Source organism: Panthera tigris, chromosome A1 (genome assembly GCF_018350195.1).
Source record: "Panthera tigris isolate Pti1 chromosome A1, P.tigris_Pti1_mat1.1, whole genome shotgun sequence".
Lineage (NCBI taxonomy): Eukaryota > Metazoa > Chordata > Mammalia > Carnivora > Felidae > Panthera > Panthera tigris.
The window spans coordinates 114,315,424-114,386,829 of NC_056660.1; the positions used below are offsets into that span (position 1 = coordinate 114,315,424).

General features: G+C 43.2%; 1 protein-coding gene and 2 non-coding genes across 5 annotated transcripts; all 3 read right to left on the reverse strand.

Moving 5' to 3' along the window:
* Window positions 1-2,276: 2,276 nt before the first annotated feature.
* HSPA9 (heat shock protein family A (Hsp70) member 9) lies at window positions 2,277-44,773 on the reverse strand. Of its 3 annotated transcripts, none has more exons than XM_042984833.1 (20): window positions 44,687-44,773; window positions 38,466-38,505; window positions 36,105-36,148; window positions 25,503-25,615; window positions 17,038-17,096; window positions 16,663-16,750; window positions 15,615-15,796; window positions 14,308-14,432; window positions 13,421-13,494; window positions 13,225-13,331; window positions 12,412-12,574; window positions 11,841-11,933; window positions 7,497-7,706; window positions 5,960-6,187; window positions 4,973-5,077; window positions 4,257-4,374; window positions 3,535-3,629; window positions 3,132-3,224; window positions 2,696-2,836; window positions 2,277-2,380 (listed from the first exon to the last, which is right to left on the reverse strand). In XM_042984833.1, the coding sequence occupies exons 2-20, from the start codon at window positions 38,498-38,500 to the stop codon at window positions 2,303-2,305; spliced, it is 2,151 nt and encodes a 716-aa protein (XP_042840767.1). In that variant the 5' UTR covers window positions 38,501-38,505; window positions 44,687-44,773; the 3' UTR covers window positions 2,277-2,302. The 3 variants fall into 3 exon arrangements, with proteins under 3 accessions (XP_042840767.1, XP_042840764.1, XP_042840773.1); XM_042984830.1 differs by having other exon boundaries at window positions 36,105-36,151; XM_042984839.1 differs by lacking the exons at window positions 25,503-25,615; window positions 36,105-36,148; window positions 38,466-38,505; window positions 44,687-44,773 and adding an exon at window positions 18,414-18,615.
* LOC122232344 lies at window positions 5,389-5,457 on the reverse strand. Its single transcript, XR_006209700.1, has one exon. It is a non-coding gene; the product is annotated as a small nucleolar RNA SNORD63 (small nucleolar RNA).
* Window positions 7,017-7,091, reverse strand: LOC122232340. The gene has a single exon (XR_006209694.1). It is a non-coding gene; the product is annotated as a small nucleolar RNA SNORD63 (small nucleolar RNA).
* Window positions 44,774-71,406: the final 26,633 nt, after the last annotated feature.

Consider the following 71,406-nt stretch of genomic DNA (forward strand, 5'->3'; position numbering starts at 1 on the left):
CCTGATAACTAGAGGACAAAAAAGAAATACAGCCCTTATATGGAGTCAGTTGAAGTGTCTGTGAAACAGTGAAGTGCCTTTGCCTGAATCAGCGTATTTCCAAGGTCTAGGCTGTCTCTTCACTTCTAATCTTCTCATATACCATCTAGAAGAATTTGCTTTTATCTTTCTTGCTATGTAATCTCTAGGTTATATCTAAAATTAAGCCACATCCATAAATTACTTATTGAAAGTGTCTTCATAATGAAGTGTGGAGCACAGCATCTTAGTCTCCCTGGTAATTGATGCATTAATAGACCTAATACATGTGTGGCCTTTCTTTCTACCAGTAATATGTACAGGACTCAAGGAAATCATCAGGTGAATCCAAACAAAGGCTATTCTGTAAATGAAATGGCCAATACTCTTCAAAAATGGCAGTGTCCTAAAAAGATATGGCAAAGTAACTATTCCTAGCTAAAATGAAATGTAACCCCTGACGAATGCCACATGTGATTTTTGATTGCTGACTACTCCGGGAAATCACCAAAATGGCAAAGATGTGATTTTAAGTTGGGAAAACTACTTAGAAGAATCCAACTAGTAAATTATACTAAGTGGTAGAAGTGGATAAGGTGGTTCTGGATGTACTTTGATGGTCATTAAAATTTGACTTTTTTAGATTAGGCAAGAAGCACATTAGGATAATTAAGAAGCACATTTAGGATAATTGGTAAGATCCCTTAGGAAGGGAAACCACAAGTTTCTTTTGGAACCTATCAAGCAGTTGTCACCACAAAAAGGAGACTATTTGCAAAATAAAAAACCTTTTGTCTTTGAAGGGTTTGCACCATCAGTTTTACTGGTAGGAATTGAAATACTGCTCTAGGTGTTCAATATACAAGGGGTAGCTGAGGCAGTGTCTTTTCAAGCACTGCTTTAACCTGATGCCAAGGATAAATCTTTAATAAAAAGCCACTAGTTCTTAAGGGGTGCTTTAGAAGTCCTTGAGGGGCTTAGTATCACAATGATTAGGAGACTCCAGAAGCATTCAGTGGGCAAGGGCTGACAAAGGTGCTAAGTATCTTCCAATATGCCATAAAACAATCCTTCACAAAGAATATAATCCCATAAGGTTCCCAAGTATTCGTGTAGCTGAAAACTTGAGCCTAGAATTTATTTTTCAAATGAATCCCCAGAAGTGTTTACATGGGTGTTAAGAACACTTAATTTTCCAGGAATGTAGTGGTTGTATAAACAATCTACATTAGAACATCATATTGACTTAAGTATACACGAATTTCACTTCTAGATAATCACAAAATAAAAGGAGGTATTACACCTGATGAGGTCTAAGCCCATGTTCTTAACTGACATTCCTTTGGGCATGGTAGAGGGCAGTAATCCATGAAAGGAGGGGGGAGTCTGCTGGAAGACCACTGGTTAGGAAATGAATCTTAACACTAATCAGTTCCTGATGTTATCAAACCACTGAAATCCTAGGGCTTACTATTGGACATGCTTCTTGCAACCTGAAAATAGTAGCCCTAGTTTCGATGCTAGACAAAAAGATTGTTGAATGGCTTTAGGTCAGGGAATTGGGAAATACGATTCATGTCCTTTTCCTGAAGCTAAATCTCAGAACCTCACTTCTCATAAATAGGAGATCAAGATGCTTTTCATTTATTTTTAAAAATCCATACTGGATCAAAAAAGCAATCAAGGATACAGGTGCCAGACACAGGCCAGAAGGTAGCTAGAAAAGTATGCCTTAGGAAAGTTAGGGAGCCCTACTACTACCTTTTTTAAAGCTGCACTTAACATCTATTTTCCCATTGATCTACCTTCTCCTGCCCTACCTCCCAACATGGCACAGCTGGCTTGCCTTGCAAGGCCTCAGTTGAAGAATCCCTCATACACATAGGCTGGTTTAGCAGTTTCAACTGACTGGAAGGATCTCATCCCCATATGGTCTGAGAGGGCATTCCAGGTTTATGGGTAAGTACCTTCTTTATTGAGATGGTTTCACCTCTTGAAAATATGGCTACTAAAGCACAAAACAGTGTTTTTATAATGATCAATAAATCATCTTCCCCTCCCTTTACATGCAGTTGAAAATTAACTAGGGACAGAGTACTGTGAACTTTGTATGGTTGGAATTCTCATTAAATGATCATTAGCTAATGGTTGCTGAATTTACATATTAAGGAAATTATATATAGAATACTGCAAAAACACAGTAAAAGACTGAAATTTGCCCATTTCTGCTCAGGAAGTTTCTTCACTCCCAAGCGTCATAATTTGACTCCAAAGTTTATTGGTATTACTGTTTCTCCTCCTTTTGATCTTCCTTTTGTTCCCCAGTGCCAGAACTTCCAGAGCCTTCTCGCTCAGATGCCATCTGTTAAGAAAATATTGGAGAGCAACTCATTTAAAGTGGACAGTTTGCTCTTTGATAAACTAAAAAAGGGGGCATATCCTGCCTATTCTACTCTCCCTCCCTTCTTGTACTCTATTGATGGTTTCTGTGAGTCCCTCCCTTTGACTGCCATCACCGCCCCCTCCCAAAGCAGAGTCAAGAAAGCCAGAGTATTTCCAACTCCAATATTCCCAGTTCTATAAACGGCCATGTAGAGTGCCACCAGTGACAGTAATTAACAGCAGTTCTATTAAGATGAAGTTAGGCACAAATTCACTCAACAAAATGTCCTTGTACCTTTTTGTATGCCATTTCGAAGAGCTTCAGTGATGCTTGCTGAAGGGAAGATGCTGCCTGCCTTATGTTTTCTCCCGTTTCACTGTCTTTTCGAGCCAGAAGTTCCCTCATTTTGGAAATCTCTTCTTTTAGCTTGTTGCACTTAAAAACAAAACCAAACTCTTTCTCTGGGTTTCTTATCCCATTTTATGTAGAGTAATACTCAGAAACATTAAAAAACAAATTTCTATCCTTGACAGAACTCCTCTTTAAAAGTGTATCTCAATTTCCTTATTTATCAAATGGCCCCAACTGAAGTCTGTGTGAAAAATGTGAATAAAAAGCCCGAGAAACAAAAACACCACTAGATTCCTATCAAGATTCACACAGAAAAACAAACTTCATTGACACTGGTGACAATGCCTAACTTCTTGAACTATTTTAAGAGAGGACTCACTTCATCAGCAGGCAACTGGTCCTTGAATTCTTCCATTTTTGTTTCTGTGTCATGAATGATTCCTTCAGCCATATTAACTGCTTCAACTCGTTCCTAGGAGAAATTATAAATTTAGTATGAAGACTTCCCAACCAACCAGTTAGAACATGCTGATACATAATTACATAATAAAGACAAATTACTGTGGTCTGAAGTAGTCTAGGATGTCTGTAAGTGATTTTATCTTATTGTATAACACAAAAATTTTGATGTGGAAATGAGAGTAAGAAAAGCATTCCACACAAAAGTTAGGAACAAAAAGAGAGCAAGGACAGATTCAAAGACAGACTAGAAAATCAACAATACATGTCCAAACTCCCACTTTCAACTGCAACTCCCAGTTGCAGAGGCAGAAAATAGTTACCTTCTTTCGTCGGTCTTCCTCAGCATACTTTTCTGCATTTTTAACCATATTTTCAATATCATCTTTGCTTAACCCACCAGAAGACTGGATCACAACTAGAGTGAAATAAAAGCATCTTGTTACTTCCCAGATAAAATTATCTGCCTCTTTCTCTGTATTAAGAAAAAGAACACTCCTGGGGCACCTAATGATTCAGCTGGTTAAGCATCCGACTCTTGATTTCCGATCAGGTCATAATGGAACAATTCATGACCTCGAGCCCCATGTCAGGCTCTGCACATTGGAGCTTGCACTCTCTCAAATAAACTTAAAAAACAACAACAAAACCCCACCAAAACTTAAAAAAAATATTCCTGTTCAGAGTAGCCAATCTTGATGTATGATGATGAAGTATTATGTATATATATTACGAATAAGAGAAATACCGTTGTCCTATAACAAACAGAAGGAAACCAAGGATCTGAAATCCACAAAGACCATTTGTTCTGCCTGCCTACCAAAACTTCAGCAATCCAGAAGCCCAGTGCTTGCCCATTTGTGGTAATAAATACATCTGTTAATGTGAATCTGATGACCAAGGAGAAAAGGGGCAAAAAGGACTCATTGCCTCCCCCAATCCCCCCGAGGCTGGGAGAAAACACATGCACAATCTAGAAGGTCTAGTTCTCAGAGGAACTTCAAGGTCCCTTGTCTCTTAGAGTCTGATAAATAAGAACACTTACTCTGCTGCTCACGTCCTGTGCCCTTATCTTTGGCTGAAACATGTACAATCCCATTGGCATCAATGTCAAATGTAACTTCAATCTGAGGGACTCCACGAGGGGCTGGGGGAATTCCAATCTAAAATAGAGAAATATGCAGCATTAAAAGCTCCTCTCTCAAGAGGTCCGGTGCCCTATTTCCAAACCTATATATACAGTCTCTGGGTAAAGTAACTTGTTCCTGGGAGCAACAAACTATACTTAAAATGTATAAAAACACACATTTATAAATAAGAATAGTAGTTTCATTACTACCTGAAAGAACCAGGGCTTAAGCCAGTGAAGTTGGCTACAGCAAGTAACCATAATGACCGTGTATACCTAAGGGACACGCTGAATGAGAGGAAAACTGTCCATCATTGTTCACTAAGAACCAATAAACAATGCTCACTAGGAGCCAATATCAAATGCCTTAAATTAATAATTGGGGAATTTTTCCTAACTAACATTCTATTTCCCTAGCTCTTATATTTACCAACTTCCTAAGGCATCAGGAACAAGCAAAACTTTCAGGAAAAACTGAAGCCATGGGTATCCAGTTGCAAAATTCATCTGTACACCGAACTAAGGTAACACAGACAAGGTCCCTGTGTTTTAGTTTTGGTAATGTTATTAAGAATTATAATTTAGTCTAAGTTTATAGAAAAAGCAAAGTACTCAGGATTCCTGATACCTACCAAAGTAAACTGTCCAAGAAGTTTGTTGTCTCCAGCCATCTCTCTCTCACCCTGACACACTTTAATCTCCACTTGAGTCTGACCATCAGCAGCTGTAGAAAACACCTAAGAGAGAAAAAAAAAACTCTGGGTTGGCAGTCTGTTTAGGCTACTCCCCTTAGAAAAATGCAAGCCAAAGAAAGAAATTCCCATCTCAACACTTAAGAATCCCATGTTCAGAACAAAGGCTTTTGTTTTTGCAGGGGAATAGGATTAGTACAGCCAAAGAGTATACAGTAGCTATTGTTTCAGCTAAGCAAATGCACTAAACAAAGATGCAGCAGCATTAGCAAAGGCGTCCTCAAAAGGAGCTAAAGAAAATGGGATGTTGAAACATGCTCATTTGAGGAAAGAGGTCAGAGACATGACATGTATTTTATGCTCAGTCACAGGAAGTCACCACATAGTTTTCTTCAGAATGATGTATTGGCAATACATCACTGAACAAATAGCAACAGCCATTAGCTATAACAGCTTTTCAGAAAAACAAATTGGGAAAGTCAGTAAACAATTCAGAATCTAAGACTAGCAAGCCATTGTCCAGATAGCCCTGGCTTGGTATCTCAGCATCTCCATCATTCACCCATAAGACAAGCACCCTCCCCTAATCTTCGCCAGGCCCTTCTTTTTATTGCCTTTGAGAACAGAAGAAAACAAGGAAATTAGTCCCAAACGATGAAGCTCCTTTTGGAAAGTTATTTTAATACGGTGAAGGACACCACTGATACCTTCCCTAAAATTACTGCTAGCTAACAGGTAAGGAGAACATATTCAGGAACCAACAAAAAAAGAGAACAAAAAGCAAGATTCTTAGCACCCACATTCACCTAGTATGGACTCAAAAACAAAAAGCAAAATGTCCTAGGAAAAACTAAAAAAAGTGGGTATAATCATGTCCCTCACAGAACCTATAGTCTCTGTGACAACGGAGGAGTAGGTGACTCTTACCTGGCTTTTCTTGGTTGGAATAGTGGTGTTTCTGTTGATAAGTTTGGTAAAAACACCTCCCAGAGTCTCAATACCCAGAGACAGGGGAGTGACATCCAGGAGCAGCACATCTGTGACATCACCAGCTAACACACCTCCCTGAATGGCAGCTCCAATGGCCACAGCCTCATCAGGATTGACTGCTTTGCTTGGGGCTCGGCCAAAGAGATCTTGTACAGTCTGCTGAACCTAAGCCACCAAGAAAAAAGAACCCGTCACCCACTACCAAGGGCAGCTACCCTTGGGAAGGGTAAAAGAGCACATGTGTCCCAAGACCACAACAAATCTCAGGATAAGCTGCTTCAGATCCAAGAATGTTCACTCACGTTACTATTTCATATTTGAGTTCTTCTTAATGACCTCAGTGTGTCAAATACAGGCAACACTCATATCCTTTACTTGAGCATCAGTCATAGCCCTTTTTAAAAATTTTTTATTTATTTTTAGACAGTTCAACCAGGGTAGAGGAGCAGAGAGAGAATCTCAAGTAGGCTCCATGCTCAGCGTGGAGTATGAGGCGGGGCTCAATCCCACGACACTGGGATCATAACCTGAGCTGTAATCAAGAGTCAGACGCAAAACGGACTGAGCCACCCATGCGCCCCATTTTGTCCTTTTAAATTTGAGAAGGAGCTGCTTAACTTTTGTTACTGGGTTTCCTATACAACATATTAAATTAGAAATACAGGCTGCAAGACATCAAGACTTAGATATAGTTCAATTCCCCTTCTACAGATCAACTAAAAACCACCTTAAAAGAGCAGTGCTAATTCAATAATTCAACATTGTTGCTAATGTGAGGCATGTTCTTCTCTCCAGCTTATTTTACTAATGTTAGAAAAAACTGCTACTTAAACAGCATCTGGGGTAATTTGTTAACATAAAGATATTTTCCTGGTCCAAAGCCTCCATTTTTTTCTCCATGTTTACTCTGTGCAGATTTTCCTAAGCCCATGAACTCCAAAGGAAATTACTATTCTATTCAAGCTATACAGCAAAAATGACACCTTCAACAGGTTGTGCTCAGTCATTAGTTTTCCACACACCTATCTTATCAGAATGATGTGTTGATAAATAACATGCATCATCGCACAAATCTCTGTTGAGGTGATGCAGTTAGAAACCCAAAATATTATGCTGTAAACACATGTATCCCAAACTGCATGTAGAGACTAGATAGTACCAAGGTTTTAAGCTATCTCTGATCTCCAACTTTGAGAAATACTTGGTTTATAAAAATATCCCAAGAATGAAGTTCAGGATCTTCCATGCTACCACCCAAAGACATTTTGCCCTTCCTGATCCTTTTTCTGAAACCCTTTTAAAAAGAGGCCACAAAAGACCTCTAGTGAGGGCATAAATTGCGTTCAAAGATCCCTTCAGGTCACTGTGGCAGAAAGGCCATGTACTCATGTTCCTACACAAATCATCTATCCAGAGAAAACATTATGTGCTTGCCCTCTCTGCTTTCCATGCCAAGGATTCCATGGGTCCATACCTTGGGCATCCTAGTCATGCCACCAACAAGAATCACTTCTCCTATGTCACTCTTGCTGACTTCTGCATCTTGCATGGCTTTTTGACATGGGGCAATTGTCCTCTTGATTAGATCCGTAACAATCCCTTCAAATTGAGCCCGGGTCAGCTTCATATTCAAATGCTTGGGTCCAGAAGCATCCATCGTAAGATATGGCAAATTGATGTCGGTCTGCAAAGGTAGCAGGGAAAGCAATACTGGTGACGTTTCTTTATTACTTCAATTAAAATAAGACCATACCCTCACGAGGAAGACTTTGAAAGCTATAGAGAGAGTAAACCCACTTTGAAGGAATAGCCACAAACACAATGACTCTTTAAGATTCAACTCCTGCTCAGGTCATGATCTCAGAGTTCAGGAGGTCGAGCCCTGCGCCTGGCTCTGTGCCTGGGATTCTCTCACTGCCCCTTGCTCATTTACACCACCCCTCCTTTTCAAAATTAAAAAGATTCAACCTATGATCTTCCCAGAGGCAAAAATTTTAGAATCTGTTATCAACAATGAAGAATGAAATAGTGGGACTGAGTCGGTTAAGTATCTATGACCCTTAACTTTGGCTAAGGTCATGATCTCACAGTTTGTGGGTTCGAGCCCCATGCTGGCCTCTGCACTGACAGTGTGGAGCCTGCTTGAGATTCTCTCTGACCCTCCCTTGCTCACGCTTTCTCTCGCTCTCAAAATAAACTTAAAAATGTACACACACAAAAAGTAAGTCAAAAGCATGCTCTGAACCAAATAACTTGCCTCAAGCCAAGGCTTTCTAAGTTTCAGGAAGATGGTAAGGAAGCTACAGAAATACTAAAGATACCTACACCAGGATTGACTTTACTGCCATCACATTCATGGAAAGCAGCAAACGCTGCTATAGCCATACCATAATAAAGGTATCCTAATAGGGCCTACATTCAGACTACTTAGACTAACCAAACTCCTCACTAAACATGCGGAAACACGTCTCAACGTGGACCCTCAGGAACAAAATTGTACCTCCCCTCCAATTTCATATCAAAGCAAGGCTGAAGCAAGGCTGGCAGGAAACAGACTGAAAGGGAGCAAACCCATTACCATCTCTCATCAGGTAAACTACTTTTGGCATTTAAATGCTTAATAAATAGTGAACGAGTTAACACATCTTTTGTAGGAACAGTGCTACTGAGTATTGCTTTAAAGAACACCATCCATCACTTCTCAGCCTTTTGGCTAAGATCAAGTGTAAAGAACACCACTGACGATTTCCTTCTTTCTTTGCAACATTATTAATAAACTAAATCAAAAACAATTAAATTAGCTAAACTAATGCAATCCAGGGGGTGCCTGGATGGCTCAGTTGGTTAAGCATCTGACTTCAGGTCAGGTCATGGTCTCAGCGTTCATGAGTTCCAGCCCCACATCGGGTGAGCTAGAGCCCTGCTTCGGGATTCTCTCTCTCTCTGCCCCTCACTCACTTGTGCTTTCTCAAAACAAAAAAAACAACCAAGCAAACTTTAAACCAATGAAATCCAACAGAACTTTCTGTGGCAATGGAAATGTTCTGTATTTGTGCTGTTCAATTTAGCAGCCACTAGCCACGTATGGCTCAGCATTTGAAATACGGGCAATACAACTGAGGAATGCAATTTTAAATTTTTATTTAATTGTAAAAGCCCACACACGGACATTGTATCAATGCAATTCTATATGCTGTATGGTAATGACAATCTGAACAATTCCAGGACTCTCAATCCTCAAAACCCAGTTTGTCACTAAGCTTTGTCGCTTCTCAAATTCAACACTACCTCTATTTCACTCCAGTCCAAGTCCTTCCTCTCACCACCACCTGACCATGTGCTACAGCCTCCCAATGTTCTCCCACTTCCACTCAGGCTACCTCTGCTACAGGACCCCTCCTGACCCCAAACAAATTTCCACTCCACCTCTGCCAGAGCACTTTTCACAGACCCATATCTGGCCATGTTACTGCCCTTAATTTAGGTTTTCACTAGGGTGTCTGGGTGGCTCAGTAGGCGGATCATACGACTCTTGATCTTGGGGTTGTGGGTTTGAGCCCCACGTTGGATGTAGGCACTACTTAAAAAAAGAAAAAAAAAAAGTTTTCACTGGTTTATATTCCCTCTTCTCAGAATAGACCCAGATCCCAAATCTATCAAGCCTCTACCCTCAGGTTCTGCAGTTACCCTGCCTATCTGCTCTTCGAACACACTAGCCTTTTCTCAGAGCCTCATACTTACTTGTCCTAGTATCTTTTCCTGATCAACTCATCTCACCGAGCACTCCTTGTGAGGTCAAACACCTCTGTCAGCTTTCTCTTACAATTAGAAACCAAACTTTGTTTTTTTACCACATTAGTAACTTACTATAGAATACTATTTATAACATCTCCTAAACACGTTTCAATTTAGTAATCCTCACAAATCAAAGAGAGAAACTGGCACTATTATTCTCATTTTGTAGGTAAGAAAACAGAAATGTTAAATAATTTACCTAAGGCCACAGATAGTAAGTGATGAAATAGGACTTGAATCCCAGCAGTCTGCCTAGGGAGCCACTCTTAACCTATCACATTACTTCTGGTTTGACTGTTGTTAATCTCACGTCCTAATTAATACCTATCTCTCCACACCACACTGTAAACCCACAGAGGTAATGCTTCTAGGAATTTATTCTGGAGATTTACAATTACACACGCACAAATATTAACATACAAGAATGCTGAACAAACTTTGTTGTAATATCAAAATGCTGGAAAACAATCCAAACTCTACCAGTAAGATACAGTCACAGTAAAAACCAACGTCACCCTCCACAAATTGTCAACTCCTGGGACGAATTTTAAGCTATCTTCTGGCATCCCATAGTTTAATTCTAATCCTAACCACTGTATGTTGCAAAGTTCTGCCACTCTGTATGACGGCAGGGATAAAGTAACACCATTAACACCATGGATAACTCTTGTATAACTCGTCATAGCTACTTTAAAAAACATTTCTTTAAGGTGCACTTGAGTGGCTCAGTCAGTTGTGTCCAAGTGTTGATTTTGGCTCAGGTCATGATCTTGTGGTTCTTGAGTATGAGCCTTTTATCGGGCTCTGCTCTGAAAGAAGCCTGCTTGGGATTCTCTCTCTGCCCCTCCCCTACTTGCACTCTCTCAAAACAAATTGAAAGAAAAAAAAATTTTTTTAACGTAAAAAAAAAAAAAAAAAAAAAATCCAGGTTCAAAAGAAAAAAACCCAAAAAACAAAAACCAAGTTTTTCCACATTGGATCACTCAGTACGGGTGATCAAATCATCAACTCAAGGAGTGACATGCTCCGCTTTCCTGCTGCCACTTGAGAAACCAGAAACAAATTTGCCTTTCAACTACCATGTTCATATAGTTCTATTATTAATGCCTAAGGCAAAGTGAAGCTTCACCTCTCAGAACTGGAGCAACACAGCCTAAGACTTAAACAGATGCTGGGCAACTCTAATGCTAACAGAAATAAATGTGCCCAAGTGTATATACCCCAGCCTTCAGCCAGGTTTCATAGCTCACTTTCTGGATTGCTGATCCAAATAATTAAATGAGACAATTAGAGACTCACACAAAGACATGTCTTAAGTGAAGACATTAGCAATTATGAGAGAAACCTATTATTTCTAGGCTAGTGATTCCCATTTTGCACACTACTAAATCTAGATTTTAAAATCAGAATCTTGGGGTGCCTGGGTGGCTCAGGTGGTTAAGCATCCGACTTCAGCTCAGGTAATTATCTCACAGTACGTGAATTCAAGCCCTACATCAGGCTCTGCGCTGACAGCTTGGAGCCTGGAGCCTGGAGCCTGCTTCAGATTCTGTGTCTCCCTCTTTCTCTCTTTGCTCCTCCCATGCTTGTGTTGTGTGTTTCTCTCTCAAAAATCAATAAATGTAAAAAAAAAATTTTTTTTTAAATCAGTATCTTTAGGGGTACATGGGTAGTTCAGTAGGTTGAGTGTCCCACTTAGACTTAGGTTGTATCTCATGGCTCATGGGTTCAAGCCCTGCATCTCATGATGTTGAGATCGATCCCATGTCGAGCTCTGCACTGAGTGTGGAGCCTGCATGGGATTCTCTCTCCTCCCCTCCTGTGCTTGTGTACTAAGAATAAACTTCTAGGAAAAACCAAAACCAAAACCAAACAAAAATACACTGTTCCTTTGTTCATGGACAGGCTTTTACTGCCACCTAGAAAACTATAAAAGATTAGATAGAAATTGCACCAAGAATATGCTATTCAAATAAACTAAGGCTGGAAACATTAAGACTGTTGGGACTCATCCACATCCCACCTGCACAGATGAGGAGAGTTCACACTTAGCCTTCTCAGCAGCTTCCCGAACCCTCTGAAGTGCCATGTTGTCTTTGGTCAAATCAACCCCCGTCTACAAAATGAAAACACGTAATACTAACGTTAATGAGGTGACGAATACTATTTAGACTACAACGATAAGGTAGGATAACTTAAAGTAAAGCCCTGTCTTTATAAACAAACATGAATCACTCGCTGCCCTTAAAAGTCTGTAGGAAAAAGAAATCTTATTCTTCAAATTGTGTCTGGAGCCAGAGGGCTGATCTAATCTTAGTTCTTTCGAGCCATTGGGTTCTGGATCCAAATAGGAGTGCCCAGAATTCCTCTTCCAATATTATACAGAGTACCATACCCTCTTCAACCTGTTGTGGATTCCCAAGCTAAAGCTACAACAACCAGAATGGTTCAGTCTACCCGTGAAACTGAAACGCAATTCTTTCAGTGCTGTTCCATGTTCTATTAAGGGCAAAAAGTCATAAAGCAAATAGTCATCTGAATAAAGAAATTCTCACCATCCCAATGTCTACATATGAACTATACTGGTAACCAACCTCTCTCTTGAACTCCCTCACAATGTGTCGCAGCAAGGCCTGGTCAAAGTCTTCACCACCTAAGAACGTGTCTCCATTGGTAGACTTCACCTCAAACACTCCTTTCTGAATTTCCAGGATAGAAATATCAAAAGTTCCACCACCTAAATCATATACAGCAATTCTAGAAAGACAAAAGAGGTGGTCTTAAGGGAGAACACCTATCACTAGGGTATAAATTTTAACAACCAAAGGAACATAAACCTGATTATTTTCCCTGTAGTATAGTTAATTATAAAATTGGATAACTGCCTAAGTGACAGGTATATGAACATGTGGCACGAATAGCTAACTGTAAAATATAGAGCTGAAATACATTTTAAAACTGGGGTGCCTGGGTGGCTCGGTTAAGCGTCCGACTTTGGCTCAAGTCATGATCTCAGGGTCTGTGAGTTCAAGCCCCGCGATGGACTCTGTGCTGACAGCTCAGAGCCTGGAGCCTGCTTCAGATTTTGTGTCTCCCTCTCTCTTTGTTCCTTCCCCGCTCCTGCGTGCTCTCAAAAAACATAAACATTAAAAAAATAAAGCAAAATTGACGATATTCAATCACTTTTTCCTTAAAGTAGGCTCCATGCCCAGTGTTGGGCTTAAACTCACACCCCCAAGATCAAGAGTCGCATGCCCAACCAAATGGTCCAGCCAGACATTCCCAAAACCATACTTTTGAACAAATACTTGCCAATATGCATGCTAAGGGGGGAAAAATGATCACAGCCCAGTACTTCCATAGGTGAAGTCCCACAAACCTGGGTGGAGTTTACTGCACAAACTTACATTTTATCTTCTGATTTGTCTAGACCATAAGCCAGAGCAGCAGCTGTAGGTTCATTAATTACCCGAAGCACGTTTAGTCCAGATATCTGGCCAGCATCTTTAGTGGCCTAAAAAAAAAGAAAAAAGCATTTTCCACCTTGTGTCCTAAATATCATCAATACAGTCTTGATATTTTCAGAATGTCAAATGAACTCACCTGTCTCTGGGAGTCATTGAAATAAGCTGGAACTGTGATCACAGCATTTTTTGCTGTATGCCCCAAGTAATTTTCTAGAAAAGAATAAAAAAATGAAATACATTCATGACATTCTGTCCTATGAAACAGGTAAAAGAATTACTAATGTAGGGGTGCCTGGGTGGTTTAGTCGGCTGAGCGTCCAACTTTGGCTCAGGTCATGATCTCGCGGTTCATGAGTTCGAGCCCCGTTGTCAGGCTCTGTGCTGACAGCTCAGAGCTTGGAGCCTGTTTCGGATTCTTTGTCTCCCTCTCTCTCTGCCCCTCCCCTGCTCACGCTCTGTCTCTCCTTCTCTCTCAAAAATAAATAAACATAAAAAAATTAAAAATAATAATAAAAAAAAGAATTACTAATGGAGCCTAACAACCTGGGTCGTCATCCTGGAGCCACAGACAGTGCTCATCAGTTTTTTTCTGCATGTGACCTAACACAGAGAAACCCTGTAGGAAAATGCTCCAATTAAATCAATGGTTGAAAACCCAAGATCTCACCTTTAACATTATAGTGAAGGTTCAGCAGCTATAACGACCTATTCTTACACTTAAAATAGCCACGAATTTCTCCAAATACGAAGTTTTACCAAGAGAGCCAAAAGGTTAATATGTAGTCTTTCAGCTTTCAATACAGAACACCACTCCTCTATATTGGAGAAGATAAATAAGCCCTGTTAGGAAAACTTTGAGGACAAATTCAGTATGTAGGGAAAATGTGAAGAGTAACAAAATTTTGCCAATTCTAGGTTTTCTGCATAATATTCACCCCAGACTCACACAAGGGACACTGGAGTATATAAGTTAGGAACCATCCAGTTCTTCAAACTTGACAGATAGGAACCAAACCTTCTCACCTGCAGTCTCTTTCATTTTCATCAACACAAATGCTCCAATCTGACTTGGAGAATAGAGTTTTCCATGAGCTTCGACCCAGGCATCTCCATTGGAGGCACGGACAATTTTAAAGGGCACATTTTTACTGAAAGACACAAAAATTTTATTTGATAAAAATGTGCCAGTGCAACCTACCATGACAAGGCTACCATATACCATGAATGTCCATCTTTCATCCCAAGAGATCCATGGCCAAAAAATGACGACTTAAGAAATCCATTTAATGAAAACGTTTAGAAAGCAATCATTAACATCTAAAAACATCCTGGTTACACCTGAAGATTCTTTCCACCAAACTAAAGATCTGTGCCCCTGCTTTGGAAATTATTAAGAGTTACCAATGACCCAGCAAGTCCATTACTAAGAATCTACCAAGAAAAAAAGAAATGAAAACACATCCTTACAAAAACCTGTACATGAATTTATAACAGTATTCTTTAAGTTTATTTATTCTTTTCAGTAATCTCCACACCCAAGATAGAGCTTGAACCCACAATCCCAAGATCAAGAGTTGCATGCTCTTCTGAGTCAGCTGGGTACCCCTATGGTAGTATTCTTAATAGCCCTCAAATGCTCATTAACTGACAAACAAAATGCTGTATACAACTGACCCTTAACAGAGGTTCTAACTCCACCAGTCCACTTATATGTGGATATTTTTGAATCTATATAAAGTATTATAAACATATTTCCTCTTCCTTATGATTTTTCTCTAATGTACTTTGTTGTAATATGATATATAACATACACAACACACAAAATGAGTGTTAATTAACTCCTTATGTCATCAGTAAGGCTCTGGTCAACAGTAGGCTTTTAGTCGCTAAGTTTCTGGGAAGTCAGAAGTTATACACAGATGTTCAACTGTATAAAAGGTTGGCACCACTATCTCCTGTGTTGTTCAAGGATCAACTGTATGTTCATACAAGTTGTTGGCCATGAAAAGGAATAAAGCAGGGATAGGTGTTTTAGCATGGAAAGACTCTGAAAACAGCTGATTCGCACATGATGTGGCCTTATGAATTTAACACCAATTTACATGGTCCAAAAATGACTAGCCAAATCTTCGTGTCACATCAATACATGGAAAAGACCTAATATGTGAAGGCAAAAGCTAATGTTTTTGAAGGAGGTATCCTTTCAGTAGGGCAGGACATGCCTCTAGGGACAATATGTACAATTACTAAGGTCAGATGCTCCAAGGATTTTGCTGAAACCATTCCTATGTGTGGCCTCTGGAAATAACTATGTTTTTCCTATTACTTACATGTCTTTCTGTACTTCAGGGTCATCATATCGCCGGCCAATGAGACGCTTGGTGGCATAGAATGTGTTGTTTGGGTTGGTGACAGCCTGTCGCTTGGCTGGCATGCCAACAAGTCGCTCACCATCTGCTGTAAAGGCCACAACTGAAGGGGTGGTTCTGGCACCTTCAGCATTCTCTAGCACCTAAAACTCCCAAAGTAAGACAAAGAATGAGGTTCTAGTCACCACTTTTTTTTAATCAATCATTTAAAGACACAAAACTGCTGCCAAATCACAAAACAAACGTTCAAGTACAGCACTAATAACCATGCTTTTCTGCTCTGTGAATGCTGATATAGCAAGTACCTACTACTGGAGACAGATGTAGATGTTTAAAGTATTTTTAGTCCTTCACTTTGAAACAAGTTACAACTAAAAACAAAAAAATGGAAAGATAATATAAATCACACCTTTCATACTAAGATATTGAAACCAGATCATCCTTCTTTCCATATGGGGGAATTAAATCTACTTCTAAATTTTTTTGTGCTGGTTACAAGTTTCATGCATAGGTAAAAGAAACTGCCAAGAAACCATTCAGAAATCCCAACTCTAAATCTTGAGAAGAGCCCAGTGGGAATAAACTGTTTTGTGAACTAAGGAGGTCCTTCAGGGGAACAACCTCTACCATAGCAAGAGCTTCTAAGATGCAGCCTATGTGTTATGTGGAGCTTCACTTGCTTCTAGACTCTTCCTGTACCTCTAACCATGGTTCAACTGACTTACAGAAATGTAGGACTCTGATTACAGAAATAATCAACAACGCAAGTCATACCAATTGGTGCTAATAGTAACTTAATAGTCTTTATACTAGGACACATTTAAATCCTAATAAGTCAAATCCATTCACTTTACAGCACATTGCAATTAAGCATAAAAGTTCACCTCAAAACAATCTTAAGAACTTAAATGCAGCTTTTAAAATACCCCTTATCTAAGCCACAGGGCCGAGAAAGCCAGATAGACTACTGACTACTAATATACGATCCAGAACTTCCAATAGTGCTCACCTTTGCTTGTTTACCTTCCATAACTGCCACACAAGAGTTGGTAGTGCCCAAATCAATACCAACAACTGCTCCCTTGATTGCTTCTGATCTGCAACACATATAAAATAATGCTATGGTTATTTTTACCATAATAGTGGTTTCCAGAATGGTTGCAAAAATAAATAATACTTGATATTGTGGGAATAATGGCATACTACAGAATCGTTCCAATTTTAGTGTATGTACTGCCGAAGCAAGCACGGCACACTACAGAATCTATAAATTAAAGCAGAAACATCACTTTTTTCTCAGTGTAAGAGTTAGTCACAAATTTAGAGACCATCACTGTAGGGTTTAACATTTATTATCTCTTACAGAAAATAAAGTTAGACTTACGCATAGTCCCGCCTTGAAACAATTCTAAAAGCCTCATGACTAAGGCCATTCCAGCCATCCTAAAAAAAAAAAAAAAAAAAAATCAACCAACATTAAAACCAGAGCCTGTTCCCATTATTCTTCTGAAGAATACAAAGTTTCATTCTGGTAACGGTATATGTAAAACAAGATCTTACGTATAAGAGATCTTACGTATAAGAGATACTGTGCCACTTAAACACCAAACAAATTTAATCAAGTATGAAATTTCTAAAGGACCCAGGAGAAAAAAGTACACATAAAATTGTCTTGAATTACATTGTAACAGGGTCCCTCAACCTTGGCCCTATGGATTTCTGAACCAAATCTGTTGTGGGGCACTGTTCTGTTTACTGTAGAACTTTTAGCAGCGTCCTGTGTCTCTCCTGCTAGAAGCCAGGAGGTTCCCCAAGGTGTAACAAATTATCTCCAGATATTACCAAATATACCCTCAGGAGGCAAAACTGTTCCTGGTTGAGAATCACCAGTACAAAACACTATTCAGATATTTCTTAATTTCACTGTCAGCAGCAGTGTACAGGTACCAAAGCCCCACGTAGGTATGTATTGTAGCTCCAGATTTAAATCATTCAGAAACATTTCCAGAGTTTGCCAAGCAAATGATTTAAGGGGACTAGGACTGGCAATCTTGGACAGTCAGTTTAGAGAAAAAAATTCAGAAGTTGCCTCCAACCAGGATCAAATCTAATCTCAGGATACTTCCAAGTCTTCTTTTTAACCCCATGCTGAGTGCAGAGACACAGTTCCCGCTCTCCAAAGATATGTTTGGATAATGAGCAACCACTCCATTGTTGGTACGTGGAAATAACAAATAGTACAACCAACCGTACGCCAAAGACTCTTAGAGAACTACATACAAATGTTCCTAAGCAAGAAAATCTGCACCTAACTTCTGATTTACTGAAATGGCTTTTCATCCTCCTTTTCATGATTACGGGGTCCTTGCACACGCTGTATTTTAGAGGAGGCGAACACTCGTCCTTCGACTTGTATATGTAAGTAATGGCTAAAATATCGGTTCCCTCCCAACTAAAATTGCGTCCCTCGCCCCCAAGGCCAAACCCGTCCAATCAGCAAGTGAACGGGCCGTCAGGACCACTACCCGTTACTTCCTAGAATAAAACTATTCTCTCGCAAGAGGTGTGACTCAGCAGAGCCCGAGACATGGAAGGAGAAAACCCTGAGTTAGGCCCTGAATCCGTAACAGAGATTACTCAAGGCCAGTTACCTTCTCCCCATCCTGATCTCTGCTGCACAATTCTGTCCCCGAACGGCTAGGCCTGCCGTAGCAGGTCAAGGCCGTGAGCCCCCCCGGAGGAGGCCCAGCAGTCCCTCACCTTGTGGCGGGCGGCTGTGGGGCCCCGGGAGACCGCGGCGCCGACGAGACGAGCTGCTGCGGCCCGGCTGGCACTTATCATGGCGGCTAGATGGTGGAAGTACGAAGCAGCAAATGCGCTCGGACGGCCGGAGCAGCGCGGCGCAGTAGTGGTAGCGCTTCTGGAAACCTCCAACCACGTGGGGTGGGGGGGTGGGGGCTAGTTGCTGACGCCTGGAGGACCACTCTTCCGCTTAAGCGTCGCCCGGGTTGCCTGACCAGAGAGTATGGGACCCCTACTCCCTGAGTTAGAGCACATGGCTAATACGCATCGCAGCATGATGGCTGGAAAAAGTATGACCTTTCGTTCCGGCTGCAGCAGGTCTGGGCTCAGTAAGTGGCGAGAGGGCTAGGAGAGGTTTAAAGGCAGCACTTTGGGCAGCCCCGGTCCTCGAAAACAGGAAAGACTCAAGGTCACACGGATAAATTGCGAACCGATTACAGAGGCCTTGCGTCAGCTGCGTGAGAGGAGGAGCCTGCTGCGCCTGCGCAGCTAGCATCCTGGCGCACGCCTAAGGCGCATGTGCGCAAGGCGTGGTGGAAACCGAGGTACTACAGCACTCATTGGATGCTTCAGCGCACGTGAGTTCGGCTCAGCTTGTATCCCGGGGCGAGCGCGGGCGCGTGCAGCATCCGCTAGGGTGGTCGTTTCCCGCACTCCAATTTTTTGAGTAACGGCGCCATCTTATCCTGGGCGTTTGTTCATTGAAAATCTGTGGCTCAGAGCAGATTTGTTGGTCTGCTCCGTCTGTTGTTCGTCTTTTGGTTACCTGTTGGCCGTCATTTGAACTACACCTGGATGTGCAGATCTCAAATTCATGCCGTTTACCACGGGGATCTCTGGTTTTGAGCTACTAACGCAGCCTTTCGTTCAGAGAATTGGGTTGAATTGAGCTAATTATCGTTCAGACCCTCAAAATAAAAAAATACTTGACCTTAGGTTCTTTGCCTGCGCCCCCGTCCCGCCCTCCCCTCGCCGCCTCTGCTGTGCTAGGCCTCACTGAAGCTCCTCAATCCCGTCTCAAACCTGCTGGTTTCCAGGAACAGAAACTGTGGGCTCTGTAACGAGATGTCAGTGGCCACTGCACCGTGATCAGTTTCAGTTTTGCAAAGAGGTAGGAGTCTCTGATGAAACAAACAGGTACTGGAGTGCCTACCATGTGTCAAGCACTGTTTTAAGTGGTGGAAATATAGTGAAAGCAAAACGTGAATTCACTAATGAGTTGACAGTGGCCTTGATTTTGAAGATGAAGCAACTTGGCTTTTAAGTCCTATTTCGAAGGAGGTGCTTTCCTCTTAGGCTATCACAGTTGTGTGAGGAATTGTGAAGGAAATGTTGGGGGAAGTTTGGGAGAGAAAGAACATAACTAAAGAGTGTACATTGTAAGGAGGATGGAAGTGGGAGTGAGAAACAGAAAAGGCAAACATAACATTGGTCATAACAGATGAAACATTGTAATAAAAGTTACACTCTTATCTAAGTCTTAACTATTATTTTTTAATTGTTACTAGTCTGCTTAATACCCTCATTTCTTCGGTTTTTTTAATTCCCTGAGAGGTAGACTTTTGACCCCTGTTGGTAGGGATTTGTATTCTAAAACAATATACTGATGGAAAAGAATGTAGATGATGTGGAAAATGCTGGGGTTTGGAGCCAACGCCCAAGAGAGAGTTATTGAGATGTTTTCGGTGCATAAAGGTTTTATCAAAGCACAGGGACAGGACTCGTGGGCAGAAAGAGCTGCACTGGTGTTGTGAAGGGTGACTGATGATATGCTTGGGAGTTGGGGAAAGCAAAGACCAGGGAAGTTTCCAAAAGGATTTTTGTGTGCTAAAGATTCACAGGATCCTGGAGGCCCAGCTATCGTCAAGCTAAGATTGCTTTTCTCTCTAGTAAAGCATTAACATTAAGACAGTTGGGATTTCCTGGAGGAATGTCATATTCTGCCTGTTGCAAATATTTGCCGGTGAGCTGTGGGTTAGAAGGAAACTTAATTTTATCTACATTTCTTTCTGGTTTTGTTCCCCACATCAGTAGAGGGGAAGGAGGAATGGTATTAAACATTGAAACAAAGTAGTAATTGATAATTTTGCATCTTTGTGTTGTGTACGTTGGGGAGGGAAGAGTTCAAGTGCAATAATTGGAGTAACTATAGTCTCCTCTTTTCCTTCTTTTATCAACTGGTTCTCTTAAGAGTTTGTTGTTGTTATTGTTGTTGTTGTTATTGTTGTTGCATTTTTCTAAAGTCCACAAAGTATTAATCAAAAGAATCCTGGAATCAAATGGTGTTATCTTTAGAGTGTCTGAGACAATGTTACTGTGGATGATAGAGGTTCCTGGTGGTTTCCCCAAGAGCCTGGCAAATATTTTCCATGACCACAAGGGGGATGTGGTAAGCTCTAGATACTCAAAGCTAGACCCTGAGAATGGGGCTGTATTGTATTTGCCAGTGTGAAGGACAGGTTTTTGGACTGCTTGGAAATTAACATGGCCTATAGTCTGAAGGCTTGAAGAAATGAGCCTGAGTCTAAAAAGAAATAGGATGCAAATGAATAAGAATGGACAGTTAGATCCACAGCCAGGTGATATAATTCTTCACCATACAGCACAGTACTGTATTTCATTTCTCTGCTGTCATCTCAGTGTCACACAGGAAAGTGAAAGGAGCCAGTACACGAGTTGCATGTGGGTAAATGTTTCCCAGACAGAACAGGCAGCTGTCCCAATACCTGTGCATACTATATTTTAAATTATATTCTAATTAGTATGATTAAGGGTTTTTTTTTTTTTTTGGCATATTTGAAGATTGAAAACTAGTTTCAATTGTTAAGTATTTAACTCCCAGCAGTTAATAGGAATTGTTATTAGATAGTAATCACTAATACTTGTTAACTGTTTACTTAAATGCCACATATTGTCCTAAGTGCTTTATATACATTGTCTAATGAAGGCTTACCACAGTTGTTTTAAGTAGAATACTATCACTATTCCCATTTTGCATGTGGAAACTAGGGTTTAGAATGGTTGATGTGTTATATGGCTCACATAACAACTGACTGGTAAAGTCAGAATTTGAAGCTAGATTATCTGACTCCAGAACCTTTGTTGCTTCCCACTAGGCCCTGCTGCCGAAATGGGCCTCATCTTTTACCTCCACATACATGCAGAAGTTCAATTTTATAATATCAGCCTAATCCAGTATTAACAACAGTTATTTTAGTCAGTGGAATAGAAGAGTTCGAAATATTTTTTAAAAATTTTGTGTAGTTAAGATTGCAGAACAAACTGTAAAGTATAATCTATAATAGAACTCATAGAATCAAGTTTATATTTTTAAAGCAAAATGTCTTTAACTTGGTGACTCAGATGATGTTTTATTCACTTTTCCCAAAGACGAATATCCTGCTGTGGCACCTTCCATCTTCATGAAATAAAAATGTGGCATACTTTTGTCACTTTTGTTCTCCTTGTCACTTTTGTCAGTTTTGGAATTTTTTTTTCACTTTTGTTCTCCTTGGAATTTTTCATGTACCTGTAGCAGGTCTCAGGAGCCAGTTTGCACTTCTCCATGCTGGCATTAGCTACACTATATTGGAGCATATTACATGGTGTCACTCCATTCAAGTTTGATTCAACAGAACTTGCCCCAGTGAAGCGTAGGAAGTATTATGTCAGGTGATGTCTCTGTGCCCAGAGGTGACAATTACTAGGTTTCATTTTATATTGAAAGCCTGGGTAACCCACCAACCTGCCCTCCTTCCAAAAAGAGAAAAGAAAAATAGAGGATGACCCTGAAAGAAGAGTAAGCCAGCAATAAATGAAAATAAAGTGTCACTCTGTTTAGATAGGACATTTGCATTCCATTGATACTGCAGTCTCATTGCACAGGATAAAAATCAGCCTCACTCTGGATTTTCATTCAGGTTTGGAAAACAATTGGCTCTTGGATAGGTCCAGAACCAATGTTTTGAAGCACCTATTTGGGGAGGGAAGAGGGTCACCAAAAGCAGAGATTTGCTTTTCATGAAGAGCCATTTAATAGTTAATTTTTAAAGGTAAAGAAGGCCTTTCTGAATTTTCTAGCTTAAAGGGCTTTAATTTTAATTAATCTTCATTAGCATGGTATAGTGAAAGGACCCTTGAGCTAGAAGTTGAATCTGAACTTGGGTTGTAGAAACACGGAAAGGAACTTAAGATCTCTTTTAAAGTCTAACCTTTCATTTAATAGATGAGGAAGATAAAGAACAACTGTGTTGCCCAAGGTCACACAGACAGTGTTAGCTTCTGCTCCATAGCCTCTCTTTTTACTTGGTATGGTTTTTAGAAATCACCCACATGATTTCAAATTAAATGTTCAATCAGTACAGAACCTTTTTCAAAATCTTACAGACAACTCTGGCTTGTATATTCTTTGTCTTATCTTGTCCTCATTCCTGAAAGTACTGAGTTAGGGAGATTATGTCCACTATTTTTTCAGTTTCCCTGGATTACAGGCTCTCTATGTGAGGGGCTATTGGTTTCTAAGTTTCCCTACTGCTGCTCCCCAGCCATCAGGAGAGGATGTGCCCAGGTTTCCTTAGGTGATGAAGATTTAATTGAAGGCTAGTTGGGGAAATACACGCATTGTTTAGTATCCATAAAGCTAGAGTTTTGGAAGAACAGGAGGGTGACTACTCTTCCTTAGGCCACAGGAGGACCTGGCCTATAGCAACCAGTTATTGGACCTCCCTCAGAAATGGGCTTTTGGGGGACGTCTGGGTGGCTAAGTCGGTTGAGCATCTGACTCTTGATGTTAGCTCAGGTCATGATCTCACAGTTGTGGGATCGAGCTCCATGTGGGGCTCTGCATTGACAGCCTGGAGCCTGCTTGGGATTCTCTCTCTCTCTCTCTCTCTCTCTCTCTGCCCCTCCCAGCTCGTGCTCATGCACACGCAAGCTCCCTCTCTCTCTCTCTCTTTCTCTCTCTCTCTCCAAAATAAATATTTAACAAAAACCCACTCTTAAAAAAGAAAGAAAGAAAGAAAGAAAGAAAGAAAGAAAGAAAGAAAGAAAGAGAAAGAAAGAAATGGGCTTCTGACATTCCCATTTGTACTGATTCGGCCCTTTTTGTGGCTCAGCTTCTTCATGCCTGCTTCTCTAATTCTTCTATTGTTCTAGTTCCCAAACATCAGTAGGAAGCTCTAAGCATCCCACTCCTAGAGATTCTAGTCCTGTAGGTCTGAGGTGGGTCAAGTAATCTGTGTGTTTAAGTTCCACAGGGAATTCTGATGGGGGTGGGGTGGGGCTTAAGGACCCACATCTTACTTAGAAATACCCCCAAGCACCATAGTGTCCTCTGGTCTCCAAACTTTTTTGTTACACATTCCTATTAGAAAAATATTTGAGCACACACCTCAATTATGTGTATATTTATGTATTTATAAACTATACACTTACATATATCTAGTACTATTATTAAACATATTTCAAATTCAAAATAGAAGTAGAAAAGAAAAAAAATGTAAATATATTTGAATATTTTCTTCCTGTACCCCAGTGTATTCCTGGGGCTGCTTGCACCATCCTGGCTACCTTCCTACGTGGCTTGAACTAGTCATCCACAGGGAGTTCTGTTATTGTGTAAAGGCACAGAAAAGTGCCAAATTGTCTCAAGGGTCACTGGGTCAGTTTGTAGACCTTTGGTTTAGGTGCCAATTCCTTGTTTTTTTTAACTAGCAATTGAGGGTAGGGTGGGGGTGGTGACTATGTATGTGACATGATGTGAAGCAAGCTGGTTTGCCTGGGAAGAGCCCTGTGACCCATTCTTTAGGGGAAAGGGGAATCTGTGAGCATGATAGTTGCTGGGGGGTTCATGAACACCTGTCTTCCACCATAGAATAACAAACTGCTACTGAGCGTGGCAAAGTACAAAGGCAACTCTACAGAGGCTGCGATTCAGACCACCATGTATGTGTGTTCTCCCCAGCTTTGTGTGGCTTCCAAGAAGGAAGTTTGGTCTGCCTTGGGCTGTTGTATATGTATATGTTGTGTACATGTGTATGGTGCTTGCCCACTTCTCTCTCATTCCATTTAGAGCATGACTCCCTGGCTTGAGCTTGGGAGGTAGTTCTCAGGATTACAGGCAGTCAACAGAATGCCAGGACCCAGAGCCCTGGAGAACAGCACCTGTGTTTGAGTGGTCAAATCTATAGGTAGCTTAATGAGAAGTAGTAAATGAGTCTCTGAACTCAAATGAAGTTCTTCCCTGTACACGTACTCTGCTCTTGGATATACTCCCAGTGGCCAAAGAGGCTTTACCTTAATTAATGCATTTGTGGTTCTTTGATACTGTTCTCTTACCCTAGGACATAATTTTGTTTTTGTTTTTTTAACTTTTTAAAAAATATTTATTTATTTTGAGAGAGAAAAAAAGAGTGTGAGCGAGGGAGGGGCAGAGAGAGAGAGAGAGAGAGAGAGAGAGAGAGAGAGAGAGAATCCCAAGCAAGCTCCACACCATCAGCACAGAGCCCGATGCCGGACTTGATTCCACAAACAGCAAGATCATGACCTGGGCCAAAATCAAGAGTCAGATGCTCAACTGACTGAGCCACCCAGGTGCTCCAGTTTTTGTTCTTTTGGTTTTTTTCCTAAAGTTTATTTATGTAGTTGGGCGGGCAGGAGGGGGGGGTTGGGTGGAGAGACAGAGACAGAGAGAAAGAAAGAGAATCCCAAGCAAGCTCTTTGCTGCCATTGCAGAGCCCCCGACATGGGGCTTAATCTCAGGAACTGTGAGATCATGACCTGATCCGAAGGAAATCAAGAGTCAGATGCTTAACCAACTGAGCCACCCAGGTGATCCAGGGCACCATTTTGTGTGAAGAGCATCATTTAACTGAGTTAGAGTAACTGCATTTCAATGAGCAGATAAGGTGTTATTAAGAACTGGACACATTTCAGTGCATCCAGTACACTGAAATACCAGACACATTTCAAAAATCAAGTGACTTAATAATTAGTTATTAAAGTTGGAAATGGGTTCCTCACATTCCTTTGTCCAAGTAATTTTCTTACCCTTCCTTGGAGACTTTTTACATTTTCAGCTTTCTTCCATTGCCTCAGGTATTTGAGTGCTGGTCTTCTATACTGTCGAAGGCCAGGAAGGGTAGAACACTGTTTAGAGAGTTCTGCAGAGGAGAGACAGAGGGCATACTTCTTGCATTCAGGGACGTTAACAACCATGTGTATATCTCTATAGGTATATTCATAGGCATATTTGAAAATACTTTATTACGAATTTCATTGTTTTTCTCTTCATTTTATACTATTGAAAATCTCTAGGCTGGAAACATCCTTTTTTCCATCCCTTTGCCTTTTCCCTGTCATCATGTGTGCTTACCATTTTCATATTCTGCTTTTTGTGTTTATCTTGTCTAAAGAGATCTGCTTCTCAACCTGGTCCCATGTACTTGTCTTTTTTTTTTTTTTTTTACATTTATTTATTTTTGATAGAGACAGAGACAGAGCACAAGTGGGGGAGGGGCAGAGAGAGAAGGAGACACAGAATCTGAAGCAGGCTCCAGGGTTCGAGCTGTCAGCACGGAGCTTGATGCGGGGCTCGAACTCACAAACTGCGAGATCATGACCTAAGCCAAAGTCAGACACTTAACTGACTGAGCCACCGAGGTGCCCCTATACTTGTCATTTTTGATGACTGTCTATATAATCTTATTCTTTCTTGAGATTCACAGAATCCTCTGTGCTCCCACTTTTTAGCAGGATATGGGGAGAGATTTGCTGCATTTCTAAAATATCTTTGAAAACAAGCTGTATTTCATAACCAACGCCAACATTTACTCTTCCTCATGTTGAAGGTACATACAGGAAGCCACTGGGCACACCAACGTGTTGAATTCTCTTCTCTGAAGTCCATGTCTGTGGTTCTGGCTGGACTACTTGATGAGAAATCTCAGCAAGAGATCTCACACACCAAACTGGGGGAAATTAAGCTGACAAACTGCTTGATATTTCCAAAGAGTCATTTAAGTTCTGTCTATTACTGCAGTGCTCAAAATGGAGACATAGTTCAGTGCTGTGATTAAAGTGACTTTCACTGTTAGCCTCTTTGTTCTTGTAAGATATAGTGGTGAGCTATGGCCAGTTTATCATGTGGGAGTGTAATGGTTAGCTAAAGCTATTTTTCTCCAAAGGGCCAGTTTTTTGTTTTTGTTTTTGGTTTTTTTTTAGTTTTTCTTCAAAACTTCAGCTTTAGCAAGGAGGAGCCATAAATTCTGTGACATAGCTGCCTCCTTATCTGTCTTGGGAGTTATAGACTGCACACATAAGACAATTCATGTACCTCTGCATAATGAGGTAAGTTTTATAAATCATAAATCTTCACTTAACATGCAGCTGGTGTTGGATGCCAGGTTTAGAAAAACTGATGTAGTTGCCAAGTTCATGAATGTCATAAATCATTCATGCGAAGGTGGCCCAGAATCATGCTGTCCTCTGAGGGAGAGCAATTTCAAGGTGGTTGTTAAACACAAAAATGTGAGTCTCGATGATTGGTTTTCAAAATCAAATGCACTTTTTATTTGAAGGGTAAAACCAGATTTTTTTTCTTTTTTTAGTTGAAGTCACTTTTTTAAGATCCCCCCGTCACTCTCAAACAATGTGTCAATAATAATATCTTTTCTCCCCTGATTCCTGAATTCTATCAGAAATACATTGCAAAATATATAACCTGTACATTTGCAATTCAGATCTTTAATGTGCTGAAAATGAGCTTCAGATGTTTCAATAAATCTTCAGACACATTATTAGGAAAAAAACTCTCTCAAGTTTTGAGGGGTGTTTTCTTCTTGTGCCATATTTCAAATGAAGCTACCATGGATTGCAGGCAAGCATAGCCCTCTTTGACACTGTCTTTATCGTGAAGGACAAAGGTGGGGAAGGAGTAGTGCCTAAAGGGAAGTGGCCTAAAAGTGACCCTCAAGACAGAAAGCTTGAAGCTGTGCAGTATGATGGGCCCCTCTAAGTTCCCAGGCTTTATCCAGACTCCTGGAATATGGATATTAAGATAAAGTGTTTGTAAAAGTTGCTCGTGTGGTAGATGAAGAAGGCTATGAGGTTAGAGATTAATGAGGAAGGAAAACATGCTAGTAATTTTGGTGACATGTCCTCAGAGAGACAAATGAAGTTTGGTCTCAGGCTGTTAGGTTCTCTAAGGGTAGTTAAGTGTCCATATCCCTTTGTGTAGTATCCAGCATAGGGCCATATACCAGATGACACATGACTTTGTATATCTCAGAAGTCCTTTTGGGGTGAATATGTTAATAGCTGCTCCTCCTGTGTCCATCATGTGGGTAGCCTACCCTTGGTTAAAGATTGTAGGATCCATTTCTAGGTAGAACATCTTTTTCACTGAATGCGATTGAATTTTGTTCTTTGTTATGATAATCCCACTTAGCTCTGTGAGTCCCAACTCACAGGCTTAGAATATAGGTCCTAACCTACTAGTGAATTTGCAAAATCACTTATGTGATCTTTATAACTTCATTAGTCTTGTGAAAATACTGGGGGGCTCATTCTTCCAAGTTCTTTTCATCCCTTCTCACCGGTCCCCACTGCAAGCTCCTGATTTCTTTATTCCTCCATGCCTTGTGTGTACTACCCAGAGTGCTCTTCTTTTCCTTACCAAAATGTTGAGCTCCTACTCCTCCTGTAAAACCCACTTAAATCTCAGCTTCTCTGTAAAGCCCTCTCTGGCTTCCTGAAGCGTAGGTTGTCACTTGATCCTGCTAGATTTACCCAGCTCTGCTGTGACACACACAAGGGACAGCATGTCCATCCTTCCACTAGATTGTGAGCATCTCAAGGATGAGAACAGAGTAATGTTAATCTAGGTATTACTGGTGCTCTCCATGTCTGATACAAAGTGGAAACTCAGTGACTAAATCTCATATTTTTTTTATTACCCGAGCACTAACATACAGCCTTGGGAGAACACAAAGCTTTTTTAAGTTACATTTCATCATAATTTATGGATGCTAGGACTAACTCATAAAGCATTTACTTGAGTCCCCTATAGGAATGCCTAAGGGTAGAGAGTGACAGAGGCAAGGAGAAACTTCCTGCATTCTCAACATGCCGTGGGATTTTCTGTAGATTCTGGGCAGATCAAGTCCTGTTCTTTATTCCTGCATAATACATCTAGGACTTTTATGTCTTTTGTCTTTTCTTCGCAGTCATTCTAATCTAGGTGTCATCCCTTCACACTTGAACTGCAACGTTTATAGCAGGTATGACTCTCAGTTTATAAATTCCTGTGTGGGGGAAGTATCACATTTATTTATAATCTTAAATAAAGATACACTCCAGTTTTATGCTTCTATCCCACCTTAATGGTGGGAAATTTAACCTCACCTATTTCTCATCTTCAGGTTTGAATTGTGGTTCCAGGATCTTATATTTTGCCATCAGACTAGAGAGGGTTCTGAGTTGCTGGTTATTCCTGACACATCTGTTGTCCCATCATTTGGACCTTCCCTTCAGGTCCAGGGAATGAGTGTCTGCTCTTCATCATTGACTCAGAGGATTCTTGTAAGGCTGTGAATCCTGCTGTCTAGAGTCCTGTCTCCCAGTTGCTTCATGTGGCCCATCTTCTCAAGGGTCATGTTCCCTGCTCAGGTGCTTCCAGGGAGCAAGACTTAGGGTCTTAGGTCCCTTCCAGGTCCTACAAACTCATCTTCATCTGCAACCCAGGAGAATCTTTTTCTAATCTGCTTGGAGCACTTCCCTGCATCATGCTGCTCTGAGGCCAGTTTCTTCAAGCTCTTGCTTCTATCTTACTCTTTTACAGGAATCTTAATGGTTTTATAAATCCCAAACCCATATCACTGCAACCAAAACTTTCATCTCTTTTTCTTTAATTTCAGTGGGAGGTTAAGGGAAATGTCTGTCATCCAGTTCTTTTAGCAATAGAAGAAAAACTAAAAGTTATCAAATTCTGCCATATGCTGATCTGAAACTGGCTTCCTTGCCTTTTTTCCCCCTCTTCTCCATTCAAATTATTTTGCACATTCCAATCACCAGAGTTGTTCTAAAACTTCTGCCCCAAAACTCTAGTGGTGTCTCATTATCTCCAGAATAAAAGCAAAGCTCCAACCACTTTATTCTACCATTAGGGCTTCTCATGATTTTCTTCACCTTTCAAATCTGACTTCCCATTACTACTCTGTCAGAAACCCCTGGTCTAACCCTGTCCCTCTATCCCCGTGCCTCCCATCCCTCCTTCAACACACACATGCTTTCCCACCTCCTCACCACACCTGACTTTGATGTCAGACCCAGATCAAGTGCCAGCTCCTTCAGAGAGCTTGGGGATTATCAAGTGATCTAGTTCCATAGTGATTCTACAGCCATCTAGTTTTCCATAAAGCCTCGTTTTTTCCTTCTATATCCATTTGGTACTTGAGGTTATGGTTCATCTTCTGGTGCATGTTTAGGCCTTCCTCATCTAGATTTATGAGCCTCTTAAGTATAGAGACCTCTACTTTCCTGTATCCTGAGCCACCATGAAGCTCTTCATAGTGTAGAGTGCTTACTAAATGCTGATTAGTGACGATGATGGCAAGGACATGGGACCCTTACTGAGCATACCAAACCCTGCCATATAGTGAGAAGCAGGAAAAGGAAGGGAAATGGTGGGTGTGGGGGGAGCAGGCTTCACTACTACCATGGAAACATGAATGTTTAATTGCTTTGTACCATGAAGGAGTAGCCTCCATGTCCTGCCTCTAGCACAAGAAACATGCACCCTAGCAGTGATGAACAAATTCCAGTATTAGAGTGAACAGGCCAGAACTCCTCTGGGTGATGGGCACACTGGTTTTTCTCTCCTTTGGCATTACTATAGGCTGCCTTGCCTGGCCCTCCACAATAGGGTTCTCTGTTGTGAGTGCAAACTAGCCAAACTCTCTTGAACAAACCAATCTCCCTGACACCTGCTCAGAGTAATTCTCCGCCCACCAAGCTGTGGTTAATAAACATGAATGGCTGCCATCCCCTTCACTTTGGCTAATGCTGTCAGGGTGTTTTCACACAGATAGGCCGATGAACCTGGCAGCTCCAACTCCTACTCTGGGGACAGAGAAATGAAGCCAAGAACCCTTCTGCCTCAGCCTTTGGGGCTCCATGGGTATTTCACTTGCTCCCTGACACCAGTCTCCTGTGATCCCATGTAGGCCCTTTCTGGCCTCCATTCATGTTGATCCAGAGGTAGGGAATGGGCAGACAGGATTCCAGCAGCATCTGGGTGGTTGGACTAGATAACCTTTAAAGTTCCTTCCAGTCCTTTGAATCTTATATCCTATAATTTTCACCTGCTTTGTTCTGAATCAACACTGAAAATCCCCAGCTTCCTGCTGATCTCTTCAGTCTTCTTACTTGGCCCCTTTCCCGCTGCTTCATAGAAAGACCCAGTCTAGCCACACAGGCCTTCTTTCAGTTCCTTGAATGTGTAGCTTCTGCCTTCCCATTTGCCCTTTCTTCTCCTAGGTCCCTCTTCTCCCCACCAGCCATCTGTCTAACCCTACTCAGCTTCCAGGACCCATTTGAAATGTCACTGGTGTAGGCAAGCTTCTCAAACTCCCACTAGATTAGGTTCCTAATGCTCAGGCCCGTCCCATGTATTATCTTACACAGCACCTCATACACTTTTATTCATTCATTAACCTACTTTTTAGTAAATAGTTGTTTAGTGTTTATTTTCTCTGGCATTTTGAAAGCTCCATGTCTGTGCAGGGAATGTGTCTTTTCTGTTCAAAATTGTATTGCCAGAACCTAGCTCAATGTCTAACATCTAGTAGCTGTTCAGTAAAACATTTGTTGACTGGCGGATTCTGCTTCCCATCTCAATCATGCATTACCCCTGCTGTTCATGTATTTGTTTTCTGTTATTTATACATATTTATACATTTATGCATGTGTGTTTAATGTTAGCTGTCTTAAGTTTTACTTCCCTGGAGGGCAGAGAATTCATGTATACAATTTTTGTATGTGGGTGTATGTGTATGTATCTCATCCACTGTGGACTCTAGGGGAAAATTGAGAAGATAAATGTTGTCATGGAAGAGGGTGTGAAGCTGTCATCATATCTTCTGACCTTTGTGTTATCCCTGAGGATGGGCAGGATGTGGGGCAGGACTGTGACAACACAGGAAATTTTAGGACACTGTTAAAAGTAGTTTCCCTCAGGGGTGCCTGGCTGGCTCAGTCGGTAGAGCATGTGACTCTTGATCTCAGAGTCATGAGTTCAAGCCCCACTTTGGGTGTAGAGCTTACTTAAAAAAAAGAAGAAGAAGTAGAAGTAGTCTCCCTCAAAACTGTGGTACATACTGTGGAGTGACAGAAAGGAATAGGGGATGCTTGGGAAATTAAGAAGAAATGGAGAAGTAGGCAGAACTCGAGTCCATAGGCCTCCTTTTCCACAAAGACATTAAGAGTGCTGTTAAGTCAAAGAGAATTATTAGTTCTGACAATAGCTCCTCTTGTTATGACCCCTTTGGTGGTGTTTTTATTACTTTTTTTTTTTTTTTTTTTTTTTGAGAGCGAGGGGGAGAGAGAGAGAGCACAGTACAAGTGCAGGAGGGGAGAGAGAGAGAGGGAGAAAGAATCCCAAGCAGGCTCTGTGCTGCCAATGTGGGGCCCGATCTCAGGAACCATGAGATCATGACCTGATCCTAAATCAGGAGACAGACACTTAAAACAGAGCCTCCAAGGCACACTTATTATTTTTATAGTAAAGGTAAGGTTGAGGGTGGGGGAAAGGTGGAGGAACAGCTTTTACAATTGTAATTGGAACAATGACAAGTAGGACTCATAAGGTATAATCATAAAAGAAACTTTGTTTTTGGTTCCCACTGTTACTTTAAAACTGCTCTGCATTGATGGTCCTAATTCCACTTCTGAACAAATGCTTTTCTTGCAGGTAATCAGGAAGCCCTATAGTGACTTTATGCAGTAAAACATGATCTAGTTACGTACTTAACATGTTCAGCCCAGGTACTGTCAGTGTTTGCAGATTTCTTCAAGATTAAGTTATTTGTGCTCCCCAATCTGGGGCTTTATGACAGTGAAGAGAGGAAGTATGGTCCTTGTTACTTCCCTGAAATTTCTGAGCCATTCAGGACTATAGCAAGAAAGTAAGAGGTGGCAAGAAATTTTGTACTTATTTCATGTTGTTGAAGCTGGCTTTTTTTTAAAGCCAGGAGGGGCCAAAGGTGTTTTTTTTAATATGAAATTTATTGTCAAATTGGTTTCCATACAACACCCAGTGCTCATCCCAACAGGTGTAGGAGGGGCCAAAGTTTAAATCAGGCATTTTCTTGGGGTACTCTTGTGGGTTCTTCAGAGATCTGAAGTCCCCTCCACACATATGCACATACACGCTTGACCTGGACAAGTATGCGACACTGCTTTTTTTTTTTACACTGTCCTCTCTCAGTTGCTTTCTTCCTCTATAGCCCCTAATAATTCAACATTCCATTTCCAGTTTTTACATGAGAAACAGGTTCTTTGCTCACTCAAGCCCTGTGACTATGGGCAGATCCCAGCATGACAAAGCAGCCGCCAGCCCATATAGTGGTCCCTGTATTTCTTGGGCTGGAGTCAGAAATTAGTCCGTTCTACCCCTCTAATTGACAAAGACACATAGCAAGCTCTCTGAGGGGTCCCCTTGAGGCCCTTCTCATTAGGCTTGTGGTGAAATGCAGGTACCCCTCTTTCTTTGGAGAGGAGTACCCACAGGACACCAAAATTTCTCACCAAATACATCTTTTTCAAAAACTTTCTTTTGGGGTGCCTGGGTAGCTCAGTTGGTTAAGCATCTGACTCTTGATTTCGGCTCAGGTCATGATCTCATGATTCGTGAGATCAAGCCCCACGTTGGGCTCTGTGCTGACAGCGAGGAGCCTGCTTAGGAATCTCTCTCCACCTCTCTTTCTCTAACCCCTCCCTTATTAACAAACTTGCTCTTTCGTGATTGCACACTCTCTCTAAATAAATAAACATTAAAAAAAAAAAAACACTTTCTCTTAATATCCAACAACTTTTTTTACCCTTGATTTGGGTGAAGGTTTTAGAGTTTCGTAACTGCCTTTCAACTGTTTTGTATGAAAACTTATAGAATTTGCCAGAATCTTTGCTGGCACTTCACTTTACTATGACATGGATACTGCAGAGTAGAGTCTCTGTTGAAACTTGCAAATACATAATACCATGTAGGGATATCAAGAACCAAGTGCATAATTTCTTTTTTCCCCCTTCTCTCTCTCTTTCTTTCTTTCTTTCTTTCTTTCTTTCTTTCTTTCTTTCTTTCTGTCTTTCTTATAGGCTCCACACTCAATGTGGAATCCAATGGAGGGCTTGAACTCACAACCTTAAGATCAAGACCTGAACTGAAATCAAAAGCTGGACGCTCAACAGACTGGGCCACCCAGGTGCCCCAAGAACCAAGTAATTAATTTTTGAGTAATGGTAGGTAATATCGTTTTCTCTTTCTGTCTTCTGTTAAGGAAGCTTAATTGTCCTTATCTGTAAGATGGACTCCCATAAGGGCACCTGGGTGGCTCAGTCAGTTAGGCATCCATCTCTTGATTTTGGCTCAGGTTATGATCCCAGTGTCATGGGATCAAGACCTCTATCAGGCTCTGTGCTGAGCATGGAGCCTGCTTGGGATTCATTCTCTCTCTCTCTCTCTCTCTCTCTCTCTCTCTCTCTCTCTCTCTCTCTCTCTCTCCCTGTCCTCCCACCGCTGCCCCTCTCCCCGACTCATGCTCATTCTCTCAAAATAAATAAATAAAACTTAAAAAAATAATAAAATAAAATGGACCCCCATCTTTTCCTCACCTCACAGTAAGATAGATAAACTAGAAATTGTGAGGATAAAAGATGACTCTGGATAGATCACAGGCCCCGGGGAATAGTTAAATAATCTGCAGAAGCAGCATTTTTCATACACAAGGCAAGTAGAGATGAAGGGCTTGATGGAAAGAAGAAAAGAAAATGCCCAATTTCATCAGTGTTTTTGTCAACTCCATCCTAACCCCTCCCACCCCCCCTTGGTTTGGAGCTGTCTTCTTGTTCGATGCAGGTCCCTGTTATAGCCGCAAAGCAATGCTTCTCAGAGCAGAGGCAGCTCCTATTAGATCAATATTCCTTGGTTCTGTGTTTTCCAGCTGTATTTGTTGTCTGTGTCTGTGGGTTTAAGTTTGGAAGGGTAGATGTCATCACTTTTGATAAAATGGCTGAATATCTGTATTCTATCATGATGAAAAGACATCTTGGTCTCCTGGTTCAGAGCCAGAGCCTGTCTTGCAAGGAATTCAAAGGCTGCACTCCGAGCTGCTGGCAAGCCAGCAGATGGAGTCGCAGACCTTTTCTGTGTGCCTCTGTGTCCACCTGGGCTGGTATGCCCAGTGATGCTGGATCCACTGGGACAGTGAAATGAATACAAATGATTGCACCCTATTGCTATAACCATTTGTCTGCAGAGGAATTTAGTAAAATATAATCCTGGGAAAGTTGTTTTCATGTGCCTCTCTGGAATTACTGCAGAAGCAGTTGTAAGGAGTGAGTACTTGTATGCTTGAGACAACTGTAGGGCATAAGTGAAGGAAAGATGTAGAAATGTCAGAATCAAGTCCTGGGCAGTGGGGGAATATGGCACAGTCCTCTCATCCTGGAAAACCTTGGGGAAGATAAAGGAATACAACCAGTAGTTCTTGGAAGGAAAGAGAAGCCTTCAAAGGAGAGTTTCAACAACGAAACTGAATTACTGTCTGCCTGACTTACTCATCTCTGAGTGAACTGCCAGCACCTGAGTCCCTCTTATTAAAATCTGTAGATTGCTAAAGAAATTTACTTTGGGGCCAGTAGTAGCATTTAAGCTTCCCTGAGATTACTTCTTCACTTTTCTAGGAACCCACCACACAGCTGTGTGTGTGATAGCTCTTAATAAATACAAGAGGCATGAATGGCATTCTCATTGAGAACTCTTTTCTGCCCCTATAGGGCTCCATCTGTGAAATGGAGGGTCCTCCCCATCTCCTCCCAAATGAATGGAAAGGGGCTCCAAAATGGAGGGTGGCCAGTGGATGGATTCCTACTCTCAAGGGCAGGGCTAGTGATACTTCCTGCTGAATTCCTCTGTCTGAATAACCCAAATCCAGAAGTAGTGGTAGACTGGGGAACTAAGCAGGATAGCCTCAATAACCCAATGCCTAATCCTACCTAGAGGACTACCTAGAGGGAAGGGGGCATCCTACTTGGTCCTTTGCTCAATCCTTAGATGAGGGGAGTCAGAAGTGCTTGGGTCCTGAGCTGCAGAGCAGGAGGCAATCTGTTCTTCATTGGGAATCCAGAGGTGTCTGGCAAGTTGGCCACAGGCCTCCCTGGAGCCCAGAGCTCTTTGAAGAGAAGAAAAGGTTTTAAGAACAAGGAAGCTTCTGCTCTTGATGAGAAAGTCTGAAGGGAAGAAAATGAGACTAACAAAGGCTGAAGAGAACTGTCTGTGACTGAAGAGAATATTAATGGCTCTGCTTGGGAGCTTCAAAGACTAAGTTGGATAGGATGGCACACAGATGCCTCTGCTGTCACCTACAGAATACTTACCAAGGACTAAGGCTTGCAGACAATCACAGGACAGGAAACAGCACCTGCTGACAAAAGAAGCTGTTGGGAGATCCTAGGCCTGGCTCAGCCCGTCAAGATTTAACTTCTTTCTTCTGCGTCAGTCCATAGATGGGGTTCCAGAAGAACTTAGGTGCAAGGGAAATGGCTCTTCTGGAACAAATCTGGCTAACTCTTGTCTCTTTTCCCTGTTTACAGAATGGTAGCTGCTATGGATTGGATTGTATTCCCCTAAAATTCAGATGATTAAAGCCCTAACCCCCCATGTGATGGTATTTGGGGAAGGGCCTTTGAGAGGTATTTAGGTTTAGATGGTGTTGTTTAGAGGTTATGAGGGTGGGGCTCTCATGATGGAATTAGTGCCCTTATAAGAGGAGACATCAGAGGGCTTGTTGTTTAACTCACCTCCCCAGGCCCCTTGTGAGCACACACCAAGAAGGTGGACATGTGCAAACCAGGAAGAAAGCCCTTGTAAGAACTTAGCCACACTGATACCCTGACCTCAGATTTCCAGCCTCCAGAACTATGAGAAAATAAATTGAAGCCACACACTCTATGGTAATTTGTGATGTCAGCCAGAGCTAACTAATACAGGAGCCCTGGTGGATGCTGTCAGTACTCCTGCCAGAATGCATCTTTACCACATCAGAGTATCATGTCTCCAGCTGCTGTATTGGGTTCTAAGTAGCTCACAGATGCCCCCTTCTCAAGAAAATTGCTTGGTGGATGGGAGACCCTATCTGTACTTCCCTATCACTTTCACCCCCTTCACCTCAAGGAAGGATCAATTCTTTGGTGTTATTTATGTTCTTGAGCTCCCCTGTGGGATCAGGCAGAAGCCAAACAAAGCTGCAACCACATTCTTCTTTCCTGCCATCTCCTGCTTTTTTCATTCTTTCTCCTAAGGGCACACCTCAATAAATCATATTACCTGAATCCTCTCTTGAGCTCTGCTTCTAGGGAACCAAACTTAAGAGCACCTCTCCCAAGTGGTAGAGTATTGAGTAACCCAAATAACTTTGTGATTTTAGTGATGATGATTAATGCCCAATGATTATGAACATTGGGAACAATACCCTCTATTCCTCTGTCCAAAAAGTATAGATGAGTAGAGGTCCGCTGAGAGAAGATGAGGATGTGTTCTGGCAATAGGTGGCTTCTTCAGCAGGCATCTGGCAGACAGTGGTGCCAGCAAGGATTTAAGTAGCCTTGTTAGCTCAGAACCACAGGCTGAGGTTCCACGGATTTAACCAATTATGGAAGCATCTTGATTGCAAGAACCCTGGAGCCATGACTAGACAGCTAGTCAGTTGTGCAGGTCTGTGCTCTGTTTGGGAGCTGGCCAGGCTTCACCTCCCCAGAGCAGGGTCCAGAGTCATCTGAAAGGAGAAGCTCAGCACCTGCCCAGGAACTGCCTGCTGTTGTGGGGGCTTTAGGTGCTCGGGTTCTGGTACGTTTCACTCAATCTGTTGGCTTCTTCTTATTGCTATTTTGTGCTTGGGAGATTCTTTTTCACTCTTTTTTGGTAATCGTTCTCTTTGGTTTCCCTCTTTCTTCCTTCTGTACTTCCTGCTTTCTTCTCCAAATCCAGGCTTCATCATCAGAGTCTGTGAGATTTGGGACTGGCTCCCTCTTGCGAGAATAAGGGTGAATTCTTAGATTCTTCCAAGGAAGCCTCTACAAAACAGTTACTTAACTGCTTCTGGTAACCCCTTAGAACTTAACTTCCTTCACATTAACAGAGAGGATGGGAAGGGATGGAGTTGGCAAAGGAGCAGAGAACTCTCTGACATATCACTGAGTCCTGGTGTGCCACTGACATATCTTGACCCATCTCCATTGATAGTGGCCAAAGGAAAATGTGAGAGCACAGTAAATCCTTCTCTCCAGATATTCCCACTGATTTAGGGACATGCCTCAAATACTGAGTTGACTCAGTATTTTTAGAATGAAAGTGGCTCCTCATTCTTGTTCTCAAGAGATCTGGGATCTTGTGTTTAGATATGGAGGTAAAGGGGGCAATTTTTGACAACTCTCATCCATTTCCATAACTTTTCTCCTTATATATTTTGTGAGAGGGAATAAAACCGAGGTAGTTTAGGGACCCAATAACAGATGAGTGAAAGGCAGCTATCTGCCTTTTTTCCCAAACATCTCCAGCAAAGAGTAGACTTGCTTCAGGAAGACTAAATCCATGAGTTTAAATGGTGCATCAAGGTGTAGACTACTTCCATCACTTAGCTTTGCTTACTCCTGCATAGCTTTACTCTTAGGCAGGTTCTCTACACGTGGCAGCCATATGGCCACCAGCAGCCCCAAAACAGTGCTATCCTTAGAACTCACCATTCTAGAGGGAGAAAGCATGTATCATTTCCCATAGCTCCTGCAAAAACACAGAAAAGACTATGATTAGTGTGGTCTGGGTCGTATATCCTTCTCTGAACCAGTTGCTGCAAAGTAATTTTTTTTTTTTTTTGGCTGCAAAGTAATTTAATGGGCTAGGTGTGGATTGTGTCCTTACCCCTGGAGTTGTAGGGAGCGTCTTGTCCCTCCAGAATAATGTGGTCTTAGAATAACTAGGGAATGGGAGAGACTGATTCCCTAAGGAAGTGATGCTTGGGAATCTGTGCCCATTACAGTGTGTATTGTCCATTCTCCTCTTAACTGTAGAGTACATCTAGCTCATTCAAATGAAATTTCTTATGAAACACAGATTATGGATTCAGCAGTCAGTTGTGAACAGCCCTTTCTAGACTCAGGTGTGAAGAAAGGCAAGCTCAGATTGAAGAAAGGCTCCCGTCAGTCTAGCTGGTTTGAGGAGCCTCTGACCACAGTATCCAGGGAATCAGCTGGGAGTGTCAGAAAACCACAAGGAAGAGGTAATCTTATCTTGAATCCAAGGGCTGTGCCAGGAGGAGCAGGCTGGAACATAGTGGCACTGAGTTATATCTGTGGAATGGATCCTCTGAGAATTGTAGGTCAAAGAAAAAGCTGGGAGAAAGAAGAACCAAGAGCTGAAGCACATTCCTGTGTTAAGCAAGAGTTCCGCCCGTGACCAAGTCATGTTCCCATAATTTGCCAGATTATACACAGCTAATATTCTAGGATTTTCCCATCCTGTAATTAAAATTGTTTTGTTGTCTTTATTCTGAACAGCTGATAAAATGTATGACTTTCAAATAACTCAAGATGGAGGACAAGGCAGCTACGAGGTGGCAATGACTGGTGGGTGCTGGCTGGTCTCAGGTTCAGAGTCTTCAGAAACAGGCAGTGTTTCCTTGAGAGTGGCTTTTAGACTTTTTGACATTTTAGTAAATTGTCACAATTATAGACAAATGTCAAAGAAAGGTTCCACAATTGGGGCTTTTTAAGGAACATTTTCTTGGATATGAATGGACTTTGGGAGATGTGTGCGGACTTACCCTTCCTCCCATCCTCCCTCCCACATCTTCATGCCCTACTTTTGTGGCTGGTAGACAGGCAGACATCAGTGTATACTCCAGGGAAACATGTGGGCTCTCATACCAGGAGTTAGCATTCAGTGACCTGGCTGAGGCACAATGTGGAAATTAAAAGATAAAAACATGAGATATGTGATGGGGGCTGTAGTTTGGAATAAATGGGTTCAGGCCCTCTGCCCAGTCAGCCTAACATTTCTGGCAGCTGCTGCATTCAATAGACGACTCCATTAACATCTCCTTGTAGGGAGGGAGTGAGGAAGAGAGAGGGAGAGTTGAATGTGTATGTGTGTTGGGAGAAATGTAAAAAGCTTGGAGCTTTCCTCCATGTCCCTTGGGGGAACTTGTGTGTTTCCCTTAGTCTGTGTGCCATCACAGGCTTTGACAGCTGAGGTAGAGCTGTAAAGGGTAGTAATATGGGTAAGGTAGAGTGAGGGCTCAAACCACTTGTCTTCTCATGCCCACAGCATAAGCAAGATGAGAAGGAATCTGTCCTCTCTCACTGTAATGAAGAAATTGTAGGTCCTGGAATTCAGAGGATAAAAACAGGGATTTGGGGGTGTCCTCTGAGAGATTCTGTGACAAAGCTGGTAGTTGAGGAGAGGTGAGGAGAGAAAGAAAGTGAGTCTCAGGATTTAGAAGCTGGTTCCTGAGTGAGAAGAAACTGGTCCCCACTGTAGGAGGAGAGGAGGGACATATCTAAAGATGAAAACAAAGGAAGCAGACAGCCATCTTTTGCCTGAGGGCATTTGGGTTGACCGCTCTGAAGGCTAGAGAAGGGTGCATGCCTCTTACTGTGGCTTATGAATGAGATTCAGAACCTATCAGATAGTCCTGCCTGGGACTTCCTGAGTCCCTGGTACACAGAACACAGAGGGTAGTAACAAGTAACCACATTTCCACAGAGGGATTTTCAGTCTTAGCATTTTCCCACTCCAGCTTTTTAGCTGCTTGTCAGACCACATCAGGGCAGAATATTGAACCCAACCATATCACAGCTGCTGGAGATTTCCCCAGAGGAGAATGTGCTACAAGAGGGAACAAAGCAGCTCTGATCCAAGACTTTGCTTCTGGCATCCCTGAATGCCTTCACCAGCTCACCTCCTCTCAAAAGTCATTTCTGGAGCCAGAGCGAGGTATTTGGGGGTGCTGCACCCCCACAAATCCACAGAACTGAATGTGACCTGCCCAGAGACAAGGTCTCAGTCAGATCAAGGCCGTGCTTCTTGAATATGGGGGGGAGACCACATTGGAGGGTATAGTGAACAGTTCCCTAGCTTAGAGGTCTAAAGTGCTGGGGTCAGGTCCTGATTCTACTTCATATAGCTGTTTGACCTTGGGCTATTATTTAGTTCTTTATTTTATTTTTTTAATGTTTATTTTTGAGACAGAGAGACAGAGTGCAAGTGAAGGAGGGGCAGAGAGAGAGGGAGACACAGAATCTGAAACAGTTCCAGGCTCTGTGCTGACAGTACAGAAACTGATGCGGGGCTCTAACTCATGGAATGTGAGATCATGACCTGAACCAGAGTTGGACGCTTAACTGACTGAGCCACCCAGGTGTCCCATTATTTGACATTATTTAAACTTTAGTGTTTTACTTCTAAAATGGGAATAATAACACCTTTATCAGAGGGCTATTATCAAAATCAGGTAATGTGCATAAAAGCACTTTGTAGGGGAACCTGGGTAGCTCAGTTGGTTAAGCCTCCTGACTCTTAATTTTGGCTCAGGTCATGATCTCAGGGTCTTGGGATCCAGCCCTACATTGGGATCCACACTGGGCGTGGAGCCTACTTGAGATTTTCAATCTCTCTCTCTCTGTCTCTCTCTCTCCCCCTCCCTCCCTCCCCCCTCTGCCCCCCTCCTCTGCTCACACGTCCACTCTCTCTCTCTCTTAAAAAAAAAAGCCCTTTGTAAAAGGCTAAATTGGTAGAAAGAATTACTTCCCTATTCCTTCATTCTGCCTTCCAAATCCAAAGGCGTCTCCTTGGAATGTGTGAAAGCTGTTGGGTTCAAGTTAAACACTGGAAAGATATGTGTGTGGTGAGGGCAAGGAGAGATGAAGGGAGAGTAAAAGACGCAGTGAAGTGGTGTCTCCTGTAGTCATGGAGGATGTGACATGAGCTTCTTACCCACACAGTAAGAGTGTGTAAACACCTCTTAAGTTTGTACCTTAAGTTTGTGGCATAATAAGAAACATATATTTGATCATTGTCCCCAATTCCTGACAAAGAGCTCCTAAAACCCTTGTAATTTCCTGACTGATGGGGGTTATAGCAGCATTTGTTGTTTCCGACACAGTGCTTCTAAATTGCTTGGAATTTCCAGAGTGACAGGAGCCTCTTTTGTTCTAATGAGGCAACTCTTAGTGGGACTTTAGATAGCTTCAGGATGGGGCTAGCCACCAGAAGGACTAAGCCTCAATTAGAGGCCTAGAACTTTCATCCGTACTCCACCCAACCTCTGAAGAGGGAGGAGGAGCTGGAGATTGAGTAATCTATCATGCCTATGTAATGAAACCTCTATTAAAGCTCCTAAATGAAAAGGTTCAGAGAGCTTCCAGTTTGGTGAATGCACCCTTGTGTCAGGAGGATGATGGACCCCAAATCCATGGGGACAGAAGCTCCTATGCTCAGGACCCTTCTGGACCTCACTCTGTGTACCTCTTCATCTGTCTGTTCATTGTATCCTTTATAATGTCCTCTGTTAATAAACCAGTAAAGGTAAGTAAAGTGCTTTCCTTAGTTCTGTGAGCTGTTATAGCAAAGTATTGCATCTGGAGAGGGGGCTGTAGGAACCCCCAATTTGTAACTGGTTGGTCAGAAGTAGAAGTGGCCAGAGATTTGTGATTGGCATTTGAAGTGGGGGCAGTCTTATGAGACTGAGCCCTTGTGAGATCTGAGGCTAACTCCAGGTAGTATCAGAATTAAGTTTAGGACAGTTGGCTGGTGTCCAGAGAGTTGGAGAATTGGTTGTTGGTGTAAGGAAAAACACTCCTTTGATGTTGGAATGTTCTGTCGGTAGAAACAGATCTTGGTCATAGTACTCCAGCCGGGAAGCCACTGGCTTGAAATACCTGAGGGTCTGATGCTTCTCTGGTAAAGAAGGGCAACCTGGGACACCAGAAGGTGGGAATCTTGGCATGCAGAGGGAGACACAGATTGTGAACCCCTTTGTTTGCTGTGACTCTTCAGGCCCAGCCATATATCCTGGTTCTATGATTTCACTCCCCTGTTAGTCATATAGCCCTATGTTCCATTCCTGCTTCTGCAAAGAGAGGATGAGACGACCCCTCCCCCCCCCCCCCCCTTTCTCTTGTTTGCAACAGGCCTTACTAGGATGCCTCACTTCAGAGCTATGGCTGGAGGGCTTGGGCTGTCATCACAGGATACTTGGCTTCCTAAGATAAAAAGAGCACCTAACATTTACTGAGGGATTACTATGCACCAAGCACAGTGCTACATGCTCTTCAGGGCTTATCTCACTAATATAATCCTCCAAACAACCCCACTGAAGTTGGTTCTATTTTCCCCATTGTGTAGATAAGGAAACTGAAACACAGCGAGGCTGCGTAGCTAGTAAATGGTAGAGCTAGTATTTGAATCCAGGCAGAGTGGCTTCAGAGCCACAGCTAGTAAGCAGATTTTGTAGGGCTTCTGAGGTAGGGCGGTAGGTGAAATTACTCTTCTAAGCCAGGGCCGTGGGCACGCGGGCAGTGTGCTCTACATATGTAGTCCAGAAGCATCTTTCGGGAGGCAAGCCAACCAATTTGATTTCAGAGTCTTCAGCTGTTTTGTGATGTTCCTTTAGGGGCTGCAAATGGGTGTGGCACGGAAAAGGCTCTACTGCCATGTAAGTCAATAAAGATGAGGTGCAGGGAGGGGGCATATGGCCCCCTTGAGATATTAGAGGAAAGAAACACCTTTGCCTTTTGTTGAATCCGGAGTCTCCCAAAATTACCTGAGCAGAGAACTCAATTGTTTTCTTTGCAAGATGCCTACTAATATACAGTGGACCACGGTTCCAGGACCACTGGTTTGGAAAATGCTCTCCTCAACTTCCCCTCCACCCCACTATCACTAAGTGCCCTTCAAGTAACAGCAGCACTTAGGATGGCAGCTAAGATTTCTGCAGAGAGCAAAGTGCTCAGTGGCCAGTCTGCTCAGATGGCAACCACATGATGCTAATTAAGCAAGGTCAGGCAGTTGCTGACGTTCCTAGGCAGCATGAAGAAGCCATCCACCAGGGCTAGGTGGTTTATTTCTTGCTTACATTTTCCCTTGTAGTGACAAGTGACGCCCTCCGGCTCCCAAGCCTCCTCTTGTCTAGACCCTTTACATGTCAAATCTGGACTGTCAGAACAGCCGTCTGACCAGTCTCCCTGCCCAGCTGGCTCTCCCCTGAGGTCTATCCTGCACACCTGGCCAGATATGTCTTCTTAAAACACTGCTTCGAGCTTGCCACTCTCCTGTCCCAAATGTTTAATTCAGTTTTCAAGACTGTCCTGCATGGTCCTGATCTACCTTCATTGCTCCTTCCTCATGTCCTACATTCTAGATGAAGCTGAATCATTCTAAAGCCCTCTGTGCTCTGTATATGATGCAGCCAGTGCTTGAAAAGCGCCTGCCCACCTCCCCTGTTTCCCTCTGTCAGAATCTTGTGTTCTCATTCATTCATTTTTCCATTCAAGAAGTATTTATTTCTGCCTCCTGTATGCCAGGCCCTCTGCTAGGATAAGACACAGTACCTTGATCTTAAGGAGCTAATAAAAATAGATAAATACACAGAGTGATGTGTGCTATGGTAGAGTGATGCTTAAGCTTTCACGGTGGGGCCGGGGAGGTGGGGGTGGGCACCTATCCCCCTGCCTGGGGCCCAGGGGGCAAGTCAAGGTAGGCTTCCTGGAGAAAGAGTGAAACTGTGAAAAGGTGTTAGTCATTTGAGGGCATGTGGTGTATGGCAGGAATTGGCCAAGGATGTGTCGGGTACCCAGATCTCTGCTGCAGGGCAAACCAGACTGGTTTGAGATTCTCCCTGTCCTCAGGGAGAATCTCAGGCTGATCCTGTTGAGCTGAGGTAGACAGGTAAAGGGAAAGCACTTACACTCTTCATGGGAGTGGGAACTCAGACTGGGAGGAGGAAAGGAGGACGGCGACTGATATACTCCCTGCATCCTGTAGGTTAGCGACCTCCTCCAGTTCCCAAGTCTCCTCTGAGAAATGAACTGCTACTGGAGCAGTTTGGTTGCCAGGGGCAACCCTGGAAGGCAGCCTCATTCCAAAGGCAGCCACTGAAGCCCCTTGCCCCGGGGCCTTATAGCCTGACTCTGGTAGACAGTGGTGGGTAGCTCATCTCAGCCAGTCCCCTCTGGGAGCATCGGCCAATGTGCTCAGGTAGGTTGGAGCCAGGGTGTGGAAGATAGCCCTTCCAGCCACTCAGCAGGATCCTGAGACAAGACTCACAAAACAGTAGATGGCATTTTAATCCACACAAATACTTAATATGAGTAACATAACCTGTTTCTGTGAGACATGGCCTAATTTACTTCAGGCCTCAGGCTTAATAACTTACCATTGACAACTTGCAGATGTGATGGCATGTGTGTGTATGTCTGCAGTGCTAATGAGATTGTAGAAGTGGTGAATTTCTCTTGCTCAGTGTTCCTACTCTCTTGAGCTTGCCCACCAATAAGTCTCTCCTTTTCCTGAGCTGGGACTTGTGATCTGGGAAAATGGGGCCAATGGAGGGGAGAAGGCAGAGAGATTGTAGGCTCCTTTGAAGAGAGACAGAGTGAGAGCTCCTGGTGCAAATGACATGTAATTCAGTGTAGCAAGGCACCCTGCTTCTTTCTCTGGTTCCTCCTGTTCTTCCTGCTTGAATTTCCTGCTGCTCTCCTCCCCACAATAAAGAAATCTTGTGCTATTAAACTCAAAGCACCTGGGTTTTAGTTTCTGTTTTGGGACTTGGGCAATGTATTTAATCATCCTGAGCCTCATTTTCTTCACCTGTAAAATGGAAACAGTAACACCTGCCCTACCCAATCACAGTGTTATTGTAAATATAAGATGAAGTGACATATTAGCAAGTGTTTTATAAACTGTAAGTAGCAATAATAGGAAGAAGAAGCAGCAGCGGCTTCCAGTTATTGAGCATTACTGTACCAATTGCTGTCTCTTTATTCATATGATCTCCTTTTAATCAAGATATCATTTCTCAAACGGGCCCTTGGGTGACTCAGTCGGTTAAGTGTGCTGCTCTTAATTTTGGTTCAGGACATGATCTCATGGTTCACGAGATGGAGCCCCACGTTGGGCTCTGCACTGACAATGTGGAGCCTGCTTGGGATTCCCTCTCTCCTTCTCTCTCTCTCTCTGCCCCTCCCCCACCATTGTGCAGGCTCTCTATCTCTCTCAAAATAAATAAACATTAAAGATATCATTATTTTTATTCATATCTGCTCTCGCCCTTAAGACTCAGCTCTTAATTCACCTTCACTTGAGGGCTTCTTTGACAGTTCTTGATCATGTTGGTTTCTAGCTTTTCTGAACTAGGAGGCACCCTCTAGGTTAATGTACTATTGTTTCTCAAGTTCAAGTTCTCTTTCCCCAGCTGGATTATAAACTCCTTCAGTTTAGGGACTAGGTTCTCTACTTCAATTGATTTTCCTAAAATATCAAACACATGGCAGGTGTTCCAGAAAACCTGAGACTGAAACTTTGTGGTCATGTAACTATCACATAAGTTGAAAATTCCCTGCTTTGTGCAAAGCAGAGCTTTGGGTGGAGAGTTATTACTCTTTGTCTTCACCACCAGGAAAGGACCCATCTGCTCAATTCAGATTGATAATCATCATCTTTACAGAGCCTTACCAAGCCCCTAGATTGAGAATTTTGATTGCAAGACCTGCTTCTAGAAACACTAATCATGTTAGCCCTGCACCCCCTTCCATACGCTTGTCCTGCACCATACCTTTCTCCATGCTCATACAGATGTATGCAGCAGATACAGATGAATTCTGTTATTAAAAGACAGAGTGGTTCCCTTTTAAGGCACAAGAGGATGCAAAGAAGACTAGAGTTAGATGTCAGGAGCGACTTGCCTCTCACCCCAGTGTGGAAACTCAGAGGGTTATATAAGGACACTAAAGCACCCTTAAAAGGGGGCACCTGGGTGGCACAGTCAGTTAAGCGTCCGACTTCGGCTTAGGTCATGATCTCATGGTCCATGGTTTTGAGCCCTACATTGGGCTCTGTGCTGACAGCTCGGAGCCTGGAGCCTGCTTCGGATTCTGTGTCTCCCTCTCCTTCTGCCCCTCCCCATGCTCACTCTGTCTCTCTCCCTCTCTCAAAAATAAACATTAAAAACTTTTTTTTTTTTTTAAAAAGGAGACTTGTTCTGCTTCCTAATTTCTCTCCAACTTATCTCAGTTCACTGCCCTCTGGCCCAGTGTGCCCCAAACACATTAGCCTCCTTTCTCATCTTTGGACCTGCCAAGTCCGTTCTAGCTTCAGGGCTTTTGTATTAGCTATTCCAGAACCCTGGGAGCTGCTGCTCTGAGATCTTTGCCTGGCTGCCACCTTCGTATCATTTGAGTCTTAAACTAAATTCTAAGTCTTTCCTGATCTCCCAGTTTAAAATAGCTTCCGTGGGGTGAAAATATAGACTATACACATGTATTTGCTTTTTATATGATAAATTTCTCTGGAAGGATGCACAAGAAATTAACATTCGTTGTTTATAGGGAGGGAAACTGGAGAGCTAGGAAACAGAGCTGGTAGAGAGGCTTCTCTGCACATCGTTTTCTATTTTTTCGTTTAAATTTAGACTCATTGAATATATTATCTATTCAAAAATTAATTTAAAAATACAAAGAAAAAGAGAGAAAATAAAGTAGGCCCCTGCTGAGCATTCTTTATTTACTTTATAAATTTTATTTACAAAACTGGAAGCAGGCCATAGTTTGCTGATCCAATCCCTGCTCTATAATATCCTCTTATTTGATATTCATCCTGGCACTGATTATTGGTTTACTCATTTCTTATCTGCCTTCTCCCACTAGAATGCAAGTGCCATGAAAGCATGATGCTTTTCTGTCTTTTACCAGCATATCCCTGCACTTGGAACAGTTTCTGGCTCATAAATACTTAGGTGCTCAATAAATACTTGTTGAATAACTGAGTAGTTGAATGAATTGTGTTTGGGCTGAAGGGAAAAGCACCCTTATTTGGAAGGAGATAAGATGAGATAAACTTTTGATGGCAGCCCCTCCAGAAGGAATAATGTCTAGTTTGGTCATCCTCCACAAAGCCCAATCTGTAGTTCTTGCCTCAAGGATTGCCGCTCATGCCTGCTTCCTGAAAGCAGATGCAAAACTGAATACCTGTCCTCCTAAGACCTGTTCCAGAAGGTAGTGAAAGCAATGGATTCACCACTTGTCAGTTTAAGAACAAGACACACTCCCCCCATTCCCCCCCTCCCCCCCTCCCACCTGGAGAAGCTGCTGAGTTGGCAGGTTGAGTTTTGCAAATAGTCACCCCTGAGGAAATGAGGGAACAGGACTCTGACTGCTAGAATGACATGAGTAACAGCCAGGACCTGGGGAGGAGGAGGAGCTGGGGAAAAGGAAAGGAGGGAGTTTGGCACATTGCAGCTTAGGCGGCACATTGCCCTGAACAAACAGCCTGCATCACCATGTGCTGATTAATTTTTTAAATGTTTCTGAATCAACACATTCTTTGCATGTCCGGGGCTTGGCTTTTTACAGCCATGCAGCATATACCAGCCCAGAAAATGTGGGGTCCTGAAGGAGAAATAGCCGTTAGTGAACCACCCATTGACACTGGGTACTACTGCCTACCCTGGGCAGGGCCCTGATCCAAAGGAGCTGACCCCATCCTATAATGTTTGGAGGTCAAGCAGAAGGTCAGCAGATCCAAGCTGTACTACCTTTTTTCTTTCTTAGAAAAATGTCAACAAGCAGGTTCTTCTTCTTCTACCTATTCCAACACTATCTTCACCACCTGATGGTGGCCTCACATTGACTCAGAGGCAGGTGAGAGGGCTCCCCAGTGGAATGGTCTGGAGAAGCAGTAGAAAGGGCAAAGGTTTTGGAGTTAGCCAGGCATGGGGGTGAATACTGGCTCTTTCACTTGCTAGCTGCTTAATTTGGAGCATGAAAAATCCCTCAAGCTTGAGCCTTAAACTTTCTCACCTTTCTCTACAATAGCACCTTGTGGAGTTATTTGAAGTAAAATAGAATAATGGGGTACCTGGCTGGCTCTTCTGGAGAGCATGTGACTCTTGATCTCAGGATTGTGAGTTCAGGCTCCGTGATGGACATAGAGATTACTTAAAAAAAAAAAAAAAAAAAAAAGCATAAAGTACAAGGAATAGTGTAGATGCATAATAAAGAGAAGGATTTAGGGAGGCAGGAAGGTAGTACACTTGCCTAGCAGCGGCTAGGAAGGAAGATTGGGTCCATCTTAGACTGACTCCTAGCAGTAGAACTTGTATAGACTCATTGCAAACAGTTGAGAATGTCCTTTTGATTTTCCTGATTAGGATCTTAGCCTGGCAATGTTGGGTCCTCTTTACTTCAGCCTAGAGTTCAGATGCATCCCCTGTATTTCATAGGCTGGTTCTTCTGGAGCTTTGAGAGAGCTTTGATAGGAACTCGAATCCTTTCTCCTTTGTTCATATAGAGGGGCCTTTCCCTCAGACAAGCCCTGGACATTAGCTGAGCCTGAGGGGAGCAAGGAGGCCCAGCACACTTCCCAGGGCTTATGTCTATGTGCTTCTGGAGCCCTGGAAAGGATCCCTTGGGTGCCCTGAGTGGAGACTCTTGAGGAGAGGGTTGAGTAAGTGTAATTGAATGCATGGCCTTGCAGGCTGAGTTCCAGTTCTGGGCGAGGGGCTGGTGATTTGGGGGTGTGCACAGCTCTGTGTGTATACAGATGCTCTAGGTATGTTTGAGGTTCAGCCCTAGAGGGCGTCTAGGATTTGTCTGTAGCTCAATCCCCCCCCCCCCCCCCCGTACCCTATTCCTGGAGGGGGAGCTGTAACTCAGCCCTCAGGCTACCTAGCTTCATTCCCCTTCCCCCAACCCACCAGCCTCTCATTCTGTCACAACAAGGAGGTTTGGCAGAAAGGGAGGGAGCGTGGGTGCTGCAGAGAGAAAAACACCCAAAGTTTCAGTAAAATGGCAAGAGAGATGCCAGCACACAGGGAGAAGGAGCCTTCTGTTTCTCACAGCCTGCACTGCTGGGCTGGGGTACATATACCATGATTTCCTTTCCTTCCTTCCTCCTGCTTTCTCTTCCTTCCCTGCGTGGTATTCAGGAAAGGGAGACCTGGAGCTAGGTGGGGGAAAGGAATAAAGATACTTTTCCCAGGGATTAACATCTTCTTCTATAGCTACCAGAATAGGCAGTTCTGGGCTCCTTTTGCTTTGGGGTGTGTGTGTGTGTGTGTGTGTGTGTGTGTGTGTGTGTGTATGCGCGTGTGCGTGCTTGAGGAACACTAAAGATAAAGGGCAGATAAAACAGAAACAAGCAAACACAAGGTGGTTAGGTATCTGCCTTGGATAACTCACACATGAACAACTTAAAATTGACAGCTTTTGTGTAATAGTCTGGCCATTGCCCCAATTTTGCAAGATTAAAATAAAGATATATAAAAGGAAAAACCTCAAGATTGTCATTTTTTTCTTGTACTTTTGAAATTAGGGCATTTCAGTGAACAATGGCTCCTTTTTTGATAGGGTAAGACCCTCATTTAGTCAAGAGTTTAGGAATATAATTTTGTGATCATTTCACCTAAATAAGAGCTGGAGTTCATCTTAGTGCTATTTGCTTACAAAATAGTTGAGTTTGTAAACAAGATCCTAAGGGGAATGTTTATCCCCGCTCAAGAAAACAAGTTACTTTTCACTTCTTTGAAGTATTGATTTGCATTGCAACAATATGGTACTTATAAATCACTCCTTTCTAGCAATTCATTAAAGCAACTCCTGAAGGCAATACTGAAAGAAAAAAGTGAGGCTGTATTTAAGAGTCTATAATGTGTTTGAACAGTTTATCTGACTTCTTCATGTTTATTAATGATCATAATAATTTCTAACATTTATTGGGTGGCCGTCACGTCCCAGGCACTGCATTAGATGCTTTACACACATACATATTCTTATATAGTCCTTACAATCAGGGAGGTATTACTCTTACAACTAAGGCATAGAGAAGTTAAATAGCTTAACCAAGTTCATGCAGGTAATAAGTGTCAGGGAAGAACTTAAATACGGGTTTTGACTCCAAGCGCTATGCCTTACCCCACATGCTGAATTCCATCTCTTTATATTTACTGCCCAAGGATGTCAAGGCTTGCTGACAAGAGGAATGATTACATAGGTACCTACAGAAGGTCTCTCCTCACAAAATTCTTGGCTTCTGATATAGACTCAGTCTATAGGGTGAATGCTTTGGCATTTGGGGTTAGCCCAGCTCAGAAATGATAATTCCTATTGTTGGAATGGGGGAGGATAAACCCAACTGGGTTATGGCTCATGAATGCCCTTGGGATTTTTCAGTCCACCCTGGGACAGCAGGTTTTGTAGGGCTGATAGATATATAGCCTGAGACATTGGCATGAGGAAATCAGTAAATGCAAAGCATATCATAAAGGGTGTATTTAGCATTGTGATCGCCAATGTTAAGAGTGTAGGACTTTGAGGAAGGGCAATAACCGTGAATTCCCTCTGGAAGGAGTGAGGGAGAGGAGGCAAAGGGAAAAAAGGAAGGTGATGGGAAGAGGCGAAGAGAGGGCATGAAGGCATGTGTGATGGGGAGGAAGCGTGCAACCTGATGAATGATGGAGAATAGTTTTATTACTCTGATTGTTTGGAATAAGAATTGGCCTATGAAGGTGGGGAGGGAGCAGCCTGGGAATAAATGAAATGAGAAAGGAAATTGAAGCCATCATTTCTGGCTTGCTGACGAGCAGATGTCAGCATGCTCGTAGCCTCTTGCTATATTCAGTGCTTTTCCAGAGATAGATGGCAGAGCTCAAAGAGGTTACAATGGGGCCTATACTGAAAACTCAGAGGCTCTAGGATATTTTAGTTAGGAGAAAAGAGGGCTGGAAGTTGGGGACTAGTCATCTAGACTATGAAGGATTTTTTTTACATGTCTTATTTCACTATTAGCCCTGGATTTCACTACAGAACTGAAAGGAGAGCAAATAAGAATTTATTAAAAAGGAGATCTCTACCAACATAACACAAGGGGTAGGTAGGTATGGAGAACTACAAGGGAAAGAGTTGGAAACTTCACCAAGCCACTGAGAAGCCTAGCAGAGCAGATAATATCTGGAGCATTCCTAATTTCCCTTAGAAGAAGCCAAGCCAGAGAGCAGGGAAGAGACAGTGAAGCCACTAGCTACCTGAAGGGGACAGAGAGAGAGAGAGGCTGGATCAAGGACATAGCCTGGGGTAGTAGCCCCTTGTGTTGAAATTGATGTGGAGTTCTAGTGAAGACGCCCTCTCTGCAAGGGGAGACAAAGTGGAGACCAGGCATCCTTGTGAACAATTCTTCATTTCAATCTCCTCTGCATCCAGCCAAAGGGAATTATTTATTTTGAGTTGGGAGAAGTGGGGGAATATCATAACTCGATGAATTAGCCATTGTCTGTGGCCTCCTTTGTGGTGCATGGGCCCAGCACAGAAAGCAGTTTTGCTCCTTTGTAGACCCTGCTGACTCCAAATCTACCACAGCCTGAAATCCTGCCTCTAACAGACACATTTGAGAGCCTAGGATGGAAAGAAAAATGAGACAGTGCTATGAAGGCCAGAACCAGGCCCAGGATTATGACCAACCAGACACTTGGATTCTTGAAAGCTTTGTCCATTAACAATGCTGGAATTAATAAGTATTTATTGAGCACTTTGAAGGGGGGGCTATATGAGGAGTAAAAAAGTATGAGAATGCCCCTCCTCTCAAGCAAATTAGCATGTGGACAGATGGGATTGGCCCTTCTCCTCCAGCCCTTCAGCCCTTCCCCTCTTCACTGTTTTCACCTGTGTGATCCTTCCTATCTATATGTTCTCCCTCCTCTTTTTCTTGTCCTCTTTATTTTCTGGCCCTTTTGTCCCCGTCTTTGGTCATTTTCCTCTCTGAATATCTTTATTCTCAAAAGACCCACTTGGTCTTCCCTAACCCTTGTGTATTTTACCTCCTGGTGTTGTCAACTTCCTTCTTGCCCTGGGATGCTGATAAGCAGGCTTCTCTGTTGGCTTCAGCCTGCTCCAGGGCTCCAGGGGAGGTTAAAATTCTGTCATCCTGCAAGTGTACCTGCACCTGGACGGCAGAGGTATCCCTGATTTCCCCAAATTTAGAAATTGTTTGAATGAACTAATCTGTTAGAGGCAGGTAGAGCCTGGGTCAGAGGAGTCTTAGCTCTGCCCAAGTTATACTAAACATATGAGTGAAGAAGTACATCCTGCCCCCACTTCTTAAGTACAATGGCTAAAAGACATGGAACAGGTTATTGTGAAATTGATGGGAGTGTGAATCACTAAAATTAAAATCATAATTAGGAACAAGCAAGAAAGACCATATAGGAAAGGGTAGTTTTTGGGGGGGGGGCTGTATTTGAGCATAATCAGCATACCCAGACTTCATTCACTCTTCAGCTACACCTTCAGTTTCAAAAAAACCTAAATTTGAAGCCCTCAACCCAGACTCACTTTTCCTTTATGGAGCATCAAGTTCCCTTAATGGGGTTTTGGGGTGATGGGGGCTATGAGGCAATGGCCAAGAAACAATTCTTGAAGACATCTTTGGTGCAAAAAAGTGATTTTATTTTATTTATTTAAAAATTTTTAAAAATATTTAATCATTTTTGTGAGACAGAGAGAGAGAGACAGAGCATGAGTAGGGGAAGAGCAGAGAGAGAGGGAGACGCAGAATCTGAAGCAGGCTCCAGGCTTTGAGCTGTCAGCACAGAGCCCGACGTGGAGCTCAAACCACTGACTGCGAGATCATGACCTGAGCTGAAGTTGGACACTTAACCAACTGAGCCACCCAGGCACTCCCCAAAAAGTGACTTTATTAAAGCACAGGGACAGGACCTGTGGTCAGAAAGAGCCACCCTAGGGTTGTAAAGAGTGACTGATTGTAGACCTTCAGGTTAGGGACAGCATGAGTCTCTAAGGAATTTGGAAGCAAGGTTTCCAGGACCTTGAGGGGCTAGCTGTTGTTAGGAAAATATAATTTTCCTGTTTACTGTTTAGTAAAACCTCAGTCATGAGACTCTTCAGATGTATATCAGGGGCCATATGCTTGGAGTATAATTGCCAACATATATTAGGGAGTTAAAGATAAAGGAGGTTTGCAAAGGAGTTTTTATGTGTTTAAGGAGATTCACAAGATCCTGGGAGGTCAGGATAATGTTAAGCCAAGATTCCCTTTTGCTCCTAGCAAAATGTCATCATCGAGGTGGCTGAGCTCCTAGAGGAAGGTCATTTTGCCGATTTCAAGGACTTGTCAATGGGCTGTAGGCAGTTAGGGAATTTGATTTTTCATTTGCCTTTGTTGCCCATATCACCATGGCAAGCACTTAAACCCCCTTACATCTTGATTAGGGTGAAATTAGGGCTCCAGGAAACAGAGTCTATAGGTTTCTGGAGATTAGGCTATGGATAAGATTGACTTTTTCTTGCAGTTTACTAAGTTATCTATAAACTGAAGGAGACTCCTGTCCTGCATGACTGTGATCTCTATCAGTCAACCATTTGCTTTCTTTCCTTTCCCCTGTTCTTGGGCAGCCAGGATTGTCTGGGTATTATCATATATATCCCACCTGGGCAGACGGGTGCTGTTATCCTGTACTTTGCCCTCTGCTTGCCTTATGCTCCCTTATCAACCTAATGGTTGCTCTTGGCATTAGTAACTTCAAGGGAGAGTTGAATGGGTTTGTGTAAGTGACTTTGTGGGACTTTGCTTAGCCTTAGCAATTCCTCAGGTACTAAAGGTAATGAAGGATGCATTGGGGTTTGGGTCAGGGACTGGGAATGTCTCAGATGGCTTTTCATACTCTATGAGAGAAGGAACTTGAATTTACTACCCTGATCCACAGTTGACTCTAACTCTAGACCGCCCAGCAAGAAAGGGAGGTTAGCTGGTTAGTTCATTGTTTTTTCCCCATTCATTCATTTTTTCACAAACAGTGCCAGACACTGGAGATGTGAGAATGGAAATTCATGGTCCCTGTCCTCCAAGAGGCATTCTTGTAGAGGATATAGGCATAGGAATAGAAATAATCATAATCCAGGTTGCTAATTGCTACTGTACAGGTAACATGGGATCTGGGAGGAGGGAACAGCTAACATGAAAGAGGGAGGGAAAGAAGCACTTAAACTTCATATTTTTAAAGGATGAGATGGGAGTTGGCCTATCTGAAAGGAGGGAGAAAACAGATTCCAGGCAGAGGGTACAGGAATTACAAAAGTACAAAGGAGCACAGTGAAGGGGAAGGGGGAGAATGGTGAGTTTCGTATGAGTAGAGGTAAGGGATGTTCCATGAGAGTGTCTGAAAAGAGGACTAGAATGAGAAGTTGGAGACCAACTATGAGGTGACTGGTGTACTCTCCTAAGGATGGACTGGACTTTATCACATATCAGTGGGGAGCTAGTGAAGACTTAAACAAGGGAGTGGGATAATCAGCTATTCACTCTATAAAGAGGTCACAGAGCAGAGTTGGGGTGGAGACCATTTGTTCCAGAGTCCCATGTACAATAGGTCTTAACATCTCTCTCCTGTCGTGGTGCACCAACTGGGGAATTCTTTCCTTCCTCCGTTCCTCTCTTCTTTATTCCACAGAAATGCGGTAAGCACCTATCAGAAGCCAGGCTCTGAGTTAGGTCCTGGGAAAACACAAATGAAGAAAAACCACTCTCTGCTCAGAGGAGCTCACAGTCTGGCTTAGTTTTCCCAAACACCATACTAGAGTATTCCTGAGTTCATTTCACTACCATGGTGAATTGAGGAAAAAACGAGGGCAATGTAGTGAGTCTTTAAATAAAGCTAAATATATTCCATATGATACCTTTCCTTTCTAATGGGAGGTTATATTCATATGTGCATATTTCCTTGAAAAGATGAAAAAGGGTTCCGTTTTGCTTTGTTTTATGTTTACTTGGCAAAATGGAAAGTCAGCAGTATTTTGTCATATCTCAAAAATTGTGTACGTGAGGGAAATTTACTGGTTAAGGGTTTAGTTCCTCATTACCATGGTAGGACTAAGAGAAGGCCTTTTTCATCCAAAGGAGTAAACCTATGAAGGGAACATAGATTTACCAGAAATGACTGAGGCAAAAGTGGACTCTCCTGCCATTTCCCACCCACTGTAGAGTCAGGAATGGGGGTGGGGGTGGGGAGGGAGAGTCCCTGGTTGCAAGAGAGTCAGGATTCAGGAATTTCCTCTCTTGAGAGCAGTTGCTTTTCCTGACAGAAGAAAGAGGGTATGTCTGATGTTCCAGGAGCCTATAGGCTCAGGAGTTCGGAGTTCATCTCATCTGGCTGAGAAAAGGACAGCAATTCTATAGACAGATCCAGCAAGTTTAACAGGAAAAGCTGGTGAACTAGAAATGGGATGCCTCAGAGTAGGGGGCCTCTGGCCCTGTCTCTTATGGTATAATGGAATGGTCAAGTTTTTGTCACAATTAGCCAGGTGTTCGAGGTTTTCATGACCCAGATGTAAATAACTCATACATCAATCCCTGCAGTCATATCACCTAGCCAATCACACTGGCTAGCAATGAAGCATTAGCACCTAAGCTCAACCCACCATGCTGTAGCAAAGCCACATCATCCTGTTTATAAAACGTAAGGCTTGTCGGTTTAAACTAATTTAGGAATCAGCATAGAAAGTCTTATTTTGAGGTGGAGGGTGGTTTAGTGAATAGGATGCAATGCTTGCTTGACATCCAGAGGTTGGAGAGGCACTGCTCTCATGGGAGACTCAGACATGTGAGCAATTATTTCAGTGCAGTGTAATAAATGCATGTCCAAAAGCACAAAGAACCATGTTGTAGGAGGAGAGTGATGAGTTTAGTAGGAGTAGTAGGAAGGTGTATCTGGTGGGAGTGTCTGAAAAGGGTGTTAGAGAGGAAGGTTGGGGCCTGGTTAAGAGGAGCCAGGCCAGGAGTAGCTTCTCAGGAAGCACAGCTAAGGAAAGAGCTGCTGATCCAGGGACTAGAGAGGTAGGGGGAGGCTTTCTTAAGAAGCTGGCTCTTGGGATGGGTCTCTTGCATAGCCCTCTGCTTTAAGGCCCTCTTCTCTCTTTCCTTTCTCTCTGCCCCACATTTCCTGTGTGTGCCAGGCCCAGAACATCCTTGCAGTCTGCTGCTCTAATTACTTCATTCCATTTTAATTCTGCTGAGTTAGGAGCCTGTGAACTCAAGAGGAAATTCACGCAAAATACCCAACAAATTGAATGTGCTGGCATTTCAGAAACACATCTGACCCTATCTGCCCCTTGATGTTCCCTTCCTCTTAGCACCTGCCTCCACCAGCCTTAGATTGAAAAATCAAGGATTAGATGTGCTGGTGGGAAGAGGTGGTGGCACTATAGAGTAAGATATTAAATTTGACTTACCACTTGAGCTGTTACCTTTCCAGGGAAGAGAGAGGGACAGGGTGGGGGGTTTCTGATGGGGGGCTTTTCCTGGTCCCTTTCGAAACCTGGCAAGGCCCATCTCTGCAGCTCCAAAACATTGTGCCTATGTACGAATTGTGGTGTTTCTTCTTCCCTAGAGATATTTACGAATTAGGAGATACACCTTATTCCAAGCAGTTTGTTCATGGAGTTGTATAAAATGACCTCTTAAAATGAGGGGATTGCAGTTTGTAAGTCAGCAGTTCTCAAATTTTTTGGTCTTAAGATTCCTTCACACTCTTAAAAATTACTGAGGGTCTCCCAGAGCTTTTGTTGATGTGGGTTATATCCACTGACATTTGCTGTAATAAAAATCAAAACCCCAGGGGGGCCTGGGGGGCTCAGTTGGTTAGGTTTCCAACTCTTGATTTGGCTCAGATTATGATCTTATGGTTCATGGGGTTGATCCCCACATCTGGCTCCATGCTGACAGCATGGAGCCTGCTTGGGATTTTCTCTCTCCCTCTTTCTCTGCCCCTCCCCTGCTCACATGTGTACTCCCTCCCTCTCTCTCTGTCTCTGTCTCTGTCTCTCTCTCTGTCTCTCTGTCTCTCTCTCTCTCCAAAACAAGTAAACTTAATGGGGAGCCTGGGTGGCTCAGTTGGTTGAGTGTCCCACTTTGGCTCAGGTCATGATCTCACAGTTCGTTAGTTTGAGCCCCATATCCGGTTCGCTGCTGTCTATAAAGCCCGCTTTGGATCCTCTGTCCCCCTCTCTCTGCCCCTTTCCTACTTGCATTCTCCCCAAAATACATAAATATTAAAAAAATAATAAAGAAATAAACTTTTAAAAAGTTAAAAAAAATTAAAACCCAGAAATTAAAAGAATATTAATCCATTTAAAAATAACAATAACCCATTATATGTTAAAATAAATAACACATTTTGTTGAAAAGAACTATATTTAAAAAAAATTATTTTATTTATTTATTTTTTTTGCATTTATTTATTTTTGAGAGACAGAGAGAGACAGAGCTCAAGTGGGGGAGGGGCAGAGAGAGAAGGAAACACAGAATCTGAAGCAGGCTCCAGGATGTGAGCACAGAACCTGATGCAGGGCTCAATCTCACAAACCATGAGATCATGACCTGAGCCAAAGTCGGACACTTAACTGACTGAGCCACTTAGGTGCCCCAGAACTATAATTTTTAAAAACAAAAACATTAGTGGTAAGATTGGCATGTTTTGCATTTTTGCAAATCTTTTTAATACCTGGATTCTTATTTCTGCTTCTGCATTCTTTCAGTTTCAGTCTGTTGTTTTGGTTGAAGTATATGAAGAGTTGAAAACAGGAATATTTTAGCTTTCACATAATGGTGGATCGTTTTCTTTGATACTACACCAAAACTCAACACGTGGCAGTTTCTTAAGGGTTACTTGTGATGTGGAACTGAACCATATCAAATAATTCCTACTCTATTACAGTAAAATCCATTGGCTTATGCTTTGAGTAGATTTTTCAACATCACACATTGGTCATTTGGAAAATATAGATCCTTTGAGTTACACAGATCTTCCAAATGTTAATACATTTCATTATATAATATTTTAAAAATCATATTCATTCTACCACCATCATCTCATCAGAGAAACCTTTAAGCATTGGGAACTCTCAAGCTCCTTGTGGCAGATACAAGTGTTCCAAAATTCTAATTTTTGCTTGAAAGCCTACATTTTATCATTGGCAACAAATACTGTTGGTTGTTTTCCTTGAAGTGACAGGCTTACTTTGTTCATTTTGGGGAAACTGTCTGCCATACACTCCTATCTGAATAATCTTAGTTTGTCTTTCAGTCATTCTTTCAAGTAAAAATGATGTTCCATGAGAAAAGAGGCTAGTTGAGCTTGAAACTGAAACAGTTGCAGAAGTGATTTCCCTGGAGACAGCCACTGTACTTGGGTTACAGCAGAAGTGGTTTATGTGTACTTGGTATTTCTGCAGCCAGAATGTTAGAAAGATATACTCAAGAGTTGAGATCTAGGGGGCACCTGGATGGCTCAGTTGGTTTAGTGTCCAACTCTTGATTTTGGCTCAGGTCATGATCTCACAGTTACTGGGTTCAAGCCCCACATTGGGCTCTGCACTCACTGACAGCTGAGCCTACTTGAGATTCTCTCTCTCTCTCCCTCTCTCTCTGCCCTTTCCCTGCTCAGGTGTGTTCATGTGCATATTCTCTCTCTCTCTCTCACAAAATAAATAAATAAACTTAAAAAAAAAAAAGATTTGAGATTTAGGGGCCCCTGGCTAGCTTAGTCTGGAGAGCATGTAACTCTTGATCTCAGGGTTATGAAGTCAAGCCCTATGTTGAGCATAGAGCCTGCTAAGAAAAAAATGAGTTCAGATTTAGTAAAAATTAATATTTACTGTTTTATCAAGGACATTCCTAAGTGATAGTAAATTTATTTTTATTATTTTTATTTTTATTTTTATTTATTTTTTTACTGCATGTGCATGGCAGTGAAGAATACAAGGACTGTTAGTACTTGTGCCATGCTTTGATTTCTGCTAAGGTATAAACTATTTTACCCCCTATTGTTTGTGTACTATCAGTGCAAATGTCAACACAGTGAAAAAGGCAAATAATGTCTTAATGGTGTTATGAAAATAGCTCTGACCTTGTGGATGCTTAGGGTCTTGAGAACCACCAAAGGGTCCATGGATTATATTTTGAGAACCACAGCTCTAAATGACATGTCTGACTTTCTTAGGATTTGCCCCTGGATCTTCTTTTCTTCTCACTCTTTACTCTCCTTGGGTGAATTCCTCTACTGTCTTTGAACTACCTCTATGCAAATGACCCACACATTTATTTTTCTAGCCCTGACTTCTCCTTAGGCTCCAGACCCATGTATCCAGCTGCCAATTTAACATTGGTATTGGACATCACAAAAGTTCCCCAAGGGCACCCTGTCTAAGAACTTGTGGTGTTCTTCCATGTTGTCTTCTATACAGTTATACAAGCTGGAATTCTCATCCTGACCACATTCGCTCTACCCCCATATCCAGTCTATCATCAAGTTCTGCTAATTTTACCTCCTAAATATCTTTTTAGTCCATAACTTCTCTCTATAGCCATCATTACCACCACTACCAAAGTCAAAGACATCATTATCTCTTGCTGGAATTACCACAATGGTCCCCCTTTATTGTAGTGAGTGATCTTTTTAAAACACAAATCTAATCATGCAAAACCCTGCTTAAACCCTTCAGTGACCTCCCATTGCTCTCAAGACAAAGATCAAGATCTTTAATATGTCTAACTCCCCAAACTAGGTCAGGTTCTTTGGTATATGCTCTACTGAAAAGATTCTTATCCTTAATAATGCTCATCATAGTTTGGTTTGTACTTATATATTCATGCAGGATTGTTTGATTAGTGTCTCTCCCTGATGAGATTGTAAGTTCGATGAGAGCAGACGTTCTGTAAATATTTGCTGAGTCCAAGATGGAATGAGGCCTAGGACAATTCCTCTGAACATAGATTAACCCCTGAAAAATTAAATCTTTTGCCCCAGGCCCCTGAGTTGGGGGAAGACCCATTTTTATTTTCATTGTCTCCTAGCATTTCAAAGAAAAATGCTGTCTTGTCCAATGCTTTCCATCAAAATGTCCTCCTAATCACAGGGGCACATTCATCTTCCTTTTGACATAGGAGCCCTTTTTGTTCTCCATCACTCATGCTGCCCATGGTTCTTGGAGAGGGTTAGCTAGCAATACTGGCCCTTCAGGAAAAGAAAAGAGGATTCCTCATCTCTTCCCCAACTAGATGATTGGCTAGGAGGCCCACTTCAGCAAGAGAGAATAAAATATATCAAGTGGAGGTGCCAAGAGGAAAATAAAAAGAGAATGAGTCATGATGTTTGTCCTCAGGGAGAATTCAATCTGCTGCAGGAGACAGGACCACTTCTTGGAGTCCTTTTCAGCTGAGGTCAATATAGCACTGGAAGTGGCCTTTCCTGAAAGAAGAAAGGGAAACAAGCATTTATTGACCCATGTCAGGCACTTTGAGATTTGTTCTCTACTTTAGTCTTCGCAACAGCAATATGAGGTAAGAATTATTGTCCCATTTGTATAAATGAGGAAACAACAGAGACCCAGAGAGGTTAAGTAACTTACACACTTAATATAGTATATTAGACCTGCTTACTTACCATTCCACAGCCCTCTTTAAGAGCTTCTGTACTGGCCAAAACTTGGCTGCAGGCCATATTATATACTACATGACACCTCCCCCCAACCCCTGCTTAAACCTCCATTTACCCACCTCTACCCTCTTCTGCCCTAGGTGATTGGACCAGAGGAGGTTCTGATCCAAGGTCAGTCATTTTATGGGCTGGCCAATTGCCTCTAATTTATGGCCTGATATAAAAAAGACAATCTAGGCCAATCAGATTCAGAGTCTAAAGCATAGAGTAACCCAGGAGCATCCAGAGGCTGGAAGAGAAGCCGACCTGCCCAGTGTAGCTGAATCACATTAAGGGTGGGTAGGGTCTGACAAGGAAGAGCCAGGATCTCCAGCCAACGAGGAGTCTTGAATCTAGATTCTTTCCCAACTTCAGCATCTGCCCCTGGAGTGTTCAGAGAGGCCCCATTGGTTCCTCATACACACTGACATGAACCTTATATGCTTGAGTTAACTTGAGGGGGTCTCTTTGTCCATAAGAGTTAGACTCAAATGGTTATAGAGTAACAGAGTCAGAATCCCAATTGAAGCCCATCTGACTACACACCCTGAGCTCCTTTCATTATTTCACACTGCAGCGGGGAAGGCCCTAAAGAGTGTCAGGGGCCCAACACCCTGGAAATGAACAAAGTCAACTTTGGTGGGAGCTACCAGTTTAAAGAAGGATATGTCAGAGACCCTCTCCTGCTGGGTGCTGTGAGGTCATCAAAAGACTGATGAATAGTGCCTGGCCTTGCTTTGAGAATCCTTCTGAGAAGTACAAACCACACGGGCTAGAAGCCCTCGCACTGCCAGCCATAGTTTGGTGTGCGACATCATGTATGAAGTCACTAGTCATCAGTGACGTCATTCAGTGATGCCATTCCCATCCTGGGCAGCTCAGGTTGGGAAGCACAGAAGGCACACATTCGGACTGAGCAGACTGGGATTCAAGTCTTCTCCTTGCCTGTCTGTGCTTGGGAAAAGCAGCACTACTTTTCCTCAGTGTCCTCATGGGTAAAAATGGAGATAATTCTTATTCCACAATAAGGATTACCAGAGATAAATATGTAAGACCCTACATCAAGGGGAGTTAGTGTTTAATGGACACAGAATTTCAGTTGGGGAAGACAAAAAAGTTCTAGAGAGGAAAGGTGGTGATGGTTGCACAACATGAATGCACTTAATGCCTCAGAACTGCATGCTTAAAAATGGAAAATTTTATGTTATATGTTTTTTACATGAAAGAATAAAGACTTTATGTTGCTCTCCCATGTAGCAGGGCCTTATAAATGCTAGTTTCTGTCTTTATCCTCTGTAGCAGAAGCCAAGGTCCAATTAATCCCAGTGCCCTTAATCCAAGGCAACTCATTAGCTCTCTACCAAGGCCCTGAGGCATGCTCCCCTCTGCCTGCCCAGCTCCCTGCCCTAGAGAGCCTGACGCCCTGAAATAAAGTGTCCAGACCTGGGAGATAGGACTGTTTTGAGCTGAGCACTTCCCAGGGCAAGAGGCCAGTTCTTGAGGCTGCTGGGGCAGAGCGGAGCTGGGTTGGAGATTTGAGCAGGCCCCGCCTGGGGATGCTGGGCCATGGGGCAGTGTCCAGAGCTCTGACTGCTGAGGCTCTCTCTCTAGATAGAGGAGCACTGGGGAGGGAGTCTCCTTGCCAGGAAAGAGTGAATCTCTGCTGGAAATTCCAGAGCTCTTCTGGGAGGCCTTCTTTCTCCTAGCCATCAGTTTTCTGATCACATCACTAGCGATACTCATTGTGTGCTCTGTGGAGCTGCCCCCACCCCTTCCTCACAGAAACCCCCACCCCTACCTCCCCCAAAGTCGGTGCCTGTGTTAATATGATGATGCTGTGATAATGGCCAGGAGATGGCTTCAGCTATCTGATTAAGCCCTCTGGAATGGCATCCAGGGCACTGTCTTAACTCTCCCTGATGAGCAGGCAGCCAGGGCCCAGGGCTGGAGCACCGGCTCTGGCTGGGAAATTGTATCCGGGAAAGCACTGAGGGGGAAAATTGGAAGTATCAGAATTTCCCAGGTTGCTATTCCACAGGGGCCAAACATCCTCAGCAGCAGCACTAATTATGATCCAGGAGAGTCAGGCCTGGCTGCCTAGCTTGCCCAGGCAGTCCTTGAGAGCAGCCTTGGGAGCCAGCAGGGCAGAGGCAGAGCTGAGGGAGGCCTAGGCTCCAGAACCTGGGGACTCTGGGAGATGAGAGACAGGAGGGTCATTCAGACATGTGGGGAGGGAGAGCTGGGTAGGGTTGCTAGGGGTCCTCATGTACTTCAGAATGTTTGCAACTGTGATAGGAAGGGTGGAAGTTAGGTTGCTGGGATGATTTCTACCTGCCAGGAATTCAGAGTTGTCTCACTTCCGTTCTTCCTCTCTCTCTTGTCCTCAGTGCTCCTCTGAAAATTTTCTTGTCAGTGTGACCCATGACTTCCCTGTTGCCAATTTCAGCAGTCATGGTCATCTCTTAGTCTTTCTGGCAGCCACCTTGACATGGATGGTTGCTCGTTCCTTCCTAAAACACCGTCTTCATTTGGCTTCCACGACACCTCTCCTACCTCCGTTCTCCTACCTCCATGGTCTCCTGTGCTGGCTCCATAGCATCTTCCACATCTCCACGATGACCTGGGACTGTCATCACCACCACCACCCCCTCTCCACCCTGGCACTCTCCCTTATCCACTCTCACTCCCTAAGTAATTACATCTATCTCAGGGCATTAAAGCCAGCTGTATGTTGATGAATCCCAAATGACTATCTTCAGCCCCTACTTCTCCCCTGAACTGTAGACTCATATCCAGCTGCTACTTGAAATTTCCATGTAAATGTCACTCATGGACCTCTCAGACTCACTGGTCCCCCAGTCTTCTGCCTTGTGATAAATGCAACTCTATTCTACCAGGCCCCAAACTTCAAAGTCATTCCTGGTTCTTCTCTTCCTTTAGTGCCCCCTTATCCAATTCCTCAGAAAATGGTATAAGTTCTGCCCTTTAAATTACTCCACAATCCTGTCACTAATCTCTAGATACACCACTCTTACCCTCATCAGAGCCACCATCATTACTTGCCTAGACAATTGCAATCGCTTCTGAATTGGTTTCAGTATAGATTAGGCTGTTTCAGGGTCTCTGAAACACAGGGTTTTATACAAGATAGAAGATTTCTTCTTTCTCCAGTGTGAACCTGTGCATAATAGCCAGGTTGATACAGTCCTTCCACACTCTCAGGGACCATAGCTTCTCAGGGCTTGAGGCTCTGTCATCTTCATCATGTGACTTCTATCTTGTGGCACAAGATAGCTGGTCCACCTGGCACTATTGTGCCCATGAGGTTTCAGCCTGTGGAGAGGGGAGAGGGAAGAAGTGGAGGGCAGCCCTCTTCCTTTAAGAACATGACCCAAAAGTTGCACCTATCCCTCTGCTCACATTCCATCAACCAGCATTTTGTCATATGGCCACACTTAGCTGCATGAGGGGTTGGGAAATGTAGTTCTCTTTGTGAGAAGCCTTGTGCTCAGCTAAAATGTGGAAAGAGAATGAATTTGGGGCAAAAATGTATAGGCTCTGCCATAGCTTCCTAAGTAGTTTCCCTGCTTTTGCTCTACCCCCTGTAGGTTGTCCTCAAAACAACCAAAATAGTCCTGTACCATGAGAACAGGTCACTCCTCTGTGCAGGACTTTCTAATGACTTTTTTTCTCATAATGAAGTCTAAAATCCTTATTATTATCTGCAAGGCCCTATGAAATTTGAACACCAATTTCTTTTTTTTTTTTTAATTTTTAATGTTTATTTTTGAGAGAGAGACAGTGCGAGCAGGGGAGGGGCAGAGAGAGAGGGAGACACAGAATCCTAAGCAGGCTCCAGGCTCTGAGCTGTCAGCACAGAGCCCGACGCGGGACTCTAACTCAGACTGTAAAATCATGACCTGAGCCGAATTTGGACGCTTAACCGCTTTACTGACTGAGCCACCCAGGTGCCCCTAGGCACCAATTTCTTTCTGATCTCATCTCCTGCCTCTCTCCCCCTTGCTCACTCCACTCCTGCCAGGCTGACTCCTTGCAAAATGCCCCCACCTCAGAGCTTTGGCAGTTGCTGTTCCCTTTGCCTGGAGCACTCTTCTCCCAGATAGCTGCCAGTGTAGCTGCTTCACTCGCTTCTGGTATCTGCTCAAATGCCGCCTCTCACAGCAGCTTTTCTTGACTCCAATTCCCACTGCCCATAGCCCCCTCACACTACTTTGTTTTTACCAAGGCAATTTACACCACCTGAAATATTATATGTTTACCTACTTTACATTTGTTTCTCCCCACTAGAACACAAGATCTAGGGTCCACATAGAGCAGGTGTGCTATACGTGCTTGTTGAATGAGTGAATGGATGAAGATAGCAGTGCCTGGGCAGAAAGGTGGCAGGACAGGGTTTCCTTCCTAATCATTTCAGAGAGGACCCATTTCTTGATCTTTCTTGTATTTCTAGTGTGGCAGCAGAGACTCATTAGTGTCTTACTTCTGGGCACTTCCTTCAGTTCAATTTATCAAATATTCATTAGGCATCTCGTGTGTTAGGGTATCTAGTATGGTAGATATAAAAGGAGAATAAGCTATAGACCAGATCTGGCCCTCAGGAAACTTATAGACTGGTTAGGAGCCTAAGTTTTGTCCTTTTTTTTTTTTTTTTTTTCTTTGCAAGGTCTAAAGGTACCTATTCAGGTATGGTATAAAAAGTCATGGAAAAAGTGGCTCCTCTCTTTTTTTATGGCAGCACCATGAACTGGTGTGACCTGAATGGGGAAAGAGGAGAGGGTATGAAGAAAGGCTGCCCCCTTATAGGTTATAGTTGTAGGTTATGGTGGGCTTTTTCCTCTTACTCCCTGTGGAATAGGGCCTCACTACTCACATGCTTAAGAAACTGTTTGAACCAGTTATCATTCATTGGATGAGGAAAGAGACATGAGATGAATGGGGTGGCCAGAAGGGTAGGGAGATGGAGGGGAGGGATGAGAGTCTTGAGGAGGCCCAGCTGGATGAAAAGGTAGCTCAGAGAAGTTGAGTAGGAGATATATTACATGAGATGATTGTCCATTATCCTTTCCTGCCCTTGGCAAAATGCAAAGGATCAGGGTTAGTTATTTTCCCCAGACTCCTTCGTGCAGGGCCGCTTAGACATTGCTATGACATTTATAGCCCAAGAAGATCAGAGGAAGGTGGCCTAGGTTTGGCTTTCCACACTGGGAATTGATTTTTTTTTTTCCTTTTAATGAGGCTGCTTGTTGCATCCTCTCCTAATTTTTCTTTCTCTTGACATTCCTCTTCCATTGAACTAGAGCCAAAAGCAGTGGTTCTCAAACTTAAACACACATTGCAACTACTTGGAGGGCTTGTTAAAACAATGTTGTTTTAACACAATCTTGTCGGGGTGCCTGGGTGGCTCAGTCAGTTAAGTGTCCAACTTTGGCTCAGGTCATGATCTCGCGGTTTGTGAGTTCGAGCCCTGTGTCGGGCTCTGTGCTGACAGCTCGGAGCCTGGAGCCTGCTTTGGATTCTGTGTCTCCCTCTCTCTCTGCCCCTCCCCTGCTCATGCTCTGTCTCTCTCTGTCTCAAAAATAAATAAAACCTTAAAAAAAATTTTTTTTAACACAATCTTGTCACATCCAGAGTTTACTCATTCAGTAGATCTGGGATAGAGACTGCAAATTTATATTTATAGCAAGTTCTCAGATGATATTGATGTTGCTGGTCCCAACCATGTTGGGAGAACCACTGGACTAGAGCAACTAATTTGGGTCTCAAGGTACCTCATCCCTGATGGTCTGTTCCAGTCATTTCCCCCCATTCTCCAGCCACAGAGAGATTGGCCTTGAGTTATCACAAGATTAACTCAAGGATTTCCTGACCAATAGGGTTGTGGCCAAGTCAGACCCAGGAATCTCCCTCCCTGTAAATCTTTGAGAATTTCTTCCATTGCCATGTGTCGGGGTGAGTGAATGTCTGTTCCCCTCCTGCCATAAATTCACCCTCCTCAGACAGGGAATCCCAAGACCTGAGAATAGCAGAAACTGTTACAGGTGAAGGCTGGGAGAACAACTGATGTGGAGTAAGCAGAGGGAACTCCCCTCCCACACTTCTGTTTCTTTCAGATTAAAATATTTGTTTCTTCCTGGGCTCTGGCTCATGCCAATGTCTGGGAAACCATTTATGCTTAATGTCTCCAGCCCATTAGCTGCCCGGCATGGGGTTCTGCTAATCAGGCTCCTTAATGGCAGGGCTCTGAAGAGTGACACTGTGAGTGTCTTCACCAACTTCCCAGCCTCAGCTGGAGAGGAAGTGTCTAGACAAAGATTAAGGCCCAGATAGACTCAGAGGTGTCCTGAGAATGATTCATGCCAATGTTGGGAGCCCATGTTATAGTAATCCAACCTCCTGCCTCCATTTTGGTACACATGCCATAGTATGCCCTCTGATAACGTTGGCTGAAATAGCAAGACCCCTCAGTCCTACTCCAGCCTTCTCTGTCTTCACATTCGAGGATAATAGGCTCCTTTGGAAACATATTCCTGCACCAGGGGCCTTCATTCAGCATTCATTGAGTACTCCTATGAATGAAAGTCTCTCTTCTGCATTACCCACTTCCCCCTTCAAAATCCAAAAACCCTTATTTTGTTCTGTCACCGCGTAGGTGATGAGGGCCTTTGGCCTAGAATCTAGGGGATCCCTGAGAATCATTTAACTCTAAGACTCTGTGGTTCTATATTGCTGCTTCTTCTACAGCCACTCTTGAAGAGTTTGGGTTCTGTGGCTTTGATCTACAGAGGGAATATTTGGAGTACCTTCATTTAAGGGTGACCAGATCCCAGCCAGGAGGCCATGACTTGAATCCATTCTCAAAGTATTTTTCTCTTGCTCCTCTTTGACATCTCATGATGTTTTTGGTCCTACTAGATAACTCAAACTACTGGCAGCTCCATAAAATGCTAGGAGGCAAAGATACCACCCCTGGCCCATCAACACACACCCCTTCAATGAAGCACTTGAAACAGGAGGTGGGTCTCTGTTATTTTTTTTATGTTTTATTTATTTTTGAGAGAGCACAAGTGGGAGAGGGGCAGAGAGAGAGGGGTGGAGAATCTGAAGCCGGCTCTGCCCTGACAGCAGTGAGCCTAATGTGGGGCTCAAACTCACGAACCGCGAGATCATGATCTGAGCTGAAGTTGGGCACTCAACCTACTGGGCCGCCCAGCTGCCCCATGAGTCTCCGTTATTAAGAGGCATGAAGGGAGCCAGCAAGTGCCATTGACTACTTCATGTTCACCCTCTCCTCATTTCTCCGAACTTCAGGGGCTAAAACAGATTAAACATTTTTTTTCTTTCTTTCTTTTTTTTTTTTAATGTTTATTTATTTGTGAGAGAGAGAGGGAGAGGGAGAGAGAGAGAGAGAGAGAGAGAGTGCAAGTGGGGGAGGGGCAGAGAGAGACTGTGGCACAGAATCTGAAGCAGGCTCCAGGCTCTGAGCTGTTAGCACAGAGCCAGATGTGAGGCCTGAACTCAGAAGTTATGAGATCATGACCTGAGACCCAGTCAGACGCTTAACAGACTCAGCCACCCAGGTACCCCTGAACATTTTTAATGGGAACCCCAACACTGAGCCCCAATAGCCATCAGAATCACAGGGATAGATAATGCTGACTTTTCTCCTTCTAGGCACGGAGAGCTCATACAGGCGCCTGTATTTCAGGCCACCAGTTAACTAGCTGGTTGGCCAAGAGCTTGGGAGCCTCCTCTTTTTCGCTATTTCCATCCTGGCTCCTCAGCCTCAGGTCTGAGCCATGGGGAACCCTCTCCAATCTGCTGGAACAGAACATCACAAGCTGCTCCTGTTGTGGTCTGGGCCGCCAGCTCTCCAGCCTGCTGCTGCTGGAAGAAGACTATGATGTTAGAATCAGTCCACAGCATCCCCCTACATGCCAGTCCCTTCATCGGGGGAGGGGGGGCCCATTTGGAAAGAATCACATCTGAAGCAGGCAGTTTGGAAAGCAATGGGGAGAATGGATGAAAGAACAAGTGCTCAAGTCACCAATTGGGCAGAGCCATGTTTCTGCCAGGCCACTTGTACGTACGCTTTTCCCACAGCCCAGCCTTCCCACATGGCCTGCCCAGGCCAGTCTGCCCAGCTCTCATCCTTTCTCCTGCTCCTGGGACATGGAGAAATGCCAGCATTTCTCTTTTCTGACCCTCTGCCTTTGGGGCCCCACCTGGCCCATTCCCAAGATATGAACCTCCCAGCTGGAGGCTGGCTTGCACAAGGCAGGCATTATAAGCAGGGCAGGGGCTAGAATCGTAGGTCTGAGCTGATGATCCTGTGTTCTAGAGCCAAGGGTAGGGTAGGCACACTTAGCAACTGAAATGTCATCTGCTTCCTGGCTCCCTTTTCTACCAGGACATAATCTGCCTGAAGCCGTCTGTAGACTTGGAAGACTTGTGCTTAACTCGGATCTGTCCCTTTTTTAGCTGCTAGTTTTGGCAAATTGACCCCTCTGGGTCTCCACTTCCTTTTCTGTAAAATAAAGGCATTAAGTAGGGTAATTTGAGAATGAGTGATAAACTGGAAACTGCAGCACAGATCTTAGTTATCCTTCTCATGCCCTGTCCCTTTGGATCCCCCAGGATACTGGTCACACAGGAGATGCTCTCTTGTCTGCCTGAGGGGTTAGGATGCTCCTAGGAGGCAGCCGCATCCTGCCTAGGAGCAGCCAGAGCCCTGAAACTTCCAGGAAGGATTACTGTGAGCCCCTATCTGTTTTGTTTTTCTAAGGATGCAAGGTAGAGAGGATGGTTGGGAAGAATTTAGGTCAGGGAAGGCCTTGGGGGGGGCGGGGGTAGGGTGGGGAGCTGAGGTCTCATTTCCATTGTTTTGCCCTGGAGGCCCCAGAGTGTGTGTGTGCTAGGTTTTTCTCCTGCCTGGCTCTGGCTGGGTTTGAAGGAGGAATCCCCACTGAAGATTGATGTCACAGAATTGCCTTCCCCTCCCCCAGCCTCATCCTTGGTGATTTAAAGAAATTATTTGGACATAAGAGTTAATGGAAGTAGGTTGCTAGTGTGTGGGTGAATTCATCACTGTCTCCCTGCATTCCAAGAGCAGATCTGTCTTTCTGGGCGAGATATCCTAGAGTGACTTTCCAAGGTCTGGAGAATAAAGGCTACCTTGGGAGGGCAGGGTTGTAGCAGGCTGAGTAGGGATTTGGGGCCACAGGGATGACCACAAAGTGCAAAGTGTCTGAGGGATTGACTGGGAGTGCTTTCTTTCCCTTTTGTTCTTTAATTTATGGGGGGAAGGGAGGCAGAGAGTATTGGCATTGTGGAGAATGCTGCTACTCCAGACCCCCCCACCCCAGCCCCCAGCTGTCTCCTGCCCTGGGAAGTAGACAAACCCCTGCAGCCCACCGCTCAGGGTGAGGAGGGCTGTTTTTGCAGCTGTTGTTGGCAGTTATGAAAGAGGTGGAGAGGAGGGGAGGTAGAGGGGGAATGTTTGATGGGGTGATGCTCTGGAAGGAAGAGAACTAGCTCTCCTCCCTTCCATTCCCATCCTCCCCCTCAGCACTTCCTGGAGGTGGCATTCAGGCAGGGAGCTCTTTTGAAAGCACAAAGACCTAGTGCTGTAAAGCTTGGAGGCTGGGAGGCAGGGGGGATGAGAAGAGGGGAAGATAATTATGCAGGTGGGGCAAGAGAGGACTGCTACCCCCTCTGACCCCACACCCAGCCAGGCCTTCCTCACAATGTAAGGGTGAGCGAGTACATGAGTGAGTGTGTGTGTGAGTGTTCACATGAGTATACTTACACCTACATTTCGCATGTGCACAGAGATGCAGCTATGAAATGTTAGAGGGAGAATGACTGGACATAATGTTGAGGCTTGTTCCCCACCTCGCCAGCCTGTCACTGGT

Coding starts and splice junctions, on each gene's coding strand:
- HSPA9 (XM_042984830.1), bottom strand. CDS start 38,500: ATGGGAAATGATACATGCTTTCTCCCTCTAGAATG. Junction 25,616..36,104: donor TCTGCAAGCCTTAGTCCTTG/GTAAGTATTCTG, acceptor TCTCCTCTGCAG/AACTCTCTAAACAGTGTTCT. Junction 13,495..14,307: donor GAAAATGAAAGAGACTGCAG/GTGAGAAGGTTT, acceptor ATTCTTTTCTAG/AAAATTACTTGGGGCATACA.